Raw genomic sequence first — 72,089 nt, forward strand, 5'->3', positions numbered from 1 at the left:
GTTGAAAATATCTATCACTGAAAAATGTCCTGAGGAAAGTCAGAGAAAAGGACTTGTAAGCAACAGAGAATGGCAGGAAAGGGATTGGAAGAGGTAGAAAGGACTCGCCATTAAGCACAAGAAAAGGGGCTGAACATTGCCAACATTGCAGTTGGCCAAAAAGGGTGTATGCGTCTTTTTCTGTATATATTCAAGAAAAGAGCATACACGTTTTTAGCCAACCAAACAGGTGGGCACTGGAAATCAATACTACAAAACATGTCACTTCGCATCAGTCAGAAGAGCCGTCCTCATAAAGTGTAAACACCGGAAATGCAGGACAGGGCAAGGAGAAAAGGGAGCCCTGTGAGGCTTATACTGGAAATGTATATTACCAATGGTCACTCTGGAGAAGTGTATTGTGTTTACTAAAGCATCTAAAAAATGAGCTACAGAGCACAGGGCACTTGCACTCATGGACGTATATCTTGGGAAAAACAAAAATCGAGAGGACACAGGCACCCCAATGTATACCGCCTCACTGTTTAAAAGATCCTCGAATAGGATATAACTTAAATGTCTCTGGAGGGAAAAAATGGATACAGATGTGGTGCTCATGTAGAGTGGAATATGACTCAGCCTGGAAATCAATGCAATATGGCCACTTGTAACAACTCCAGAGGAGTTACATATGATCATACAAAGTCACAGAATTCAAAAAGTAAAAGACATACTATATCACTAATACATGGAATGTAAACTTGGCTACACATGAACTGAATTACAAAACAGAACAGGGTCTCATATTTAGAAAACCAACTTATTCTTGCTTAAGGATAAAGGTGAGTTGGGGTGCTGCAAAAAACCAGAGATTGAAATTAGCACAGATACTCTTCCATAAGACAAATATGTAATAGTCAAGACCTACTGCTTGCTCAACAAAATGGACTCAACACCACATATTCAACGCCTAGGAATATACCTGACTAGTAAGAATCTTCAAACCTATGGGTTTATATGTCTCCGAAAGACAATCAAGCGTGTGTACAGCGGCATGAACACAGCAGTGAAAATACGATAAATCCCATTATCAAAATAAATTACAGAAACACAACACAATGACAATGAAATAGAGAGCAATTCTTAAATAATTCATTCAGGGCCTGTGATGCAACCTGGATTTACCATATCTACACCTAGAGATGAGTGAGACATAAGGCTGGACACCAGGCTGATAGCACTGGTGAGGTTCGGTGAGCAAATGCAGACCCCTTGAAGTACCCATTCCATGGGTCTCAACTCTCCAGGTATAAGGGATTCTTCCTTCAGCTAAAACATGCCTTTGAAACCCACAGTATGCTGCACCATGTGACCGAGAAACGTTTTCCAATGCATCTCAGGTTTCGTCCCCTTTTACACGGGTTCAACATTCCAGACGCTTTACTAACACTCTCCCCACTTGGAGAGTCAGTGCCTTTAACCTCCTGTTTGGCACAGTTTGCAATTTCTGCGCAAGATGAACAGGAATAGGGAGAACCAATGAGAGACTAGCTGTAGGTGTCTGCACGGGCAAATGGAACGCTCATTTCCCACCAGGAAGAGGAATTAAACAAAGGCTCAGCATGTCCTGCCGGAAACAGATTAAGGCCTGAAGCAATCCTGCGGTTCTGCGGCCAGCTCACGAGAAAGCGAGTTGAAGAAAGGAGCTCAGGGGCACTGTAATTCACAAACCTGCAGAGTTATGAATGACAGCTATCGTCCAAAAATGTATTGAAGTAAGTCTTCGAAGAGGACTTGAAAGCGGGGCAGAATTTCAGGAAAACGATTTCAGGGGGTAGACTGGAATTGCACTTAAAGCATAGGAAAAGAGGCAGAATGTCGACAATGATGCACTTGGCCAAAAAGGGCGTATGCGTTTTTTCCTGAATATATTCAGGAAAAAACGCATACGCCCTTTTTGGCCAACCAAGCAAGCGTGTAAAGGAAATCTGCACTACAATGAAGTCTCACAGCCCCCCGGTCAAAAGGGCCATCTGAAAAAAGTGTAAAATCCAGAAAGGCAGGACAGGTCATGGAGAATAGGGAACTTTGTTATGCTGATGGGCGGAATGTAAATTGCCAACAGCCACTCTGGAGAAGTGTATGGGGTTTCCTGAAACACGTAGGAAACAAAGCAACACAGCCTTTGGCACTTCCACTTATGGTCCTATAGCTTAGGGAAATTAAAGTCAAAAACACAAACCACCCCAAAGTTTGGGTGGGTCTGTTTACAAGAACCTCGTCTACGGTACAAGTTAAATATCCGATAAAACAAAAAATGGATAAAGAAGTTGTGGTACGCACGTACAATGGAATATCACTCAGCAATGAAATCTACGTCATCAGGCCCGTAGCGGCATATTGAGTGGATTCAGGTACGATGATTCCACGAGAACTAAGTCACACAGAAAAAGAAACATCATAAGATATCACTAATACACGGAATGTAAACTTGGCTACACATGAACTGAATTACAAAACAGAACATGGTCTCAAATTTAGAAAACCATCTTATGCTTGCTTATGGGGAAAAGTGAGTTGGAGTGCTGCATAAAACAAGAGATTGAAATTAGCACAGATACCGTTCCATAAGCCAAATATATAATAGACAAGACCTACTCCTAGCTCAACGAAATGGACTCAACACCCCATATTCAATGCCTAGGAAGATACCTGACAAGTAAGAATCTTAAAACCCATGGATTTATATGTCTCCATAAGGAAATCAAGCGTGTGTACAGCGGCCTAAACGCAGCAGTGAAAATCCGATAAATCCCATTATCAAAATAAATTTCAAAAACAAACACCATGACAGTGAAATAGAGAGCAATTCTTAAATAATTCATTCAGGGCATGTGATGCAACCTGGATTTACCACATCTACACCCAGAGCTGGGTGAGACATAAGGCTGGACACTTTGGGCTGATAGCTTTGGTGAGGTTCGGTGAGCAAACGCAGACCCTTTGAAGTCATACTGCATGGTACCCATTCCACGGGTCCCAACTCTCCAGGTTTAAGAGATTCTTAATTCAGCTAAAACATGCATGGGAAACCCAGAGTATGGTCCACCGTGTGATTGGGAAACGTTTTCAAATGCATTTCAGTTTTCGAACCCTGGTACTCGGGTTCACCACTCCAGACGCTTTACTAACACTCTCCCCACTTGGAGAGTCAGTGCCTTTAACCTCCTGTTTGGCACAGTTTGCAATTTCTGCGCAAGATGAACAGGAATAGGGAGAACCAATGAGAGACTAGCTGTAGGTGTCTGCACGGGCAAATGGAACGCTCATTTCCCACCAGGAAGAGGAATTAACCAAAGGCTCAGCGTGCCCTGCCGGAAACAGATTAGGGCCTGAAGCAATCCTGCGGTTTTGCGGCCAGCTCACGAGAAAGCGAGTTGAAGAAAGGAGCTCAGGGGCACTGTAATTCACAAACCTGCAGAGTTATGAATGACAACTATCGTCCAAAAATGTACTGAATTAAGTCTTCGAAGAGGACTTGAAAGCGGGGCAGAATTTCAGGAAAACGATTTCAGGGGGTAGACTGGAATTGCACTTAAAGCACAGGAAAAGAGGCAGAATGTCGACAATGATGCACTTGGCCAAAAAGGGCGTATGCGTTTTTTCCTGAACATATTCAGGAAAAAAACGCATACGCCCTTTTTAGCCAACCAAGCAAGCGTGTAAAGGAAATCTACACTACAATGAAGTCTCACTGCTCCCCGGTCAAAAGGGCCATCTGAAAAAAGTGTAAAATCCAGAAAGGCAGGACACGTCATGGAGAACAGGGAACTTTGTTATGCTGATGGGTGGAATGTAAATTGCCAACAGCCACTCTGGAGAAGTGTATGGGGTTTCCTTAAACACGTAGGAAACAAAGCAACACAGCCTTTGGCACTTCCACTTATGGTCCTATAGCTTAGGGAAATTAAAGTCAAAAACACAAACCACCCCAAAGTTTGGGTGGGTCTGTTTACAAGAACCTCGTCTACGGTACAAGTTAAATATCCGATAAAACAAAAAATGGATAAAGAAGTTGTGGTACGCACGTACAATGGAATATCACTCAGCAATGAAATCTACGTCATCAGGCCCGTAGCGGCATAATGAGTGGATTCAGGTACGATGATTCTACGAGAAATAAGTCACACAGAAAAAGAAACATCATAAGATATCACTAATACATGGAATGTAAACTTGGCTACACATGAACTGAATTACAAAACAGAACAGGGTCTCAAATTTAGAAAACCAACTTATGCTTGCATATGGGGAAAGGTGAGTTGGGGTGCTGCATAAAACCAGAGATTGAAATTAGCACAGATACCGTTCCATAAGCCAAATATATAATAGAGAAGACCTACTCCTTGCTCAACGAAATGGACTCAACACCCCATATTCAACGCCTGGCAAGATACCTGACAAGTAAGAATCTTAAAACCCATGGATTTATATGTCTCCATAAGGAAATCAAGCGTGTGTACAGCGGCCTAAAGGCAGAAGTGAAAATCCGATAAATCCCATTATCAAAATAAATTTCAAAAAGAAAACACAATGACAGTGAAATAGAGAGCAATTCTTAAATAATTCATTCAGGGCTTGTGATGCAACCTGGATTTACCACATCTACACCCAGAGCTGGGTGAGACATAAGGCTGGACACTTCGGGCTGATAGCATTGGTGAGGTTCGGTGAGCAAACGCAGACCCTTTGAAGTCATACTGCATGGTACCCATTCCATGGGTCCCAACTCTCCAGGTTTAAGGGATTCTTCCTTCAGCTAAAACATGCATGGTAAACCCACAGTACAGTGCACTGTGTGACCGGTAAACGTTTTCAAATGCATCTCAGTTTTCGTCGCCTGGTACTTGGGTTCACCATTCCAGAAGCTTTACTAACACTCTCCCCACTTGGAGAGTCAGTGCCTTTAACCTCCTGTTTGGCACAGTGTGCAATTTCTGCGCAAGATGAACAGGAATAGGGAGAACCAATGAGAGACTAACTGTTGGTGTCTGCACGGGCAAATGGAATGATCATTTCCCACCAGGAAGAGGAATTAACCAAAGGCTCACCGTGCCCGGCCGGAAACATATTAGGGCCTGAAGCAATCCTGCGGTTTTGCGGCCAGCTCACAAGAAAACGAGTTGAAGAAAGGAGCTCAGGGGCACTGTAATTCACAAACCTGCAGAGTTATGAATGACAGCTATCGTCCAAAAATGTATAGAAGTAAGTCTTCGGAGAGGACTTGAAAGCGGGGCAGAATTTCAGGAAAACGATTTCAGGGGGTAGACTGGAATTGCACTTAAAGCATAGGAAAAGAGGCAGAATGTCGACAATGATGCACTGGGCCAAAAAGGGCGTATGCGTTTTTTCCTGAATATATTCAGGAAAAAACGCATACGCCCATTTTGGCCAACCAAGCAAGCGTGTAAAGGAAATCCGCACTACAATGAAGTCTCACTGCCCCCGGTCAAAAGGGCCATCTGAAAAAAGTGTAAAATCCATAAAGGCAGGACAGGTCTTGGAGAACAGGGAGCCTTGTTATGCTGATGGGCGGATTGAAATTGCCAACAGCCACTCTGGAAAACTGTATGGTGTTTCCGGAAACACGTAGGAAACAAAGCAACACAGCCTATGGCACTTCCACTTATGGTCCTATAGCTTAGGGAAATTAAAATCAAAAACACACAGCCACCCCAAAGTTTGGGATGGCTCTGTTTACAAGAACCTCATCTACGGTAGAAGTTAAATATCCGAGAAAGCATAAAATGGATAAAGAAGTTGTGGTACGCACGTACAATGGAATATCACTCAGCATTGAAATCTACGACATCAGGAGCGTAACGGCATAATGAGTGGATTCAGGTACGATGATTCTATGAGAAATAAGTCAGACAGAAAAAGAAACATCATAAGTTATCACTAATACACGGAATGTAAACTTGGCTACCCATGCACTGAATTACAAAACAGAACAGGGTCTCAAATTTAGCAAACCAACTTATGCTTGCTTATGGGGAAAGGTCAGTTGGGATGCTGCATAAAACCAGAGATTGAAATTAGCACAGATACCGTTCCATAAGCCAACTATATAATAGACAAAACCTACTCCTTGCTCAACGAAATGGACTCAACACCCTATATTCATCGCCTGGGAAGATACCTGACAAGTAAGAATCTTAAAACCCATGGATTTATATGTCTCTATAAGGAAATCAAGTGTGTGTACAGTGGCCTAAAAGCAGCAGTGAAAATCCGATAAATCCCATTATCAAAATGAATTTCAAAAACAAAACACAATGACAGTGAAATAGAGAGCAATTCTTAAATAATTCATTCAGGGCTTGTGATGCAACCTGTATTTACCACATCTACACCCAGAGCTGGATGAGACATAAGGCTGGACACTTCGGGCTGATAGCATTGGTGAGGTTCGGTGAACAAACGCAGACCCTTTGAAGTCATACTGCATGGTACCCATTCCATGGGTCCCAACTCTCCAGGTTTAAGGGATTCTTCCTTCAGCTAAAACATGCATGGGAAACCCAGAATATCGTCCACCATGTGATTGGGAAACGTTTTCAAATGCATCTCAGTTTTCGACCCTGGTACTCGGGTTCAACATTTGAACGCTTTACTAACACTCTCCCCACTTGGAGAGTCAGTGCCATTAACCTCCTGTTTGGCACAGTTTGCAATTTCTGCGCAAGATGAACAAGAATAGGGAGAAGCAATGAGAGACTAGCTGTAGGTGTCTGCACGGGCAAATGGAACGCTCATTTCCCACCAGGAAGAGGAATTAACCAAAGGCTCAGCGTGCCCTGCCGGAAACAGATTAGGGCCTGAAGCAATCCTGCGGTTTTGCGGCCAGCTCACAAGAAAGCGAGTTGAAGAAATGAGCTCAGGGGCACTGTAATTCACAAACCTGCAGAGTTATGAATGACAGCTATCGTCCAAAAATGTATTGAAGTAAGTCTTCGAAGAGGACTTGATAGCGGGGCAGAATTTCAGGAAAACGATTTCAGGGGGTAGACTGGAATTGTACTAACAGCATAGGAAAAGAGGCAGAATGTCGACAATGATGCACTTGGCCAAAAAGGGCGTATGCGTTTTTTCCTGAATATATTCAGGAAAAAACGCATACGCCCTTTTTGGCCAACCAAGCAAGCGTGTAATGGAAATCTGCACTACCATGAAGTCTCACTGGCCCCCGGTCAAAAGGGCCATCTGAAAAAAATGTAAAATCCAGAAAGTCAGGACAGGTCATGGAGAAGAGGGAGCCTTGTCATGCTGATGGGCGGGATGTAAGTTGCCAACAACCACTCTGGAGAAGTGTATGGTGTTTCCAGAAACACGTAGGAAACAAAGCAACACAGCCTATGGCACTTCCACTTATGGTCCTATAGCTTAGGGAAATTAAAATCAAAAACACACATCCACCCCAGAGTTTGGGACGGCTCTGTTTACAAGAACCTCGTCTATGGTACAAGTAAAATATCCCAGAAAGCAAAAAATGGATAAAGAAGTTGTGGTACGCACGTACAATGGAATATCACTCAGCAATGAAATCTACGTCATCAGGCCCGTAGCGGCCTAATGAGTGGATTCAGGTACGATGATTCTACGAGAAATAAGTCACACAGAAAAAGAAACATCATAAGATATCACTAATACACGGAATGTAAAGTTGGCTACACATGAACTGAATTACAAAACAGAACAGGGTCTCAAATTTAGAAAAGCAACTTATGCTTGCTTATGGGGAAAGGTGAGTTGGGGTGCTGCATAAAACCAGAGATTGAAATTAGCACAGATACCGTTCCATAAGCCAAATATATAATAGACAAGCCCTACTCCTTGCTCAACGAAATGGACTCAACACCCCATATTCAACGCCTGGCAAGATACCTGACAAGTAAGAATCTTAAAACCCATGGATTTATATGTCTCCATAAGGAAATCAAGCGTGTGTACAGCGGCCTAAACGCAGCAGTGAAAATCCGATAAATCCCATTATCAAAATAAATTTCAAAAACAAAACACAATGACAGTGAAATAGAGAGCAATTCTTAAATAATTCATTCAGGGCTTGTGATGCAACCTGGATTTACCACATCTACATCCAGAGCTGTGTGAGACATAAGGCTGGACACTTCGGGCTGATAGCATTGGTGAGGTTCGGTGAGCAAACGCAGACCCTTTGAAGTCATACTGCATGGTACCCATTCCATGGGTCCCAACTCTCCAGGTTTAAGGGATTCTTCCTTCAGCTAAAACATGCATGGGAAACCCAGACTATCGTCCGCCGTGTGATTGGGAAACGTTTTCAAATGCATCTCAGTTTTCGTCCCCTGGTACTCGGGTTCACCATTCCAGACGCTTTACTAACACTCTCCCCACTTGGAGAGTCAGTGCCATTAACCTCCTGTTTGGCACAGTGTGCAATTTCTGCGCAAGATTAACAGGCATAGGGAGAACCAATGAGAGACTAACTGTTGGTGTCTGCACGGGCAAATGGAATGATCATTTCCCACCAGGAAGAGGAATTAACCAAAGGCTCAGCGTGCCATGTCGGAAACAGATTAGGGCCTGAAGCAATCCTGCGGTTTTGCGGCCAGCTCACAAGAAAACGAGTTGAAGAAAGGAGCTCAGGGGCACTGTAATTCACAAACCTGCAGAGTTATGAATGACACCTATCGTCCAAAAATGTACTGAAGTAAGTCTTCGAAGAGGACTTGAAAGCGGGGCAGAATTTCAGGAAAACGATTTCAGGGGGTAGACTGGAATTGTACTAAAAGCATAGGAAAAGAGGCAGAATGTCGACAATGATGCACTTGGCCAAAAAGGGCGTATGCGTTTTTTCCTGAATATATTCAGGAAAAAACGCATACGCCCTTTTTGGCCAACCAAGCAAGCGTGTAAAGGAAATCTGCACTACAGTGAAGTCTCACTGCCACCCGGTCAAAAGGGTCTTCTGAAAAAAATGTAAAATCCAGAAAGTCAGGACAGGTCATGGAGAAGAGGGAGCCTTGTCATGCTGATGGGCGGGATGTAAATTGCCAACAACCACTCTGGAGAAGTGTATGGTGTTTCCAGAAACACGTAGGAAACAAAGCAACACAGCCTATGGCACTTCCACTTATGGTCCTATAGCTTAGGGAAATTAAAATCAAAAACACACAGCCACCCCAGAGTTTGGGACGGCTCTGTTTACAAGAACCTCGTCTACGGTACAAGTAAAATATCCCAGAAAGCAAAAAATGGATAAAGAAGTTGTGGTACGCACGTACAATGGAATATCACTCAGCAATTAAATCTACGACATCAGGAGCGTAACGGCATAATGAGTGGATTCAGGTATGATGATTCTACGAGAAATAAGTCACACAGAAAAAGAAACATCATAAGATATCACTAATACACGGAATGTAAACTTGGCTACCCATGAACTGAATTACAAAACAGAACAGGGTCTCAAATTTAGAAAACCAACTTATGCTTGCTTATGGGGAAAGGTGAGTTGGGGTGCTGCATAAAAGCAGAGATTGAAATTAGCACAGATACCGTTCCATAAGCCAAATATATAATAGACAAGCCCTACTCCTTGCTCAACGAAATGGACTCAACACCCCATATTCAACGCCTGGCAAGATACCTGACAAGTAAGAATCTTAAAACCCATGGATTTATATGTCTCCATAAGGAAATCAAGCGTGTGTACAGCGGCCTAAACGCAGCAGTGAAAATCCGATAAATCCCATTATCAAAAATAAATTTCAAAAACTAAACACAATGATAGTGAAATAGAGAGCAATTCTTAAATAATTCATTCAGGGCTTGTGATGCAACCTGGATTTACCACATCTACACCCAGAGCTGTGTGAGACATAAGGCTGGACACTTCGGGCTGATAGCATTGGTGACGTTCGGTGAGCAAAGGCAACCCTTTGAAGTCATACTGCATGGTACCCATTCCATGGGTCCCAACTCTCCAGGTTGAAGGGATTCTTCCTTCAGGTAAAACATGCATGGGCAACCCAGAATATGGTCCACCGTATGACCGGGAAACCTTTTTAAATGCATCTCAGTTTTCGTCCCCTCGTACTCGGTTTTACCATTTCAGACGCTTTACTAACACTCTCCCCACTTGGAGAGTCAGTGCCTTTAACCTCCTGTTTGGCACAGTTTGGAATTTCTGCGCAAGATGAACAGGAATAGGGAGAACCAATGAGAGATTAGCTGTAGGTGTCTGCACAAACAAATTTAACACTCATTTCCCACCAGGAAGAGGAATTAGCCAAAGGCTCAGCATGCCGTGCCGGAACCAGATTAGGGCCTGAAGCAATCCTGCGGTTTTGCGGCCAGCTCACAAGAAAGCGAGTTGAAGAAAGGAGCTCAGGGGCACTGTAATTCACAAACCTGCAGAGTTATAAATGACAGCTATCGTCCAAAAATATATTGAAGTAAGGCTGCAAAGAGGACTTGAACGCGGGGCAGAATTCCAGGAATACGATTTCAGGAGGTAGACGGGAAGTCCTCTGAAAGTATAGGAGAAGAGGCAGAACCTCGACAATGATGCACTTGCTCAAAAAGGGCATATGCGTTTCTTCCAGGGCCCTCATTAAAGAGGGTAGGAGGCTCCCAGCATGCTTCAGTGGCCAACAGAGGGCCTATGTCGCCAAGGCGACATGAGCCATCCAGGCAGGAGTGACCTCACATCAGAGGGCCCACCTCACAGAAGGGTAAGGAACCCAGTCAGGATCAGACTCTCACCAGGGTGCCCACATAAGCAAGGGGCTGGGAACCAGGCAGGAGTGTCCTCACACCCGTGGGGCCACATCATCGAAAGTTGAGGTACCCAGCACATGTGGCCTCAAACCAGAGGACCCACATCACCATGGGTCTCGGAGCGAGGCAGTCAGGATTAACCTCAAAACACATGGCCCATTGTATAAAAAAGGTGAGGAATCCAGCAGTTGGAACATCCCAGCAGGCGGCCCAGAGCACCGAGGCTATGGGATCCAGGCAGTGATGAACTCACAACAGAGGGCCCTCATCGTGATACTGTAAGCAACCCAGCCGTTGTAACCTCAGAGCACAAGGCCCACATCCCCATGGGGAAGGGAAACAAGCAGGAGTGTCATCGCACCAGTGGGCACACATCAGGAAATGTGGGGAGCCCAGCAGTTAGGGCCGGACGCCAGAGGGCCCTCATCACTGAGGAGAGGAGGCTCCCAGCAAGCTCCAACTGCTACCAGAAGGCCGATGTCGCCAATGCGGGGTGTGCCAGCCAGGCAGGAGTGACCTCACAGCAGAGGGCCAACCACACAAAAGTGTGAGGAACCCAAAGAGGATCAGACACTCACCGGAGGGCCCACATCACCAAGGGAATGGAAACCAGGCAGGAGTGTCCTCACACCAGTGGGGCCACATCACCGAAATGTGACGGACCCAGCACACGTGGCCTCAAACCAGAGGACACACATCACCAAGGGGCTGGGAGTGAGGCAGGCAGGAGGAGCCTCCAAACAGAGGGCCCATAGCGTAAAAAAGGTGAGGAATCCCGCAGTTGGAACCTCCCAGCAGGTGGCCAGGAGCAGCGAGGCTATGGGATCCAGGCCTGACTGAACTCAAAACAGAGGGCCCTCATCATGAAACTGTGAGCAACCCAGCCGTTGGGACCTTAGAGCAGAAGGCCCACATTCCCATGTGGTTGGGAACCTGGCAGAAGTGTACTCGCACCACAGGGCGCACATCAGAGAATTTTGGGAGCCCAGAAGTTAGGGCCTGACGCCAGAGAGCCCTCATTACCAAGGGGAGGAGACCCCAAGCAGGCACCAACTCCCAACTGAGGGCCCATGTCGCCAAGGTGACGTGCAACAGCCAGGCAGGAGTGACCTCACAGATGAGGGCCTACCTCACAGAATGGTGAGGAACCCAGCCAGGGTAAGACTCTCACCAGAGGGCCCACATCACCAAGGGCATCAGAACCAGGCAGGACTGTCTTCACACCAGGGTGGCCACATCATAGAAAGGTGAGGAACCCAGCACATGTGGCCTAAACCAGAGGATCCAGATCTCCAAGGGGCTCGGAGTGAGGCAGGCAAGAGTAGCCTCACAACACAGGGCCAATAGAATAAAAAAGCTGAGGAATCCTGCAGTGGGAACCTCCCAGCAGGTGGCCCAGAGCACCGAGTCTATGTGATCCAGGCCAAGGTGAACTCACAGCAGAGGGCCCACATCATGAAACTGTGAGCAACCCAGGCGTTGGGACCTCAGAGCAGAAGGCCCACATCCCCATGGGGATGGGAACCTCGCAGGAGTGTCCACGCACAACTTAGCACGTATCAGAAAATGTGGGAACCCAGCAGTTATGGCCTGACGCCAGAGGGCCCTCATCACGGAGGAGAGGAGGCTACCAGCAGGCTCCAAATGCCACCAGAGGGCCGACGTCACCAAGGCAATGGGAGCAAGCCAGGCAGGAGTTACCTCACAGCAGAGGGCCCACCTCACAGAAGTGTGAGGAGCCCAAACAGGATCAGACTCTAACCAGTGCGCCCACATCACCAAGGGGATGGAAACCAGGCAAGAGTGTCCTCACACCAGTGGGGCCACATCAGCGAAAGGTGAGGAACACAGCACATGTGGCCTCAAACAAGCGGACACACATCACGAAAGGGCTGGGAGTGAGGCATGCAGGAGGAGACTCACAACAGAGCGCCCATAGAATAAAAAAGGTGAGGAACCCCGCAGATGGAAGCTCCAAGCAGGTGGCCCAGAGCACCGAGGCTATGGGATCCATGCCGGAGTGAACTCACAGCAGAGGGCCCACATTCTGACACTGTGAGCAACCCAGGCGTTGGGACCTCAGAGCAGAAAGCCCACATCCCCATGGGGATGGGACCCTGGCTGGAGTGTACTCGCACGACAGGGCGCACATCAGAAAATTTTGGGAGCCCATGAGTTAGGGCCTGACGCCAGAGGGCCCTCATTACCGAGGGGAGGAGACTCCCAGCAGGCACCAACTCCCAACTGAGGGCCCACATTGCCAAGGTGACGTGTGCCAGCCAGGCAGGAGTGACCTCACAGCAGAGGGCCCACCTCCCAGAAGTGTGAGGAATCCAGACAGGATCAGACTCTCACCAGAGGGCCCCCATCAACAAGGGGATGGGAACCAGGCAGGAGTGTTCTCACACCAGTGGGGCCACATCAATAAAGGTGAGGAAACCGGTACATGTGGCCTTAAACCAGAGGACCTACATCACAAATGGGCTGGGAGTGAGTCAGGAAGTAGGAGCATGAAAACACAGGAACAAAAGAATAAAAAAAGGTAAGGAATCCAGCAGTAGGAACCTCCCAGCAGGCCGCTCAGAGCACAGAGTCTATGGGATCTAGGCCTGGGTGAACTAACACCAGAGAGCCAACATCATGAAACGGTGAACAACACAGGTGTTGGGACCTTAGAGCAGAAGGCCCGCATGCCCATGGGGATGGGAACCTCGCAGGAGTGTCCTCGCACCACTTAGCACGTATCAGAAAATGTGGGTACCCAGCAGTTAGGGCCTGACGCAAGAGGGCCCCCATCACCGAGGGGAGGTTCCCAGCAGGCTCCAACTGCCACAAGAGGGCCGATGTTACTCAGGTGGGGTGTGCCAGCCAGGCAGGAGTGACCTCACAGCAGAGGGCCCCCCTCACAGAAGGGTGAGGAACCCAGCCAGGATCAGACTCTCACCAGAGGGCCCACATCATCAAGGGGATAGGAACCAGGCAGGAGTGTCCTCACACCTGTGGGGCCACATCATCGAAAGGCGAGGGACCCAGCATACGTGGCCTCAAACCAGAGGACACACATCACCAAGGGGCTGGGAGTGAGGCAGGCAGGAGGAGTCTCAAAACAGAGGGCCCATAGAAGAAAAAAGGTGAGGAATCCCGCAGTTGTAACCTCCCAGCAGGTGGCCAGGAGCAGCGAGCTTATGGGATCCAGGCCAGAGAGAACTCACAGCAGAGGGCCCTCATCATGAAACTGAGCAACCCACGGTTGGGACCTCAGAGCAGAAGGCCCACATTCCCATGGGGTTGGGAACCTGGCAGGAGTGTACTCGAACCACAGGGCGCATATCAGAAAATATTGGGAGCCCAGGAGTTAGGGCCTGACGCCAGAGGGCCCTCATTACCGAGGGGAGGAGACACCCAGCAGGCACCAAATCCCACCAGAGGGCCGACGTCGCCAAGGCGGGGTGTGCCAGCCAGGCAGGAGTGACCTCAGAGAAGAGGGCCCACCTCACAGAAGTGTGAGGAACCCAACCAGGATCAGACTCTCACCGGAGGGCCCACATCACCAAGGGGATGGGAACCAGGCAGGAGTGTCCTCACACCAGTGGGGCCACATCAGCCAAAGGTGAGGAACCCAGCACATGTGGCCTCAAACCAGAGGACACACATCACCAAGGGGCTAGGAGTGAGGCAGGTGTCTGGAGGGGCACATTTAACTCTAATTTCCCACCAGGAAGTGGAATGAACCAAAGTCTCAGAGTGCCGTGCCGGACCCTGATTATGGCCTGAAGCAAACCTGCGGTTCGGTGGCCAGTTTTCAAGGAAACGTGTTAAGAAAGGAAATCACGGGCACTGTAATTCACAAACCTGCAGAGTTATAAATGACAGCTATTGGCAAAAATATATGGAAGTAAGTCTGCAAAGAGGACTTGAAAACGAGGCAGAATTGCAGGAATCATATTTCAGGAGGTAGATTGGAATTGCATTTAAAGCATGTGAAAAGCGGCAGATCTTTGACAGTGATGCACTTGGACAAAAGTGCGTAAACATTTTTTCCTGAATATATTCAGGAAAAAACACATATGCCCTTTTTGGCCAACCAAGCACTTGAGAAATGGAAATCCGCACTACAATGAAGTTTCATTTCCCATTCGTCAAAAGGGCCATCTGAAAAAAGTGTAAAAACCAGAAACACAGGACAGGCCATGGAGAACAGGGAGCCTTGTTATGCTGATGGGCGGGATGTAAATTGCCAACAGACACTCTGGAGATGTTTATGGTGTATCCTGAAACATCTGAAAAACAAAGCTACAGACCCTAGGGCACTTCCACTTTTGGCCCTATAGCTTAGGAAAATTAAAATCAACAAGACACAGCCAACACAAAATTTAGGGCTGCTGTGTTTACAAGAACCTTGAGTCCAGTACAAATTAAATATCCCAGAAAGAAAAAAATGGATAAAGGAGTTGTGCTACTTACGTACAATGGAATATCACTCAGCAATGAAATCAATGTCATCAGGCCTGTAGCAGCAAATTGAGTGGATTTAAGTATGATGATTCTAAGAGAAATAGGTCACACAGAGAAAGATAATTATCATAAGATATCACTAATAGAGAGAGTGTAAACTTGGCTACACATCAACTGAATTCCAAAACCGAACAGAGTCTCACATTTAGATAAAAACTTATGCTTGCTTAAGGGGAAAGTTGAGTTGCGGTGCTGTATAAAACCAGAGATTGAAATTAGCACACATACCGTTCCATAAGCCAAATATGTAATAGACAAGACCTACTCTTTGCTCAACGAAATAGACTCATCCATGGTGTATCACCTCACACCTGTTAGAATGGGCATCATCAGAAAATCTACAAACAACAAATGCTGGAAAGGGTGTGGAGATAAGGAACCCTCTTCCGCTATTGTTGGGAATGTAAATTGATACAGTCACTGTGGAGAACATTATGGAGTTTCTTATAAAACTAAGAATAGAATTACCATATGATACAGCAATCCCACTACTGGGCATATACCCAGACAAAACCATAAATCAAAAAGAGACATTCACTGCAATGTTCATTGCATCACTATTTACAATATCCAGGTAATGGAAGCAACCTAAATGCCCACAGACAGACGAATGCATAAAGATGTGGTACATATATGAAATGGAATATTACTAAGCCATAAAAAAGAATGAAATTGGGTCATTTGTAGAGACGTTGATGGATCTAGAGACTGTCATACAGAGTGAAGTAAGTCAGAAAGAGAAAAAGAAATCTTGTCTATTAATGGCTATATGTGGAACCTAGACAAATTGTACAGATGAACCGTTTTGCAAGGCAGAAATAGAGCAACAGATGTAGACAACAAACGTATGGACACCAAGGGGGGAAAGCTGTTGGGGGGTGGTGGTGGGAGGAGTTGAGAGATTGGGATTGGCATGTATACATTTATATGTATAAAATAGATAACCAAAAAGAACCTGCTGTATAAAAAAATAAAATAAAATTCAAATTACAAAAAGTAAAACAGAAAAAATATTCTTCCCTTCACATACATGTATTTATATGAATAAATTATTTCCATGCTTATATCTGTAAATACAAAAAAGAGGAATAAAATCTACCTTGAACCAAAAAAGAAAAAAAAACAGAACCCACCAGCTACACAGAGGAAAACCGTATCAGGGCACTTGCTCCAGTTGTAAACAATTCTGAAGTTGGTCAGTGGTGGGGAATCATCTCCCATTCAGCCAGCAGGCCCCACGCAACAAGCTTCCTCATTGCAAAGCTGGGGGACAGTGCCGAGGCATCTGTGAGTAAACGTGGGCTGAGCCCCAGGCCAGCTGCTGCTGAAATGTTCCCACCCTTCCCAGGTAAAACACCTGAATATGTACAAGGACTTGAAAGCCTAGAGGAAGGGCCATGGAGCCACATGAGTGACAGCATGCCAGCCGACTTGGTGCCTGCAGGCCAGCCAGGATGGTCCTGGCCCTGGGTACTCTTCTGGAAGCTTTCCATTTCCCTGCCTGAGATACCCCTGCTGTCCCGGCCCCCACTGCTTTCTTCCTCACTCACCTCTGCCCAGGGAGAAATTCCAGCGGCAGGTATGGGTGACACATCCTCTTCTTTAGCAGGTGGCATCTTGGCAACTGCTGCAGAAAGTCCAGCAGAGCCCCACTCACACTGGGCCACCCACAAAGCCGTGGCCTCTCACTCCCTCCCACCAGTCCAGCCCCAAGACTGCTGACAGGGCAGAGAAAATGGCGTCAGGCACAGCTGCAGGGGCTCTTGCTGCCTGGAGCGGTGTTTATATTGATCTGATCCCAGGCACACCTGGGGAGATCTGGCCGGCATGGTCGGGCTTCCCAGGCCAGCCAATAATCACCCCTCAGGGGCTCACAGTTGCAGAAACTGGAACTTGCTGAATCGGCCAGGTCCAAGGAACAGGTGTGGGCTCCTGAGAGTCAGGATAGACAAGGGGCTGCAGCTCTGGCTTGTTTTCTAATTATATTATCTGGCCCATGAGTGGGAGACAACTTCAAGAAAACCCTCACCTAATGAGAGGAACCCAGGAGTCAGGGAGAGGAGGAGTGGCTGGTGGGTGGAGACAGAGGCCTGGTGCCCCGGGTGCAGTGGAAGTCTCTGAAAGGCCAGGTGGAGGGAGGCCACACAGAGTGATGCCCAGGGTCACAGACCTGTCGGAGCTGCTGTTTGTTAGTTCAAGTCCTGCTCTGAGGTGCTCTGTGTCAGATCTGAGTGACAGGTGAGCTGGGAGTGCTCTGCAATGAGGGCGATATGCACGGTTCCTGTGTTCCCAGCCCTGCCATGGTACCTGCATGGGTAGCTCTGTATCCTGGGAGGGGCCTGACCACGAGAGCCCCATGAGCTGCAGGGGAACCTGCCAAGGGAACCCCATATCCTGGGAGGGGCCTGACCACGAGAACCCCGTGGTATGGGGTTCGGGTAGGGTACCTGCGCAGGTGATCTCCATATCCTGGGATTGGCCTGACCTCGAGAGCCCCACGGGCTGCTGGAGTCCTGGTAAATGATGTCAGGACAGTCAGTGAAGCCACCGAGGATATACCTCCAGTAGTTCCTAAATTCTACACCCTGCTGGTCATTCTACCAACCACCAGGACATGGTATTCTGTATTAGTCTTCAATGATGCCTTCTTTTGTATTCTATTAGTCCCAGAGTCACAAGAAATTTTGGCTTGTGAGTGGCAGGACTCAACATACAACTAAAACAATACTTCTGGGCCGTCTTGCCCCAAGGGTTCAAAAATTCCCACACCATCTTTGGGGAAAGCTCAGCTAAAGACCTAAAAGTTCTACCTCTGGAAAAGGAAACACTCCTTCAATTTGCAGATGACATTCTGATTGCCAGCCCTACTAAGGAGACCTCTGAACTACCAAGCCAATAAAGGATACAGGTTGTCCAAGAAAAAGCTCAAATATCACAGACTACGGTGACCTGCCTGGGCTTCATTCTCACAGAAGGTCGGAGAAGCCCATCCCAGGAAAGGGAAGAAACAATTTACAGTCTTACCCATATCTAAAACTAGAAGACAGCTTAGGGGTTCCTGGGGAGGCCAGGGTTTGCTGCTTCTGGATCCCTAACTACAGTCTACTAGCTGGGCCTCTATATGAAACACTGAAAGGAAAAGATGATGATCCTTTTGAATAGAATCCAGAAGTGGCCTTTCAAGAATGGAAAGAGCAGTCAATTCAGACCCTTGCCCTGGAACTCCCTAATTTAGCTAAACCCTTTGATCTTTACATTCCTGGTGAAAAGTGAATCGCCATTGGAGTATTAGTGCAAAACCTGGGACCACTTGAAATGGAACAATGCAAGAATGCCATCCAGGTAGGATAAACTACAGTCACCAAGGGGCTTGGCCCACTGCCACATCTGGCCAAGATACTGGCGGTATCTAAAAACCTGGAAATCAGCAGCCCAAAAGGCCACCTCCCTCCTAAGGGAAAAGGACCCCACGTGGTGATCCTAACCCCCAACCATGCCCTGAAGTTGCAGGGTTTGCTCCGTGGGCACACTGACCTCGAGTGAGGAGGCCCTCCAACTCCAACCTCCAGAGAGATAACCGGGGGCAACGGGGCACCATGACGACTCATGTGACCATCACTTGACCTGGAGTTTCTCTCATAAAACAACAAGAGTGTGTCCCAAAAGAGTAGACTACTGCTTGCAGGACTTACTGCACCCAGAGCGGACCTAATAATCTTGGCGGGGGAACCGTATATCACGCTGTCACCATAGAAAAGCCTACAGACACTGTGATAATGGTGGCCAATAAGACCGGCTGGACTCCTGTTTACTTCAAAAGGCTGTTGACTCAGTGGCCATCATGGTCCTTCATCACCAGTGACCCTGGACTGTCTGGGAGTTGAGCGGACAGGGTCCTGACACCTGGTGCTGTTTTTACGTTAATTCAGCGGCCTAATTGAAGAAAGCGCAGACTACTGGTCAGAGCATCTAGGCTGGCAGAAACGGTCAGCCTAAGGTGGCCGAACAAATGTGGGGCGGGGTGAAACTGGACCTCACAGCGTCACTGCACATCTCCTTCCTGGACCCTTAAAGGTCATTAGAATCTATAACACTTCCAATACTGGTGCTCAGGCGGACGAGCAGGGAGGCAGGAGGCCTGGGGACAATCAACGTCACCTGGAGGCTGCTGGGGAGAAGTTCTGACCCTCGCCCACGGGTATGAGGGCTCCTAACTCAGCACTCAGCAGTTACAGAAGAAGGGTCTGCACCCTCAGCACTCCAAGAATGAGGAAGGGGACAAAAGGCAGAAGAGGGTTTTGTCCCAGGCAAAGCCCCTTAAAAATCCCTGGGAGATAAAAATAGAATCTGGGCAATAAAATAAAGTCTAACCTTTTTTATCCTTTGTGCTTTGTCTAATTTCACATGCTCCTAGGGTCCCGCATACAGAGGTTCCACACCCAGCACTTCAGACCAGAGTTCCTAGTGCAGAATGTCTGGGTCGACACCTCAGCTCCTGGGGCACAGTGCACACTCCGTGATATAGAGCCTGAGCTGCAGCCAACTCTGACAGGATATCTACACAGCAGCCCAGCCCACAGCCCACGGGGTAGCACATGCTCTCACCTCTCCACTCTCTGATCAAAATATAAAGTTTCCTTTGCTTCTGAACCAAACTCAGTCTCGATCTGTTGGCTCCAATGACACTGGGCAGGGGGACACTTGTTGGGGTCCACTCTGGAGGATCAGTAACAGAAATTGAGAACATTGTAACTTCAATGAACAGATGTGTGAGCCAAACTGTAATTAACATAGAACAGTGTATAAGGCTCGGGTAAAATAAGATGTTTCTAACACTTCCATTTGATATTTCCATCACTTTATTATAAGCAAGTTCAGTGAAAAGGTTTGTCTTATTTGTCAGGTCAATATTAGAGAAACGAAGTGATTTCTTTCCAAGGATGTACATCTAATAATCTTGGTTAAAGCTTCAATCTTGTTTTAAATGCTTTTCCATTGAAAATGATACCTCTCTTTCAGCTCCCCCATTTCTGAGAAGTATAAAGTCTTATAATTTATTATTGCCAAAGGGGAAAGGTGAGAGGAGGGATAAATTAACAGTTTGGGATTAACACATACACACTGCTATGTATAAAATCGATCATCAACAAGGAACTGCTGTATAGCACAGGGAACTACACTCAATATTTTGCAATAACCTATAAGGGGAAATAATCTGAAAAAGAATAGATATTTTTATTGACATCATCTATTAATGACAGTTAAAATGGAACCTAAGGGAAGCCGGTGGTGAGTGCTTCTGACCCTGAAGACTTCAATCATCTAAAGTTTGGACTCTGCCTACTTCCCAAGGCCCTTAATGAACATATGTGTAGCCGTAGCTTAAAAAATTCGCCAGTTTGGGTTGCGGAGAGACACTGATTTTGAAAAAGCCCTGGTGTTCTCCTCACATGAATGGGACCCTTCCTACAGCTAAAGCATGCCTGTCACACCCAGAGGATGGTATACCGTCTGATCGGGAAGAGTTTGGAAAAGGCATCTCATCTCCTCATCTCCTGGTGCTCGGGTTCACCCCTCCAGCGTCTTTACTAACAGTCTCCCCACTTGGAGATGTCAGCACTGTCAACATCCTGTTGCATACAGTTTGGAATTTGTCCAGAGGATGAAGCAGAAGGAGGAGGAACAATGAGAGACAAGTCCTAGGGGTTCGGACAGGCACATGTCACTCTAATTTCCAATCAGGAAGACGAATTGACCAAAGGCTAGGGTTGCCCATGGAAACAGAATAGGGCTTGAGGAAATCCCGCTGCTTTGTGGCCAGTTCCCATAAACACAAGTTGAAAAATGGAGCTCAGTGGCACTAAAATTCACGAAACTGCAGAGTTGAAAATATCTATCACTGAAAAATGTCCTGAGGAAAGTCAGAGAAAAGGACTTGTAAGCAACGGAGAATGGCAGGAAAGGGATTGGAAGAGGTAGAAAGGACTCGCCATTAAGCACAAGAAAAGGGGCTGAACATTGCCAACATTGCAGTTGGCCAAAAAGGGTGTATGCGTCTTTTTCTGTATATATTCAAGAAAAGAGCATACACGTTTTTAGCCAACCAAACAGGTGGGCACTGGAAATCAATACTACAAAACATGTCACTTCGCATCAGTCAGAAGAGCCGTCCTCATAAAGTGTAAACACCGGAAATGCAGGACAGGGCAAGGAGAAAAGGGAGCCCTGTGAGGCTTATACTGGAAATGTATATTACCAATGGTCACTCTGGAGAAGTGTATTGTGTTTACTAAAGCATCTAAAAAATGAGCTACAGAGCACAGGGCACTTGCACTCATGGACGTATATCTTGGGAAAAACAAAAATCGAGAGGACACAGGCACCCCAATGTATACCGCCTCACTGTTTAAAAGATCCTCGAATAGGATATAACTTAAATGTCTCTGGAGGGAAAAAATGGATACAGATGTGGTGCTCATGTAGAGTGGAATATGACTCAGCCTGGAAATCAATGCAATATGGCCACTTGTAACAACTCCAGAGGAGTTACATATGATCATACAAAGTCACAGAATTCAAAAAGTAAAAGACATACTATATCACTAATACATGGAATGTAAACTTGGCTACACATGAACTGAATTACAAAACAGAACAGGGTCTCATATTTAGAAAACCAACTTATTCTTGCTTAAGGATAAAGGTGAGTTGGGGTGCTGCAAAAAACCAGAGATTGAAATTAGCACAGATACTGTTCCATAAGACAAATATGTAATAGTCAAGACCTACTGCTTGCTCAACAAAATGGACTCAACACCACATATTCAACGCCTAGGAATATACCTGACTAGTAAGAATCTTCAAACCTATGGGTTTATATGTCTCCGAAAGACAATCAAGCGTGTGTACAGCGGCATGAACACAGCAGTGAAAATACGATAAATCCCATTATCAAAATAAATTACAGAAACACAACACAATGACAATGAAATAGAGAGCAATTCTTAAATAATTCATTCAGGGCCTGTGATGCAACCTGGATTTACCATATCTACACCTAGAGATGAGTGAGACATAAGGCTGGACACCAGGCTGATAGCACTGGTGAGGTTCGGTGAGCAAATGCAGACCCCTTGAAGTACCCATTCCATGGGTCTCACCTCTCCAGGTATAAGGGATTCTTCCTTCAGCTAAAACATGCCTTTGAAACCCACAGTATGCTGCACCATGTGACCGAGAAACGTTTTCCAATGCATCTCAGGTTTCGTCCCCTTTTACACGGGTTCAACATTCCAGACGCTTTACTAACACTCTCCCCACTTGGAGAGTCAGTGCCTTTAACCTCCTGTTTGGCACAGTTTGCAATTTCTGCGCAAGATGAACAGGAATAGGGAGAACCAATGAGAGACTAGCTGTTGGTGTCTGCACGGGCAAATTGAACGCTCATTTCCCACCAGGAAGAGGAATTAACCAAAGGCTCATCATGCCATGCCGGAAACAGATTAGGGCCTGAAGCAATCCTGCGGTTTTGCGGCCAGCTCACAAGAAAACGAGTTGAAGAAAGGGGCTCAGGGGCACTGTAATTCACAAACCTGCAGAGTTATGAATGACAGCTATCGTCCAAAAATGTACTGAAGTAAGTCTTCAAAGAGGACTTGAAATCGGGGCAGAATTTCAGGAAAACGATTTCAGGGGGTAGACTGGAATTGCACTTAAAGCATAGGAAAAGAGGCAGAATGTCGACAATGATGCACTGGGCCAAAAAGGGCGTATGCGTTTTTTCCTGAATATATTCAGGAAAAAACGCATACGCCCTTTTTGGCCAACCAAGCAAGCGTGTAAAGGAAATCTGCACTACAATGAAGTCTCACTGCCCCCCGGTCAAAAGTGCCATCTGAAAAAAGAGTAAAATCCAGAAAGACAGGACAGGTCATGGAGAACAGGGAGCCTTGTTATGCTGATGGGCGGGATGTAAATTGCCAACAGCCACTCTGGAGAAATGTATGGTGTATCCTGAAACACGTAGGAAACAAAGCAACACAGCCTATGTCACTTCCACTTATGGTCCTATAGCTTAGGGAAATTAAAATCAAAAACACACAGCCACCCCAAAGCTTGGGATGGCTCTGTTTACAAGAACCTTTTCTACGGTACAAGTTAAATATCCGAGAAAGGAAAAAATGGATAAAGAAGTTCTGGTACGCACGTACAATGGAATATCACTCAGCAATGAAATCTACGTCTTCAGGCCCATAGCGGCATAATGAGTGGATTCAGGTACGATGATTCTACGAGAAATAAGTCACACAGAAATAGAAACATCATAATATATCAGTAATACACGGATTGTAAACTTGGCTACACATAAACTGAATTACAAAACAGAACAGGGTCTCAAATTTAGAAAACAAACTTATGCTTGCTTATGGGGAAAGGTGAGTTGGGGTGCTGCATAAAACCAGAGATTGAAATTAGCACAGATACCGTTCCATAAGCCAAATATATAATAGACAAGCCCTACTCCTTGCTCAACGAAATGGACTCAACACCCCATATTCAACGCCTGGCAAGATACCTGACAAGTAAGAATCTTAAAACCCATGGATTTATATGTCTCCATAAGGAAATCAAGCGTGTGTACAGCGGCCTAAACACAGCAGTGAAAATCCGATAAATCCCATTATCAAAATAAATTTCAAAAACAAAACACAATGACAGTGAAATAGAGAGCAATTCTTAAATAATTCCTTCAGGGCTTGTGATGCAACCTGGATTTCCCACATCTACACCCAGAGCTGGGTGAGACATTAGGCTGGACACTTCGGGCTGATAGCATTGGTGAGGTTCGGTGAGCAAACGCAGACCCTTTGAAGTCATACTGCATGGTACCCATTCCATGGGTCCCAACTCTCCAGGTTTAAGGGATTCTTCCTTCAGCTAAAACATGCATGGGAAACCCACAGTACAGTGCACTGTGTGACGGGTAAATGTTTTCAAATGCATCTCAGTTTTCGTCCCCTGGTACTCGGGTTCACCATTCCAGACGCTTTACTAACACTCTCCCCACTTGGAGAGTCAGTGCATTTAACCTCCTGTTTGGCACACTTTGCAATTTCTGTGCAAGATGAACAGGAATAGGGAGAAGCAATGAGAGACTAGCTGTAGGTGTCTGCACGGGCAAATGGAACGCTCATTTCCCACCAGGAAGAGGAATTAACCAAAGGCTCAGCGTGCCCTGCCGGAAACAGATTAGGGCCTGAAGCAATCCTGCGGTTTTGCGGCCAGCTCACAAGAAAGCGAGTTGAAGAAAGGAGCTCAGGGGCACTGTAATTCACAAACCTGCAGAGTTATGAATGACAGCTATCGTCCAAAAATGTATAGAAGTAAGTCTTCGAAGAGGACTTGAAAGCGGGGCAGAATTTCAGGAAAACGATTTCAGGGGTAGACTGGAATTGCACTTAAAGCATAGGAAAAGAGGCAGAATGTCGACAATGATGCACTTGGCCAAAAAGGGCGTATGCGTTTTTTCCTGAATATATTCAGGAAAAAACGCATACGCCCTTTTTGGCCAACCAAGCAAGCGTGTAAAGGAAATCTGCACTACAATGAAGTCTCACTGCCCCCTGGTCAAAAGGGACATCTGAAAAAAGTGTAAAATCCAGAAAGGCAGGACAGTTCATGGAGAACAGGGAGCCTTGTTATGCTGATGGGCGGATTTATATTGCCAACAGCCACTCTGGAAAAGTGTATGGTGTTTCCTAAAACATGTAGGAAACAAAGCAACACAGCCTATGGCACTTCCACTTATGGTCCTATAGCTTAGGGAAATTAAAATCAAAAACACACAGCCACCCCAAAGTTTGGGATGGCTCTGTTTACAAGAACCTCATCTATGGTAGCAGTTAAATATCTCAGAAAGCATAAAATGGATAAAGAAGTTGTGGTACGCACGTACAATGGAATATCACTCAGCAATAAAATCTACGTCATCAGGACCGTAGCGGCATAATGAGTGGATTCAGGTACGATGATTCTATGAGAAATAAGTCAGACAGAAAAAGAAACATCATAAGTTATCACTAATACACGGAATGTAAACTTGGCTACCCATGAACTGAACTACAAAACAGAACAGGGTCTCAAATTTAGCAAACCAACTTATGCTTGCTTATGGGGAAAGGTCAGTTGGGATGCTGCATAAAACCAGAGATTGAAATTAGCACAGATACCGTTCCATAAGCCAAATATATAATAGACAAAACCTACTCCTTGCTCAACGAAATGGACTCAACACCCTATATTCATCGCCTGGGAAGATACCTGACAAGTAAGAATCTTAAAACCCATGGATTTATATGTCTCCATAAGGAAATCAAGCGTGTGTACAGTGGCCTAAAAGCAACAGTGAAAATCCGATAAATCCCATTATCAAAATGATTTTCAAAAACAAAACACAATGACAGTGAAATAGAGAGCAATTCTTAAATAATTCATTCAGGGCTTGTGATGCAACCTGGATTTACCACATCTACACCCAGAGCTCGATGAGACATAAGTCTGGACACTTCGGGCTGATAGCATTGGTGAGGTTCGGTGAGCAAACGCAGACCCTTTGAAGTCACACTGCATGGTACCCATTCCATGGGTCCCAACTCTCCAGGTTTAAGGGACACTTCCTTCAGCTAAAACATGCATGGGAAACCCATAGTATGGTCCACCGTGTGATTGGGAAACGTTTTCAAATGCATCTCAGTTTTCGACCCTGGTACTCGGGTTCAACATTTGAACGCTTTACTAACACTCTCCCCACTTGGAGAGTCAGTGCCATTAACCTCCTGTTTGGCACAGTTTGCAATTTCTGCGCAAGATGAACAAGAATAGGGAGAAGCAATGAGAGACTAGCTGTAGGTGTCTGCACGGGCAAATGGAACGCTCATTTCCCACCAGGAAGAGGAATTAACCAAAGGCTCAGCGTGCCCTGCCAGAAACAGATTAGGGCCTGAAGCAATCCTGCGGTTTTGCGGCCAGCTCACAAGAAAGCGAGTTGAAGAAAGGAGCTCAGGGGCAGTGTAATTCACAAACCTGCAGAGTTATGAATGACAGCTATCGTCCAAAAATGTATTGAAGTAAGTCTTCGAAGAGGACTTGAAAGCGGGGCAGAATTTCAGGAAAACGATTTCAGGGGGTAGACTGGAATTTTACTAAAAGCATAGGAAAAGAGGGAGAATGTCGACAATGATGCACTTGGCCAAAAAGGGCGTATGCGTTTTTTCCTGAATATATTCAGGAAAAAACGCATACGCCCTTTTTGGCCAACCAAGCAAGCGTGTAAAGGAAATCTGCACTACAGTGAAGTCTCACTGCCCCCCGGTCAAAAGGGCCATCTGAAAAAATTGTAAAATCCAGAAAGTCAGGACAGGTCATGGAGAACAGGGAGCCTTGTCATGCTGATGGGCGGGATGTAAATTGCCAACAACCACTCTGGAGAAGTGTATGGTGTTTCCAGAAACACGTAGGAAACAAAGCAACACAGCCTATGGCACTTCCACTTATGGTCCTATAGCTTAGGGAAATTAAAATCAAAAACACACAGCCACCCCAGAGTTTGGGACGGCTCTGTTTACAAGAACCTCATCTACGGTACAAGTAAAATATCCCAGAAAGCAAAAAATGGATAAAGAAGTTGTGGTACGCACGTACAATGGAATATCACTCAGCAATGAAATCTACGTCATCAGGCCCGTAGCGGCCTAATGAGTGGATTCAGGTACGATGATTCTACGAGAAATAAGTCACACAGAAAAAGAAATATCATAAGATATGACTAATACACGGAATGTAAAGTTGGATACACATGAACTGAATTACAAAACAGAACAGGGTCTCAAATTTCGAAAACCAACTTATGCTTGCTTATGGGGAAAGGTGAGTTGGGGTGCTGCATAAAACCAGAGATTGAAATTAGCACAGATACCGTTCCATAAGCCAAATATATAATAGACAAGCCCTACTCCTTGCTCAACGAAATGGACTCAACACCCCATATTCAACGCCTGGCAAGATACCTGACAAGTAAGAATCTTAAAACCCATGGATTTATATGTCTCCATAAGGAAATCAAGCGTGTGTACAGCGGCCTAAACGCAGCAGTGAAAATCCGATAAATCCCATTATCAAAATAAATTTCAAAAACAAAACACAATGACAGTGAAATAGAGAGCAATTCTTAAATAATTCATTCAGGGCTTGTGATGCAACCTGGATTTACCACATCTACACCCAGAGCTGGGTGAGACATAAGGCTGGACACTTCGGGCTGATAGCATTGGTGAGGTTCGGTGAGCAAACGCAGACCCTTTGAAGTCATACTGCATGGTACCCATTCCATGGGTCCCAACTCTCCAGGTTTAAGGGATTCTTCCTTCAGCTAAAACATGCATGGGAAACCCAGACTATCGTCCGCCGTGTGATTGGGAAACGTTTTCAAATGCATCTCAGTTTTCGTCCCCTGGTACTCGGGTTCACCATTCCAGAAGCTTTACTAACACTCTCCCCACTTGGAGAGTCAGTGCCTTTAACCTCCTGTTTGGCACAGTTTGCAATTTCTGCGCAAGATGTACAGCATAGGGAGAACCAATGAGAGACTAGCTGTAGGTGTCTGCACGGGCAAATTGAACGATCATTTCCCACCAGGAAGAGGAATTAACCAAAGGCTCAGCGTGCCCGGCCGGAAACATATTAGGGCCTGAAGCAATCCTGCGGTTTTGCGGCCAGCTCACAAGAAAACGAGTTGAAGAAAGGAGCTCAGGGGCACTGTAATTCACAAACCTGCAGAGTTATGAATGACAGCTATCGTCCAAAAATGTATAGAAGTAAGTCTTCGAAGAGGACTTGAAAGTGGAGCAGAATTTCAGGAAAACGATTTCAGGGGGTAGACTGGAATTGCACTTAAAGCATAGGAAAAAAGGCAGAATGTTGACAATGATGCACTTCGCCAAAAAGGGCGTATGCGTTTTTTCCTGAATATATTCAGGAAAAAACGCATACGCCCTTTTTGGCCAACCAAGCAAGCGTGTAAAGAAATCTGCACTACAATGAAGTCTCACTGCCCCCCGGTCAAAAGGGACATCTGAAAAAAGTGTAAAATCCAGAAAGGCAGGACAGGTCATGGAGAACAGGGAGCCTTGTTATGCTGATGGGCGGATTTAAATTGCCAACAGCCACTCTGGAAAAGTGTATGGTGTTTCCTGAAACACGTAGGAAACAAAGCAACACAGCCTATGGCACTTCCACTTATGGTCCTATAGCTTAGGGAAATTAAAATCAAAAACACACAGCCACCCCAAAGTTTGGGATGGCTCTGTTTACAAGAACCTCATCTACGGTAGCAGTTAAATATCCCAGAAAGCATAAAATGGATAAAGAAGTTGTGGTACGCACGTACAATGGAATATCACTCAGCAATGAAATCTACGTCATCAGGCCCATAGCGGCATAATGAGTGGATTCAGGTACGATGATTCTATGAGAAATAAGTCAGACAGAAAAAGAAACATCATAAGTTATCACTAATACACGGAATGTAAACTTGGCTACCCATGAACTGAATTACAAAACAGAACAGGGTCTCAAATTTAGCAAACCAACTTATGCTTGCTTATGGGGAAAGGTCAGTTGGGATGCTGCATAAAACCAGAGATTGAAATTAGCACAGATACCGTTCCATAAGCCAAATATATAATAGACAAGCCCTACTCCTTGCTCAACGAAATGGACTCAACACCCCATATTCAACGCCTGGCAAGATACCTGACAAGTAAGAATCTTAAAACCCATGGATTTATATGTCTCCATAAGGAAATCAAGCGTGTGTACAGCGGCCTAAACGCAGCAGTGAAAATCCGATAAATCCCATTATCAAAAATAAATTTCAAAAACTAAACACAATGATAGTGAAATAGAGAGCAATTCTTAAATAATTCATTCAGGGCTTGTGATGCAACCTGGATTTACCACATCTACACCCAGAGCTGTGTGAGACATAAGGCTGGACACTTCGGGCTGATAGCATTGGTGACGTTCGGTGAGCAAAGGCAACCCTTTGAAGTCATACTGCATGGTACCCATTCCATGGGTCCCAACTCTCCAGGTTGAAGGGATTCTTCCTTCAGGTAAAACATGCATGGGCAACCCAGAATATGGTCCACCGTATGACCGGGAAACCTTTTTAAATGCATCTCAGTTTTCGTCCCCTCGTACTCGGTTTTACCATTCCAGACGCTTTACTAACACTCTCCCCACTTGGAGAGTCAGTGCCTTTAACCTCCTGTTTGGCACAGTTTGGAATTTCTGCGCAAGATGTACAGGAATAGGGAGAACCAATGAGAGATTAGCTGTAGGTGTCTGCACAAACAAATTTAACACTCATTTCCCACCAGGAAGAGGAATTAGCCTAAGGCTCAGCATGCCGTGCCGGAACCAGATTAGGGCCTGAAGCAATCCTGCGGTTTTGCGGCCAGCTCACAAGAAAGCGAGTTGAAGAAAGGAGCTCAGGGGCACTGTAATTCACAAACCTGCAGAGTTATAAATGACCACTATCGTCCAAAAATATATTGAAGTAAGGCTGCAAAGAGGACTTGAACGCGGGGCAGAATTCCAGGAATACGATTTCAGGAGGTAGACGGGAAGTCCTCTGAAAGTATAGGAGAAGAGGCAGAACCTCGACAATGATGCACTTGCTCAAAAAGGGCATATGCGTTTCTTCCAGGGCCCTCATTAAAGAGGGTAGGAGGCTCCCAGCATGCTTCAGTGGCCAACAGAGGGCCTATGTCGCCAAGGCGACATGAGCCATCCAGGCAGGAGTGACCTCACATCAGAGGGCCCACCTCACAGAAGGGTAAGGAACCCAGTCAGGATCAGACTCTCACCAGGGTGCCCACATAAGCAAGGGGCTGGGAACCAGGCAGGAGTGTCCTCACACCCGTGGGGCCACATCATCGAAAGTTGAGGTACCCAGCACATGTGGCCTCAAACCAGAGGACCCACATCACCATGGGTCTCGGAGCGAGGCAGTCAGGATTAACCTCAAAACACATGGCCCATTGTATAAAAAAGGTGAGGAATCCAGCAGTTGGAACATCCCAGCAGGCGGCCCAGAGCACCGAGGCTATGGGATCCAGGCAGTGATGAACTCACAACAGAGGGCCCTCATCGTGATACTGTAAGCAACCCAGCCGTTGTAACCTCAGAGCACAAGGCCCACATCCCCATGGGGAAGGGAAACAAGCAGGAGTGTCATCGCACCAGTGGGCACACATCAGGAAATGTGGGGAGCCCAGCAGTTAGGGCCGGACGCCAGAGGGCCCTCATCACTGAGGAGAGGAGGCTCCCAGCAAGCTCCAACTGCTACCAGAAGGCCGATGTCGCCAATGCGGGGTGTGCCAGCCAGGCAGGAGTGACCTCACAGCAGAGGGCCAACCACACAAAAGTGTGAGGAACCCAAAGAGGATCAGACACTCACCGGAGGGCCCACATCACCAAGGGAATGGAAACCAGGCAGGAGTGTCCTCACACCAGTGGGGCCACATCACCGAAATGTGACGGACCCAGCACACGTGGCCTCAAACCAGAGGACACACATCACCAAGGGGCTGGGAGTGAGGCAGGCAGGAGGAGCCTCCAAACAGAGGGCCCATAGCGTAAAAAAGGTGAGGAATCCCGCAGTTGGAACCTCCCAGCAGGTGGCCAGGAGCAGCGAGGCTATGGGATCCAGGCCTGACTGAACTCAAAACAGAGGGCCCTCATCATGAAACTGTGAGCAACCCAGCCGTTGGGACCTTAGAGCAGAAGGCCCACATTCCCATGTGGTTGGGAACCTGGCAGAAGTGTACTCGCACCACAGGGCGCACATCAGAGAATTTTGGGAGCCCAGAAGTTAGGGCCTGACGCCAGAGAGCCCTCATTACCAAGGGGAGGAGACCCCAAGCAGGCACCAACTCCCAACTGAGGGCCCATGTCGCCAAGGTGACGTGCAACAGCCAGGCAGGAGTGACCTCACAGATGAGGGCCTACCTCACAGAATGGTGAGGAACCCAGCCAGGGTAAGACTCTCACCAGAGGGCCCACATCACCAAGGGCATCAGAACCAGGCAGGACTGTCTTCACACCAGGGTGGCCACATCATAGAAAGGTGAGGAACCCAGCACATGTGGCCTAAACCAGAGGATCCAGATCTCCAAGGGGCTCGGAGTGAGGCAGGCAAGAGTAGCCTCACAACACAGGGCCAATAGAATAAAAAAGCTGAGGAATCCTGCAGTGGGAACCTCCCAGCAGGCGGCCCAGAGCACCGAGTCTATGTGATCCAGGCCAAGGTGAACTCACAGCAGAGGGCCCACATCATGAAACTGTGAGCAACCCAGGCGTTGGGACCTCAGAGCAGAAGGCCCACATCCCCATGGGGATGGGAACCTCGCAGGAGTGTCCACGCACAACTTAGCACGTATCAGAAAATGTGGGAACCCAGCAGTTATGGCCTGACGCCAGAGGGCCCTCATCACGGAGGAGAGGAGGCTACCAGCAGGCTCCAAATGCCACCAGAGGGCCGACGTCACCAAGGCAATGGGAGCAAGCCAGGCAGGAGTTACCTCACAGCAGAGGGCCCACCTCACAGAAGTGTGAGGAGCCCAAACAGGATCAGACTCTAACCAGTGCGCCCACATCACCAAGGGGATGGAAACCAGGCAAGAGTGTCCTCACACCAGTGGGGCCACATCAGCGAAAGGTGAGGAACACAGCACATGTGGCCTCAAACAAGCGGACACACATCACGAAAGGGCTGGGAGTGAGGCATGCAGGAGGAGACTCACAACAGAGCGCCCATAGAATAAAAAAGGTGAGGAACCCCGCAGATGGAAGCTCCAAGCAGGTGGCCCAGAGCACCGAGGCTATGGGATCCATGCCGGAGTGAACTCACAGCAGAGGGCCCACATTCTGACACTGTGAGCAACCCAGGCGTTGGGACCTCAGAGCAGAAAGCCCACATCCCCATGGGGATGGGACCCTGGCTGGAGTGTACTCGCACGACAGGGCGCACATCAGAAAATTTTGGGAGCCCATGAGTTAGGGCCTGACGCCAGAGGGCCCTCATTACCGAGGGGAGGAGACTCCCAGCAGGCACCAACTCCCAACTGAGGGCCCACATCGCCAAGGTGACGTGTGCCAGCCAGGCAGGAGTGACCTCACAGCAGAGGGCCCACCTCCCAGAAGTGTGAGGAATCCAGACAGGATCAGACTCTCACCAGAGGGCCCCCATCAACAAGGGGATGGGAACCAGGCAGGAGTGTTCTCACACCAGTGGGGCCACATCAATAAAGGTGAGGAAACCGGTACATGTGGCCTTAAACCAGAGGACCTACATCACAAATGGGCTGGGAGTGAGTCAGGAAGTAGGAGCATGAAAACACAGGAACAAAAGAATAAAAAAAGGTAAGGAATCCAGCAGTAGGAACCTCCCAGCAGGCCGCTCAGAGCACAGAGTCTATGGGATCTAGGCCTGGGTGAACTAACACCAGAGAGCCAACATCATGAAACGGTGAACAACACAGGTGTTGGGACCTTAGAGCAGAAGGCCCGCATGCCCATGGGGATGGGAACCTCGCAGGAGTGTCCTCGCACCACTTAGCACGTATCAGAAAATGTGGGTACCCAGCAGTTAGGGCCTGACGCAAGAGGGCCCCCATCACCGAGGGGAGGTTCCCAGCAGGCTCCAACTGCCACAAGAGGGCCGATGTTACTCAGGTGGGGTGTGCCAGCCAGGCAGGAGTGACCTCACAGCAGAGGGCCCCCCTCACAGAAGGGTGAGGAACCCAGCCAGGATCAGACTCTCACCAGAGGGCCCACATCATCAAGGGGATAGGAACCAGGCAGGAGTGTCCTCACACCTGTGGGGCCACATCATCGAAAGGCGAGGGACCCAGCATACGTGGCCTCAAACCAGAGGACACACATCACCAAGGGGCTGGGAGTGAGGCAGGCAGGAGGAGTCTCAAAACAGAGGGCCCATAGAAGAAAAAAGGTGAGGAATCCCGCAGTTGTAACCTCCCAGCAGGTGGCCAGGAGCAGCGAGCTTATGGGATCCAGGCCAGAGAGAACTCACAGCAGAGGGCCCTCATCATGAAACTGAGCAACCCACGGTTGGGACCTCAGAGCAGAAGGCCCACATTCCCATGGGGTTGGGAACCTGGCAGGAGTGTACTCGAACCACAGGGCGCATATCAGAAAATATTGGGAGCCCAGGAGTTAGGGCCTGACGCCAGAGGGCCCTCATTACCGAGGGGAGGAGACACCCAGCAGGCACCAAATCCCACCAGAGGGCCGACGTCGCCAAGGCGGGGTGTGCCAGCCAGGCAGGAGTGACCTCAGAGAAGAGGGCCCACCTCACAGAAGTGTGAGGAACCCAACCAGGATCAGACTCTCACCGGAGGGCCCACATCACCAAGGGGATGGGAACCAGGCAGGAGTGTCCTCACACCAGTGGGGCCACATCAGCCAAAGGTGAGGAACCCAGCACATGTGGCCTCAAACCAGAGGACACACATCACCAAGGGGCTAGGAGTGAGGCAGGTGTCTGGAGGGGCACATTTAACTCTAATTTCCCACCAGGAAGTGGAATGAACCAAAGTCTCAGAGTGCCGTGCCGGACCCTGATTATGGCCTGAAGCAAACCTGCGGTTCGGTGGCCAGTTTTCAAGGAAACGTGTTAAGAAAGGAAATCACGGGCACTGTAATTCACAAACCTGCAGAGTTATAAATGACAGCTATTGGCAAAAATATATGGAAGTAAGTCTGCAAAGAGGACTTGAAAACGAGGCAGAATTGCAGGAATCATATTTCAGGAGGTAGATTGGAATTGCATTTAAAGCATGTGAAAAGCGGCAGATCTTTGACAGTGATGCACTTGGACAAAAGTGCGTAAACATTTTTTCCTGAATATATTCAGGAAAAAACACATATGCCCTTTTTGGCCAACCAAGCACTTGAGAAATGGAAATCCGCACTACAATGAAGTTTCATTTCCCATTCGTCAAAAGGGCCATCTGAAAAAAGTGTAAAAACCAGAAACACAGGACAGGCCATGGAGAACAGGGAGCCTTGTTATGCTGATGGGCGGGATGTAAATTGCCAACAGACACTCTGGAGATGTTTATGGTGTATCCTGAAACATCTGAAAAACAAAGCTACAGACCCTAGGGCACTTCCACTTTTGGCCCTATAGCTTAGGAAAATTAAAATCAACAAGACACAGCCAACACAAAATTTAGGGCTGCTGTGTTTACAAGAACCTTGAGTCCAGTACAAATTAAATATCCCAGAAAGAAAAAAATGGATAAAGGAGTTGTGCTACTTACGTACAATGGAATATCACTCAGCAATGAAATCAATGTCATCAGGCCTGTAGCAGCAAATTGAGTGGATTTAAGTATGATGATTCTAAGAGAAATAGGTCACACAGAGAAAGATAATTATCATAAGATATCACTAATAGAGAGAGTGTAAACTTGGCTACACATCAACTGAATTCCAAAACCGAACAGAGTCTCACATTTAGATAAAAACTTATGCTTGCTTAAGGGGAAAGTTGAGTTGCGGTGCTGTATAAAACCAGAGATTGAAATTAGCACACATACCGTTCCATAAGCCAAATATGTAATAGACAAGACCTACTCTTTGCTCAACGAAATAGACTCATCCATGGTGTATCACCTCACACCTGTTAGAATGGGCATCATCAGAAAATCTACAAACAACAAATGCTGGAAAGGGTGTGGAGATAAGGAACCCTCTTCCGCTATTGTTGGGAATGTAAATTGATACAGTCACTGTGGAGAACATTATGGAGTTTCTTATAAAACTAAGAATAGAATTACCATATGATACAGCAATCCCACTACTGGGCATATACCCAGACAAAGCCATAAATCAAAAAGAGACATTCACTGCAATGTTCATTGCATCACTATTTACAATATCCAGGTAATGGAAGCAACCTAAATGCCCACAGACAGACGAATGCATAAAGATGTGGTACATATATGAAATGGAATATTACTAAGCCATAAAAAGGAATGAAATTGGGTCATTTGTAGAGACGTTGATGGATCTAGAGACTGTCATACAGAGTGAAGTAAGTCAGAAAGAGAAAAAGAAATCTTGTCTATTAATGGCTATATGTGGAACCTAGACAAATTGTACAGATGAACCGTTTTGCAAGGCAGAAATAGAGCAACAGATGTAGACAACAAACGTATGGACACCAAGGGGGGAAAGCTGTTGGGGGGTGGTGGTGGGAGGAGTTGAGAGATTGGGATTGGCATGTATACATTTATATGTATAAAATAGATAACCAAAAAGAACCTGCTGTATAAAAAAATAAAATAAAATTCAAATTACAAAAAGTAAAACAGAAAAAATATTCTTCCCTTCACATACATGTATTTATATGAATAAATTATTTCCATGCTTATATCTGTAAATACAAAAAAGAGGAATAAAATCTACCTTGAACCAAAAAAGAAAAAAAAACAGAACCCACCAGCTACACAGAGGAAAACCGTATCAGGGCACTTGCTCCAGTTGTAAACAATTCTGAAGTTGGTCAGTGGTGGGGAATCATCTCCCATTCAGCCAGCAGGCCCCACGCAACAAGCTTCCTCATTGCAAAGCTGGGGGACAGTGCCGAGGCATCTGTGAGTAAACGTGGGCTGAGCCCCAGGCCAGCTGCTGCTGAAATGTTCCCACCCTTCCCAGGTAAAACACCTGAATATGTACAAGGACTTGAAAGCCTAGAGGAAGGGCCATGGAGCCACATGAGTGACAGCATGCCAGCCGACTTGGTGCCTGCAGGCCAGCCAGGATGGTCCTGGCCCTGGGTACTCTTCTGGAAGCTTTCCATTTCCCTGCCTGAGATACCCCTGCTGTCCCGGCCCCCACTGCTTTCTTCCTCACTCACCTCTGCCCAGGGAGAAATTCCAGCGGCAGGTATGGGTGACACATCCTCTTCTTTAGCAGGTGGCATCTTGGCAACTGCTGCAGAAAGTCCAGCAGAGCCCCACTCACACTGGGCCACCCACAAAGCCGTGGCCTCTCACTCCCTCCCACCAGTCCAGCCCCAAGACTGCTGACAGGGCAGAGAAAATGGCGTCAGGCACAGCTGCAGGGGCTCTTGCTGCCTGGAGCGGTGTTTATATTGATCTGATCCCAGGCACACCTGGGGAGATCTGGCCGGCATGGTCGGGCTTCCCAGGCCAGCCAATAATCACCCCTCAGGGGCTCACAGTTGCAGAAACTGGAACTTGCTGAATCGGCCAGGTCCAAGGAACAGGTGTGGGCTCCTGAGAGTCAGGATAGACAAGGGGCTGCAGCTCTGGCTTGTTTTCTAATTATATTATCTGGCCCATGAGTGGGAGACAACTTCAAGAAAACCCTCTCCTAATGAGAGGAACCCAGGAGTCAGGGAGAGGAGGAGTGGCTGGTGGGTGGAGACAGAGGCCTGGTGCCCCGGGTGCAGTGGAAGTCTCTGAAAGGCCAGGTGGAGGGAGGCCACACAGAGTGATGCCCAGGGTCACAGACCTGTCGGAGCTGCTGTTTGTTAGTTCAAGTCCTGCTCTGAGGTGCTCTGTGTCAGATCTGAGTGACAGGTGAGCTGGGAGTGCTCTGCAATGAGGGCGATATGCACGGTTCCTGTGTTCCCAGCCCTGCCATGGTACCTGCATGGGTAGCTCTGTATCCTGGGAGGGGCCTGACCACGAGAGCCCCATGAGCTGCAGGGGAACCTGCCAAGGGAACCCCATATCCTGGGAGGGGCCTGACCACGAGAACCCCGTGGTATGGGGTTCGGGTAGGGTACCTGCGCAGGTGATCTCCATATCCTGGGATTGGCCTGACCTCGAGAGCCCCACGGGCTGCTGGAGTCCTGGTAAATGATGTCAGGACAGTCAGTGAAGCCACCGAGGATATACCTCCAGTAGTTCCTAAATTCTACACCCTGCTGGTCATTCTACCAACCACCAGGACATGGTATTCTGTATTAGTCTTCAATGATGCCTTCTTTTGTATTCTATTAGTCCCAGAGTCACAAGAAATTTTGGCTTGTGAGTGGCAGGACTCAACATACAACTAAAACAATACTTCTGGGCCGTCTTGCCCCAAGGGTTCAAAAATTCCCACACCATCTTTGGGGAAAGCTCAGCTAAAGACCTAAAAGTTCTACCTCTGGAAAAGGAAACACTCCTTCAATTTGCAGATGACATTCTGATTGCCAGCCCTACTAAGGAGACCTCTGAACTACCAAGCCAATAAAGGATACAGGTTGTCCAAGAAAAAGCTCAAATATCACAGACTACGGTGACCTGCCTGGGCTTCATTCTCACAGAAGGTCGGAGAAGCCCATCCCAGGAAAGGGAAGAAACAATTTACAGTCTTACCCATATCTAAAACTAGAAGACAGCTTAGGGGTTCCTGGGGAGGCCAGGGTTTGCTGCTTCTGGATCCCTAACTACAGTCTACTAGCTGGGCCTCTATATGAAACACTGAAAGGAAAAGATGATGATCCTTTTGAATAGAATCCAGAAGTGGCCTTTCAAGAATGGAAAGAGCAGTCAATTCAGACCCTTGCCCTGGAACTCCCTAATTTAGCTAAACCCTTTGATCTTTACATTCCTGGTGAAAAGTGAATCGCCATTGGAGTATTAGTGCAAAACCTGGGACCACTTGAAATGGAACAATGCAAGAATGCCATCCAGGTAGGATAAACTACAGTCACCAAGGGGCTTGGCCCACTGCCACATCTGGCCAAGATACTGGCGGTATCTAAAAACCTGGAAATCAGCAGCCCAAAAGGCCACCTCCCTCCTAAGGGAAAAGGACCCCACGTGGTGATCCTAACCCCCAACCATGCCCTGAAGTTGCAGGGTTTGCTCCGTGGGCACACTGACCTCGAGTGAGGAGGCCCTCCAACTCCAACCTCCAGAGAGATAACCGGGGGCAACGGGGCACCATGACGACTCATGTGACCATCACTTGACCTGGAGTTTCTCTCATAAAACAACAAGAGTGTGTCCCAAAAGAGTAGACTACTGCTTGCAGGACTTACTGCACCCAGAGCGGACCTAATAATCTTGGCGGGGGAACCGTATATCACGCTGTCACCATAGAAAAGCCTACAGACACTGTGATAATGGTGGCCAATAAGACCGGCTGGACTCCTGTTTACTTCAAAAGGCTGTTGACTCAGTGGCCATCATGGTCCTTCATCACCAGTGACCCTGGACTGTCTGGGAGTTGAGCGGACAGGGTCCTGACACCTGGTGCTGTTTTTACGTTAATTCAGCGGCCTAATTGAAGAAAGCGCAGACTACTGGTCAGAGCATCTAGGCTGGCAGAAACGGTCAGCCTAAGGTGGCCGAACAAATGTGGGGCGGGGTGAAACTGGACCTCACAGCGTCACTGCACATCTCCTTCCTGGACCCTCAAAGCTCATTAGAATCTATAACACTTCCAATACTGGTGCTCAGGCGGACGAGCAGGGAGGCAGGAGGCCTGGGGACAATCAACGTCACCTGGAGGCTGCTGGGGAGAAGTTCTGACCCTCGCCCACGGGTATGAGGGCTCCTAACTCAGCACTCAGCAGTTACAGAAGAAGGGTCTGCACCCTCAGCACTCCAAGAATGAGGAAGGGGACAAAAGGCAGAAGAGGGTTTTGTCCCAGGCAAAGCCCCTTAAAAATCCCTGGGAGATAAAAATAGAATCTGGGCAATAAAATAAAGTCTAACCTTTTTTATCCTTTGTGCTTTGTCTAATTTCACATGCTCCTAGGGTCCCGCATACAGAGGTTCCACACCCAGCACTTCAGACCAGAGTTCCTAGTGCAGAATGTCTGGGTCGACACCTCAGCTCCTGGGGCACAGTGCACACTCCGTGATATAGAGCCTGAGCTGCAGCCAACTCTGACAGGATATCTACACAGCAGCCCAGCCCACAGCCCACGGGGTAGCACATGCTCTCACCTCTCCACTCTCTGATCAAAATATAAAGTTTCCTTTGCTTCTGAACCAAACTCAGTCTCGATCTGTTGGCTCCAATGACACTGGGCAGGGGGACACTTGTTGGGGTCCACTCTGGAGGATCAGTAACAGAAATTGAGAACATTGTAACTTCAATGAACAGATGTGTGAGCCAAACTGTAATTAACATAGAACAGTGTATAAGGCTCGGGTAAAATAAGATGTTTCTAACACTTCCATTTGATATTTCCATCACTTTATTATAAGCAAGTTCAGTGAAAAGGTTTGTCTTATTTGTCAGGTCAATATTAGAGAAACGAAGTGATTTCTTTCCAAGGATGTACATCTAATAATCTTGGTTAAAGCTTCAATCTTGTTTTAAATGCTTTTCCATTGAAAATGATACCTCTCTTTCAGCTCCCCCATTTCTGAGAAGTATAAAGTCTTATAATTTATTATTGCCAAAGGGGAAAGGTGAGAGGAGGGATAAATTAACAGTTTGGGATTAACACATACACACTGCTATGTATAAAATCGATCATCAACAAGGAACTGCTGTATAGCACAGGGAACTACACTCAATATTTTGCAATAACCTATAAGGGGAAATAATCTGAAAAAGAATAGATATTTTTATTGACATCATCTATTAATGACAGTTAAAATGGAACCTAAGGGAAGCCGGTGGTGAGTGCTTCTGACCCTGAAGACTTCAATCATCTAAAGTTTGGACTCTGCCTACTTCCCAAGGCCCTTAATGAACATATGTGTAGCCGTAGCTTAAAAAATTCGCCAGTTTGGGTTGCGGAGAGACACTGATTTTGAAAAAGCCCTGGTGTTCTCCTCACATGAATGGGACCCTTCCTACAGCTAAAGCATGCCTGTCACACCCAGAGGATGGTATACCGTCTGATCGGGAAGAGTTTGGAAAAGGCATCTCATCTCCTCATCTCCTGGTGCTCGGGTTCACCCCTCCAGCGTCTTTACGAACAGTCTCCCCACTTGGAGATGTCAGCACTGTCAACATCCTGTTGCATACAGTTTGGAATTTGTCCAGAGGATGAAGCAGAAGGAGGAGGAACAATGAGAGACAAGTCCTAGGGGTTCGGACAGGCACATGTCACTCTAATTTCCAATCAGGAAGACGAATTGACCAAAGGCTAGGGTTGCCCATGGAAACAGAATAGGGCTTGAGGAAATCCCGCTGCTTTGTGGCCAGTTCCCATAAACACAAGTTGAAAAATGGAGCTCAGTGGCACTAAAATTCACGAAACTGCAGAGTTGAAAATATCTATCACTGAAAAATGTCCTGAGGAAAGTCAGAGAAAAGGACTTGTAAGCAACGGAGAATGGCAGGAAAGGGATTGGAAGAGGTAGAAAGGACTCGCCATTAAGCACAAGAAAAGGGGCTGAACATTGCCAACATTGCAGTTGGCCAAAAAGGGTGTATGCGTCTTTTTCTGTATATATTCAAGAAAAGAGCATACACGTTTTTAGCCAACCAAACAGGTGGGCACTGGAAATCAATACTACAAAACATGTCACTTCGCATCAGTCAGAAGAGCCGTCCTCATAAAGTGTAAACACCGGAAATGCAGGACAGGGCAAGGAGAAAAGGGAGCCCTGTGAGGCTTATACTGGAAATGTATATTACCAATGGTCACTCTGGAGAAGTGTATTGTGTTTACTAAAGCATCTAAAAAATGAGCTACAGAGCACAGGGCACTTGCACTCATGGACGTATATCTTGGGAAAAACAAAAATCGAGAGGACACAGGCACCCCAATGTATACCGCCTCACTGTTTAAAAGATCCTCGAATAGGATATAACTTAAATGTCTCTGGAGGGAAAAAATGGATACAGATGTGGTGCTCATGTAGAGTGGAATATGACTCAGCCTGGAAATCAATGCAATATGGCCACTTGTAACAACTCCAGAGGAGTTACGTATGATCATACAAAGTCACAGAATTCAAAAAGTAAAAGACATACTATATCACTAATACATGGAATGTAAACTTGGCTACACATGAACTGAATTACAAAACAGAACAGGGTCTCATATTTAGAAAACCAACTTATTCTTGCTTAAGGATAAAGGTGAGTTGGGGTGCTGCAAAAAACCAGAGATTGAAATTAGCACAGATACTGTTCCATAAGACAAATATGTAATAGTCAAGACCTACTGCTTGCTCAACAAAATGGACTCAACACCACATATTCAACGCCTAGGAATATACCTGACTAGTAAGAATCTTCAAACCTATGGGTTTATATGTCTCCGAAAGACAATCAAGCGTGTGTACAGCGGCATGAACACAGCAGTGAAAATACGATAAATCCCATTATCAAAATAAATTACAGAAACACAACACAATGACAATGAAATAGAGAGCAATTCTTAAATAATTCATTCAGGGCCTGTGATGCAACCTGGATTTACCATATCTACACCTAGAGATGAGTGAGACATAAGGCTGGACACCAGGCTGATAGCACTGGTGAGGTTCGGTGAGCAAATGCAGACCCCTTGAAGTACCCATTCCATGGGTCTCAACTCTCCAGGTATAAGGGATTCTTCCTTCAGCTAAAACATGCCTTTGAAACCCACAGTATGCTGCACCATGTGACCGAGAAACGTTTTCCAATGCATCTCAGGTTTCGTCCCCTTTTACACGGGTTCAACATTCCAGACGCTTTACTAACACTCTCCCCACTTGGAGAGTCAGTGCCTTTAACCTCCTGTTTGGCACAGTTTGCAATTTCTGCGCAAGATGAACAGGAATAGGGAGAACCAATGAGAGACTAGCTGTAGGTGTCTGCACGGGCAAATGGAACGCTCATTTCCCACCAGGAAGAGGAATTAAACAAAGGCTCAGCATGTCCTGCCGGAAACAGATTAAGGCCTGAAGCAATCCTGCGGTTCTGCGGCCAGCTCACGAGAAAGCGAGTTGAAGAAAGGAGCTCAGGGGCACTGTAATTCACAAACCTGCAGAGTTATGAATGACAGCTATCGTCCAAAAATGTATTGAAGTAAGTCTTCGAAGAGGACTTGATAGCGGGGCAGAATTTCAGGAAAACGATTTCAGGGGGTAGACTGGAATTGCACTTAAAGCATAGGAAAAGAGGCAGAATGTCGACAATGATGCACTTGGCCAAAAAGGGCGTATGCGTTTTTTCCTGAATATATTCAGGAAAAAACGCATACGCCCTTTTTGGCCAACCAAGCAAGCGTGTAAAGGAAATCTGCACTACAATGAAGTCTCACAGCCCCCCGGTCAAAAGGGCCATCTGAAAAAAGTGTAAAATCCAGAAAGGCAGGACAGGTCATGGAGAATAGGGAACTTTGTTACGCTGATGGGCGGAATGTAAATTGCCAACAGCCACTCTGGAGAAGTGTATGGGGTTTCCTGAAACACGTAGGAAACAAAGCAACACAGCCTTTGGCACTTCCACTTATGGTCCTATAGCTTAGGGAAATTAAAGTCAAAAACACAAACCACCCCAAAGTTTGGGTGGGTCTGTTTACAAGAACCTCGTCTACGGTAGAAGTTAAATATCCGATAAAACAAAAAATGGATAAAGAAGTTGTGGTACGCACGTACAATGGAATATCACTCAGCAATGAAATCTACGTCATCAGGCCCGTAGCGGCATATTGAGTGGATTCAGGTACGATGATTCCACGAGAACTAAGTCACACAGAAAAAGAAACATCATAAGATATCACTAATACACGGAATGTAAACTTGGCTACACATGAACTGAATTACAAAACAGAACATGGTCTCAAATTTAGAAAACCATCTTATGCTTGCTTATGGGGAAAAGTGAGTTGGAGTGCTGCATAAAACAAGAGATTGAAATTAGCACAGATACCGTTCCATAAGCCAAATATATAATAGACAAGACCTACTCCTAGCTCAACGAAATGGACTCAACACCCCATATTCAATGCCTAGGAAGATACCTGACAAGTAAGAATCTTAAAACCCATGGATTTATATGTCTCCATAAGGAAATCAAGCGTGTGTACAGCGGCCTAAACGCAGCAGTGAAAATCCGATAAATCCCATTATCAAAATAAATTTCAAAAACAAACACCATGACAGTGAAATAGAGAGCAATTCTTAAATAATTCATTCAGGGCATGTGATGCAACCTGGATTTACCACATCTACACACAGAGCTGGGTGAGACATAAGGCTGGACACTTTGGGCTGATAGCTTTGGTGAGGTTCGGTGAGCAAACGCAGATCCTTTGAAGTCATACTGCATGGTACCCATTCCACGGGTCCCAACTCTCCAGGTTTAAGAGATTCTTAATTCAGCTAAAACATGCATGGGAAACCCAGAGTATGGTCCACCGTGTGATTGGGAAACGTTTTCAAATGCATTTCAGTTTTCGAACCCTGGTACTCGGGTTCACCAATCCAGACGCTTTACTAACACTCTCCCCACTTGGAGAGTCAGTGCCTTTAACCTCCTGTTTGGCACAGTTTGCAATTTCTGCGCAAGATGAACAGGAATAGGGAGAACCAATGAGAGACTAGCTGTAGGTGTCTGCACGGGCAAATGGAACGCTCATTTCCCACCAGGAAGAGGAATTAACCAAAGGCTCAGCGTGCCCTGCCGGAAACAGATTAGGGCCTGAAGCAATCCTGCGGTTTTGCGGCCAGCTCACGAGAAAGCGAGTTGAAGAAAGGAGCTCAGAGGCACTGTAATTCACAAAGCTGCAGAGTTATGAATGACAACTATCGTCCAAAAATGTACTGAATTAAGTCTTCGAAGAGGACTTGAAAGCGGGGCAGAATTTCAGGAAAACGATTTCAGGGGGTAGACTGGAATTGCACTTAAAGCACAGGAAAAGAGGCAGAATGTCGACAATGATGCACTTGGCCAAAAAGGGCGTATGCGTTTTTTCCTGAACATATTCAGGAAAAAAACGCATACGCCCTTTTTAGCCAACCAAGCAAGCGTGTAAAGGAAATCTACACTACAATGAAGTCTCACTGCCCCCCGGTCAAAAGGGCCATCTGAAAAAAGTGTAAAATCCAGAAAGGCAGGACACGTCATGGAGAACAGGGAACTTTGTTATGCTGATGGGTGGAATGTAAATTGCCAACAGCCACTCTGGAGAAGTGTATGGGGTTTCCTGAAACACGTAGGAAACAAAGCAACACAGCCTTTGGCACTTCCACTTATGGTCCTATAGCTTAGGGAAATTAAAGTCAAAAACACAAACCACCCCAAAGTTTGGGTGGGTCTGTTTACAAGAACCTCGTCTACGGTACAAGTTAAATATCCGATAAAACAAAAAATGGATAAAGAAGTTGTGGTACGCACGTACAATGGAATATCACTCAGCAATGAAATCTACGTCATCAGGCCCGTAGCGGCATAATGAGTGGATTCAGGTACGATGATTCTACGAGAAATAAGTCACACAGAAAAAGAAACATCATAAGATATCACTAATACATGGAATGTAAACTTGGCTACACATGAACTGAATTACAAAACAGAACAGGGTCTCAAATTTAGAAAACCAACTTATGCTTGCTTATGGGGAAAGGTGAGTTGGGGTGCTGCATAAAACCAGAGATTGAAATTAGCACAGATACCGTTCCATAAGCCAAATATATAATAGACAAGCCCTACTCCTTGCTCAACGAAATGGACTCAACACCCCATATTCAACGCCTGGCAAGATACCTGACAAGTAAGAATCTTAAAACCCATGGATATATATGTCTCCATAAGGAAATCAAGCATGTGTACAGCGGCCTAAACGCAGCAGTGAAAATCCGATAAATCCCATTATCAAAATAAATTTCAAAAACGAAACACAATGACAGTGAAATAGAGAGCAATTCTTAAATAATTCATTCAGGGCTTGTGATGCAACCTGGATTTTCCACATCTACACCCAGAGCTGGGTGAGACATAAGGCTGGGCACTTCGGGCTGATAGCATTGGTGAGGTTCGTTGAGCAAACGCAGACCCTTTGAAGTCATACTTCATGGTACCCATTCCATGGGTCCCAACTCTCCAGGTTTAAGGGATTCTTCCTTCAGCTAAAACATGCATGGGAAACCCAGACTATCGTCCGCTGTGTGATTGGGAAACGTTTTCAAATGCATCTCAGTTTTCGTCCCCTTGTACTTGGTTTCACCATTCCAGACGCTTTACTAACACTCTCCCCACTTGGAGAGTCAGTGCCTTTAACCTCCTGTTTGGCACAGAGTGCAATTTCTGCGCAAGATGAACAGGCATAGGGAGAACCAATGAGAGACTAACTGTTGGTGTCTGCACGGGCAAATGGAATGATCATTTCCCACCAGGAAGAGGAATTAACCAAAGGCTCAGCGTGCCCGGCCGGAAACATATTAGGGCCTGAAGCAATCCTGCGGTTTTGCGGCCAGCTCACAAGAAAAGGAGTTGAAGAAAGGAGCTCAGGGGCACTGTAATTCACAAACCTGCAGAGTTATGAATGACAGCTATCGTCCAAAAATGTATAGAAGTAAGTCTTCGGAGAGGACTTGAAAGCGGGGCAGAATTTCAGGAAAACGATTTCAGGGGGTAGACTGGAATTGCACTTAAAGCATAGGAAAAGAGGCAGAATGTCGACAATGATGCACTGGGCCAAAAAGGGCGTATGCGTTTTTTCCTGAATATATTCAGGAAAAAACGCATACGCCCTTTTTGGCCAACCAAGCAAGCGTGTAAAGGAAATCCGCACTACAATGAAGTCTCACTGCCCCCGGTCAAAAGGGCCATCTGAAAAAAGTGTAAAATCCATAAAGGCAGGACAGGTCTTGGAGAACAGGGAGCCTTGTTATGCTGATGGGCGGATTGAAATTGCCAACAGCCACTCTGGAAAACTGTATGGTGTTTCCGGAAACACGTAGGAAACAAAGCAACACAGCCTATGGCACTTCCACTTATGGTCCTATAGCTTAGGGAAATTAAAATCAAAAACACACAGCCACCCCAAAGTTTGGGATGGCTCTGTTTACAAGAACCTCATCTACGGTAGAAGTTAAATATCCGAGAAAGCATAAAATGGATAAAGAAGTTGTGGTACGCACGTACAATGGAATATCACTCAGCATTTAAATCTACGACATCAGGAGCGTAACGGCATAATGAGTGGATTCAGGTACGATGATTCTATGAGAAATAAGTCAGACAGAAAAAGAAACATCATAAGTTATCACTAATACACGGAATGTAAACTTGGCTACCCATGCACTGAATTACAAAACAGAACAGGGTCTCAAATTTAGCAAACCAACTTATGCTTGCTTATGGGGAAAGGTCAGTTGGGATGCTGCATAAAACCAGAGATTGAAATTAGCACAGATACCGTTCCATAAGCCAACTATATAATAGACAAAACCTACTCCTTGCTCAACGAAATGGACTCAACACCCTATATTCAACGCCTGGGAAGATACCTGACAAGTAAGAATCTTAAAACCCATGGATTTATATGTCTCTATAAGGAAATCAAGTGTGTGTACAGTGGCCTAAAAGCAGCAGTGAAAATCCGATAAATCCCATTATCAAAATGAATTTCAAAAACAAAACACAATGACAGTGAAATAGAGAGCAATTCTTAAATAATTCATTCAGGGCTTGTGATGCAACCTGTATTTACCACATCTACACCCAGAGCTGGATGAGACATAAGGCTGGACACTTCGGGCTGATAGCATTGGTGAGGTTCGGTGAACAAACGCAGACCCTTTGAAGTCATACTGCATGGTACCCATTCCATGGGTCCCAACTCTCCAGGTTTAAGGGATTCTTCCTTCAGCTAAAACATGCATGGGAAACCCAGAATATCGTCCACCATGTGATTGGGAAACGTTTTCAAATGCATCTCAGTTTTCGACCCTGGTACTCGGGTTCAACATTTGAACGCTTTACTAACACTCTCCCCACTTGGAGAGTCAGTGCCATTAACCTCCTGTTTGGCACAGTTTGCAATTTCTGCGCAAGATGAACAAGAATAGGGAGAAGCAATGAGAGACTAGCTGTAGGTGTCTGCATGGGCAAATGGAACGCTCATTTCCCACCAGGAAGAGGAATTAACCAAAGGCTCAGCATGCCCTGCCGGAAACAGATTAGGGCCTGAAGCAATCCTGCGGTTTTGCGGCCAGCTCACAAGAAAGCGAGTTGAAGAAATGAGCTCAGGGGCACTGTAATTCACAAACCTGCAGAGTTATGAATGACAGCTATCGTCCAAAAATGTATTGAAGTAAGTCTTCGAAGAGGACTTGATAGCGGGGCAGAATTTCAGGAAAACGATTTCAGGGGGTAGACTGGAATTGTACTAACAGCATAGGAAAAGAGGCAGAATGTCGACAATGATGCACTTGGCCAAAAAGTGCGTATGCGTTTTTTCCTGAATATATTCAGGAAAAAACGCATACGCCCTTTTTGGCCAACCAAGCAAGCGTGTAATGGAAATCTGCACTACCATGAAGTCTCACTGGCCCCCGGTCAAAAGGGCCATCTGAAAAAAATGTAAAATCCAGAAAGTCAGGACAGGTCATGGAGAACAGGGAGCCTTGTCATGCTGATGGGCGGGATGTAAGTTGCCAACAACCACTCTGGAGAAGTGTATGGTGTTTCCAGAAACACGTAGGAAACAAAGCAACACAGCCTATGGCACTTCCACTTATGGTCCTATAGCTTAGGGAAATTAAAATCAAAAACACACATCCACCCCAGAGTTTGGGACGGCTCTGTTTACAAGAAACTCGTCTATGGTACAAGTAAAATATCCCAGAAAGCAAAAAATGGATAAAGAAGTTGTGGTACGCACGTACAATGGAATATCACTCAGCAATGAAATCTACGTCATCAGGCCCGTAGCGGCCTAATGAGTGGATTCAGGTACGATGATTCTACGAGAAATAAGTCACACAGAAAAAGAAACATCATAAGATATCACTAATACACGGAATGTAAAGTTGGCTACACATGAACTGAATTACAAAACAGAACAGGGTCTCAAATTTAGAAAAGGAACTTATGCTTGCTTATGGCGAAAGGTGAGTTGGGGTGCTGCATAAAACCAGAGATTGAAATTAGCACAGATACCGTTCCATAAGCCAAATATATAATAGACAAGCCCTACTCCTTGCTCAACGAAATGGACTCAACACCCCATATTCAACGCCTGGCAAGATACCTGACAAGTAAGAATCTTAAAACCCATGGATTTATATGTCTCCATAAGGAAATCAAGCGTGTGTACAGCGGCCTAAACGCAGCAGTGAAAATCCGATAAATCCCATTATCAAAATAAATTTCAAAAACAAAACACAATGACAGTGAAATAGAGAGCAATTCTTAAATAATTCATTCAGGGCTTGTGATGCAACCTGGATTTCCCACATCTACACCCAGAGCTGGGTGAGACATAAGGCTGGACACTTCGGGCTGATAGCATTGGTGAGGTTCGGTGAGCAAACGCAGACCCTTTGAAGTCATACTGCATGGTACCCATTCCATGGGTCCCAACTCTCCAGGTTTAAGGGATTCTTCCTTCAGCTAAAACATGCATGGGAAACCCAGACTATCGTCCGCCGTGTGATTGGGAAACGTTTTCAAATGCATCTCAGTTTTCGTCCCCTGGTACTCGGGTTCACCATTCCAGACGCTTTACTAACACTCTCCCCACTTGGAGAGTCAGTGCATTTAACCTCCTGTTTGGCACAGTGTGCAATTTCTGCGCAAGATGAACAGGCATAGGGAGAACAAATGAGAGACTAACTGTTGGTGTCTGCACGGGCAAATGGAATGATCATTTCCCACCAGGAAGAGGAATTAACCAAAGGCTCAGCGTGCCCGGCCGGAAACATATTAGGGCCTGAAGCAATCCTGCGGTTTTGCGGCCAGCTCACAAGAAAAGGAGTTGAAGAAAGGAGCTCAGGGGCACTGTAATTCACAAACCTGCAGAGTTATGAATGACAGCTATCATCCAAAAATGTATAGAAGTAAGTCTTCGGAGAGGACTTGAAAGCGGGGCAGAATTTCAGGAAAACGATTTCAGGGGGTAGACTGGAATTGCACTTAAAGCATAGGAAAAGAGGCAGAATGTCGACAATGATGCACTGGGCCAAAAAGGGCGTATGCGTTTTTTCCTGAATATATTCAGGAAAAAACGCATACGCCCTTTTTGGCCAACCAAGCAAGCGTGTAAAGGAAATCCGCACTACAATGAAGTCTCACTGCCCCCGGTCAAAAGGGCCATCTGAAAAAAGTGTAAAATCCATAAAGGCAGGACAGGTCTTGGAGAACAGGGAGCCTTGTTATGCTGATGGGCGGATTGAAATTGCCAACAGCCACTCTGGAAAACTGTATGGTGTTTCCGGAAACACGTAGGAAACAAAGCAACACAGCCTATGGCACTTCCACTTATGGTCCTATAGCTTAGGGAAATTAAAATCAAAAACACACAGCCACCCCAAAGTTTGGGATGGCTGTGTTTACAAGAACCTCATCTACGGTAGAAGTTAAATATCCGAGAAATCATAAAATGGATAAAGAAGTTGTGGTACGCACGTAAAATGGAATATCACTCAGCAATGAAATCTACGTCATCAGGCCCGTAGCGGCATAATGAGTGGATTCAGGTACGATGATTCTATGAGAAATAAGTCAGACAGAAAAAGAAACATCATAAGTTATCACTAATACACGGAATGTAAACTTGGCTACCCATGCACTGAATTACAAAACAGAACAGGGTCTCAAATTTAGCAAACCAACTTATGCTTGCTTATGGGGAAAGGTCAGTTGGGATGCTGCATAAAACCAGAGATTGAAATTAGCACAGATACCGTTCCATAAGCCAAATATATAATAGACAAAACCTACTCCTTGCTCAACGAAATGGACTCAACACCATATATTCAACGCCTGGGAAGATACCTGACAAGTAAGAATCTTAAAACCCATGGATTTATATGTCTCTATAAGGAAATCAAGCGTGTGTACAGTGGCCTAAAAGCAGCAGTGAAAATCCGATAAATCCCATTATCAAAATGAATTTCAAAAACAAAACACAATGACAGTGAAATAGAGAGCAATTCTTAAATAATTCATTCAGGGCTTGTGATGCAACCTGTATTTACCACATCTACACCCAGAGCTGGATGAGACATAAGGCTGGACACTTCGGGCTGATAGCATTGGTGAGGTTCGGTGAACAAACGCAGACCCTTTGAAGTCATACTGCATGGTACCCATTCCATGGGTCCCAACTCTCCAGGTTTAAGGGATTCTTCCTTCAGCTAAAACATGCATGGGAAACCCAGAATATCGTCCACCATGTGATTGGGAGACGTTTTCAAATGCATCTCAGTTTTCGACCCTGGTACTCGGGTTCAACATTTGAACGCATTACTAACACTCTCCCCACTTGGAGAGTCAGTGCCATTAACCTCCTGTTTGGCACAGTTTGCAATTTCTGCGCAAGATGAACAAGAATAGGGAGAAGCAATAAGAGACTAGCTGTAGGTGTCTGCACGGGCAAATGGAACGCTCATTTCCCACCAGGAAGAGGAATTAACCAAAGGCTCAGCGTGCCCTGCCGGAAACAGATTATGGCCTGAAGCAATCCTGCGGTTTTGCGGCCAGCTCACAAGAAAGCGAGTTGAAGAAATGAGCTCAGGGGCACTGTAATTCACAAACCTGCAGAGTTATGAATGACAGCTATCGTCCAAAAATGTATTGAAGTAAGTCTTCGAAGAGGACTTGATAGCGGGGCAGAATTTCAGGAAAACGATTTCAGGGGGTAGACTGGAATTGTACTAACAGCATAGGAAAAGAGGCAGAATGTCGACAATGATGCACTTGGCCAAAAAGGGCGTATGCGTTTTTTCCTGAATATATTCAGGAAAAAACGCATACGCCCTTTTTGGCCAACCAAGCAAGCGTGTAATGGAAATCTGCACTACCATGAAGTCTCACTGGCCCCCGGTCAAAAGGGCCATCTGAAAAAAATGTAAAATCCAGAAAGTCAAGACAGGTCATGGAGAACAGGGAGCCTTGTCATGCTGATGGGCGGGATGTAAATTGCCAACAACCACTCTGGAGAAGTGTATGGTGTTTCCAGAAACACGTAGGAAACAAAGCAACACAGCCTATGGCACTTCCACTTATGGTCCTATAGCTTAGGGAAATTAAAATCAAAAACACACAGCCACCCCAGAGTTTGGGACGGCTCTGTTTACAAGAACCTCGTCTATGGTACAAGTAAAATATCCCAGAAAGCAAAAAATGGATAAAGAAGTTGTGGTACGCACGTAAAATGGAATATCACTCAGCAATGAAATCTACGTCATCAGGCCCGTAGCGGCATAATGAGTGGATTCAGGTACGATGATTCTACGAGAAATAAGTCACACAGAAAAAGAAACATGATAAGATATCACTAATACACGGAATGTAAAGTTGGATACACATGAACTGAATTACAAAACAGAACAGGGTCTCAAATTTCGAAAACCAACTTATGCTTGCTTATGGGGAAAGGTGAGTTGGGGTGCTGCATAAAACCAGAGATTGAAATTAGCACAGATACCGTTCCATAAGCCAAATATATAATAGACAAGCCCTACTCCTTGCTCAACGAAATGGACTCAACACCCCATATTCAACGCCTGGCAAGATACCTGACAAGTAAGAATCTTAAAACCCATGGATTTATATGTCTCCATAAGGAAATCAAGCGTGTGTACAGCGGCCTAAACGCAGCAGTGAAAATCCGATAAATCCCATTATCAAAATAAATTTCAAAAGCAAAACACAATGACAGTGAAATAGAGAGCAATTCTTAAATAATTCATTCAGGGCTTGTGATGCAACCTGGATTTTCCACATCTACACCCAGAGCTGGGTGAGACATAAGGCTGGACTCTTCGGGCTGATAGCATTGGTGAGGTACGGTGAGCAAACGCAGACCCTTTGAAGTCATACTGCATGATACCCATTCCATGGGTCCCAACTCTCCAGGTTTAAGGGATTCTTCCTTCAGCTAAAACATGCATGGGAAACCCAGACTATCGTCCGCTGTGTGATTGGGAAACGTTTTCAAATGCATCTCAGTTTTCGTCCCCTGGTACTTGGTTTCACCATTCCAGACGCTTTACTAACACTCTCCCCACTTGGAGAGTCAGTGCTTTTAACCTCCTGTTTCGCACAGTTTGCAATTTCTGCGCACGATGAACAGGCATAGGGAGAACCAATGAGAGACTAGCTGTTGGTGTCTGCACAGGCAAATTGAATGCTCATTTCCCACCAGGAAGAGGAATTAACCAAAGGCTCAGCGTGCCATGTCGGAAACAGATTAGGGCCTGAAGCAATCCTGCGGTTTTGCGGCCAGCTCACAAGAAAACGAGATGAAGAAAGGAGCTCAGGGGCACTGTAATTCACAAACCTGCAGAGTTATGAATGACACCTATCGTCCAAAAATGTACTGAAGTAAGTCTTCAAAGAGGACTTGAAAGCGGGGCAGAATTTCAGGAAAACGATTTCAGGGGGTAGACTGGAATTGCACTTAAAGCATAGGAAAAGAGGCAGAATGTCGACAATGATGCAGTTGGCCAAAAAGGGCGTATGCGTTTTTTCCTGAATATATTCAGGAAAAAACGCATACGCCCTTTTTGGCCAACCAAGCAAGCATGTAAAGGAAATCTGCACTACAATGAAGTCTCACTGCCCCCCGGTCAAAAGTGCCATCTGAAAAAAGAGTAAAATCCAGAAAGACAGGACAGGTCATGGAGAACAGGGAGCCTTGTTATGCTGATGGGCGGGATGTAAATTGCCAACAGCCACTCTGGAGAAATGTATGGTGTATCCTGAAACACGTAGGAAACAAAGCAACACAGCCTATGTCACTTCCACTTATGGTCCTATAGCTTAGGGAAATTAAAATCAAAAACACACAGCCACCCCAAAGCTTGGGATGGCTCTGTTTACAAGAACCTTGTCTACGGTACAAGTTAAATATCCGAGAAAGGAAAAAATGGATAAAGAAGTTCTGGTACGCACGTACAATGGAATATCACTCAGCAATGAAATCTACGTCTTCAGGCCCATAGCGGCATAATGAGTGGATTCAGGTACGATGATTCTACGAGAAATAAGTCACACAGAAAAAGAAACATCATAATATATCAGTAATACACGGATTGTAAACTTGGCTACACATAAACTGAATTACAAAACAGAACAGGGTCTCAAATTTAGAAAACAAACTTATGCTTGCTTATGGGGAAAGGTGAGTTGGGGTGCTGCATAAAACCAGAGATTGAAATTAGCACAGATACCGTTCCATAAGCCAAATATATAATAGACAAGCCCTACTCCTTGCTCAACGAAATGGACTCAACACCCCATATTCAACGCCTGGCAAGATACCTGACAAGTAAGAATCTTAAAACCCATGGATTTATATGTCTCCATAAGGAAATCAAGCGTGTGTACAGCGGCCTAAACACAGCAGTGAAAATCCGATAAATCCCATTATCAAAATAAATTTCAAAAACAAAACACAATGACAGTGAAATAGAGAGCAATTCTTAAATAATTCCTTCAGGGCTTGTGATGCAACCTGTATTTACCACATCTACACCCAGAGCTGGGTGAGACATTAGGCTGGACACTTCGGGCTGATAGCATTGGTGAGGTTCGGTGAGCAAACACAGACCCTTTGAAGTCATACTGCATGGTACCCATTCCATGGGTCCCAACTCTCCAGATTTAAAGGATTCTTCCTTCAGCTAAAACATGCATGGGAAACCCACAGTACAGTGCACTGTGTGACGGGTAAATGTTTTCAAATGCATCTCAGTTTTCGTCCCCTGGTACTCGGGTTCACCATTCCAGACGCTTTACTAACACTCTCCCCACTTGGAGAGTCAGTGCCATTAACCTCCTGTTTGGCACAGTTTGCAATTTCTGCGCAAGATGAACAAGAATAGGGAGAAGCAATGAGAGACTAGCTGTAGGTGTCTGCACGGGCAAATGGAACGCTCATTTCCCACCAGGAAGAGGAATTAACCAAAGGCTCAGCGTGCCCTACCGGAAACAGATTAGGGCCTGAAGCAATCCTGCGGTTTTGCGGCCAGCTCACAAGAAAGCGAGTTGAAGAAAGGAGCTCAGGGGCACTGTAATTCACAAACCTGCAGAGTTATGAATGACAGCTATCGTCCAAAAATGTATTGAAGTAAGTCTTCGAAGAGGACTTGAAAGCGGGGCAGAATTTCAGGAAAACGATTTCAGGGGGTAGACTGGAATTGTACTAAAAGCATAGGAAAAGAGGGAGAATGTCGACAATGATGCACTTGGCCAAAAAGGGCGTATGCGTTTTTTCCTGAATATATTCAGGAAAAAACGCATACGCCCTTTTTGGCCAACCAAGCAAGCGTGTAAAGGAAATCTGCACTACAGTGAAGTCTCACTGCCCCCCGGTCAAAAGGGCCATCTGAAAAAAATGTAAAATCCAGAAAGTCAGGACAGGTCATGGAGAACAGGGAGCCTTGTCATGCTGATGGGCGGGATGTAAGTTGCCAACAACCACTCTGGAGAAGTGTATGGTTTTTCCAGAAACACGTAGGAAACAAAGCAACACAGCCTATGGCACTTCCACTTATAGTCCTATAGCTTAGGGAAATTAAATTCAAAAACACACATCCACCCCAGAGTTTGGGACGGCTCTGTTTACAAGAACCTCGTCTACGGCACAAGTAAAATATCCCAGAAAGCAAAAAATGGATAAAGAAGTTGTGGTACGCACGTACAATGGAATATCACTCAGCAATGAAATCTACGTCATCAGGCCCGTAGCGGCCTAATGAGTGGATTCAGGTACGATGATTCTACGAGAAATAAGTCACACAGAAAAAGAAACATCATAAGATATCACTAATACACGGAATGTAAAGTTGGCTACACATGAACTGAATTACAAAACAGAACAGGGTCTCAAATTTAGAAAAGCAACTTATGCTTGCTTATGGCGAAAGGTGAGTTGGGGTGCTGCATAAAACCAGAGATTGAAATTAGCACAGATACCGTTACATAAGCCAAATATATAATAGACAAGCCCTACTCCTTGCTCAACGAAATGGACTCAACACCCCATATTCAACGCCTGGCAAGATACCTGACAAGTAAGAATCTTAAAACCCATGGATTTATATGTCTCCATAAGGAAATCAAGCGTGTGTACAGCGGCCTAAACGCAGCAGTGAAAATCCGATAAATCCCATTATCAAAATAAATTTCAAAAACAAAACACAATGACAGTGAAATAGAGAGCAATTCTTAAATAATTCATTCAGGGCTTGTGATGCAACCTGGTTTTACCACATCTACACCCAGAGCTGGGTGAGACATAAGGCTGGACACTTCGGGCTGATAACATTGGTGAGGTTCGGTGAGCAAACGCAGACCCTTTGAAGTCATACTGCATGGTACCCATTCCATGGGTCCCAACTCTCCAGGTTTAAGGGATTCTTCCTTCAGCTAAAACATGCATGGGAAACCCAGACTATCGTCCGCCGTGTGATTGGGAAACGTTTTCAAATGCATCTCAGTTTTCGTCCCCTGGTACTCGGGTTCACCATTCCAGACGCTTTACTAACACTCTCCCCACTTGGAGAGTCAGTGCCATTAACCTCCTGTTTGGCACAGTGTGCAATTTCTGCGCAAGATTAACAGGCATAGGGAGAACCAATGAGAGACTAACTGTTGGTGTCTGCACGGGCAAATGGAATGATCATTTCCCACCAGGAAGAGGAATTAACCAAAGGCTCAGCGTGCCATGTCGGAAACAGATTAGGGCCTGAAGCAATCCTGCGGTTTTGCGGCCAGCTCACAAGAAAAGGAGTTGAAGAAAGGAGCTCAGGGGCACTGTAATTCACAAACCTGCAGAGTTATGAATGACACCTATCGTCCAAAAATGTACTGAAGTAAGTCTTCGAAGAGGACTTGAAAGCGGGGCAGAATTTCAGGAAAACGATTTCAGGGGGTAGACTGGAATTGTACTAAAAGCATAGGAAAAGAGGCAGAATGTCGACAATGATGCACTTGGCCAAAAAGGGCGTATGCGTTTTTTCCTGAATATATTCAGGAAAAAACGCATACGCCCTTTTTGGCCAACCAAGCAAGCGTGTAAAGGAAATCTGCACTACAGTGAAGTCTCACTGCCACCCGGTCAAAAGGGCCATCTGAAAAAAATGTAAAATCCAGAAAGTCAGGACAGGTCATGGAGAACAGGGAGCCTTGTCATGCTGATGGGCGGGATGTAAATTGCCAACAACCACTCTGGAGAAGTGTATGGTGTTTCCAGAAACACGTAGGAAACAAAGCAACACAGCCTATGGCACTTCCACTTATGGTCCTATAGCTTAGGGAAATTAAAATCAAAAACACACAGCCACCCCAGAGTTTGGGACGGCTCTGTTTACAAGAACCTCGTCTACGGTACAAGTAAAATATCCCAGAAAGCAAAAAATGGATAAAGAAGTTGTGGTACGCACGTACAATGGAATATCACTCAGCAATGAAATCTACGTCATCAGGCCCGTAGCGGCATAATGAGTGGATTCAGGTACGATGATTCTACGAGAAATAAGTCACACAGAAAAAGAAACATCATAAGATATCACTAATACACGGAATGTAAAGTTGGATACACATGAACTGAATTACAAAACAGAACAGGGTCTCAAATTTCGAAAACCAACTTATGCTTGCTTATGGGGAAAGGTGAGTTGGGGTGCTGCATAAAACCAGAGATTGAAATTAGCACAGATACCGTTCCATAAGCCAAATATATAATAGACAAGCCCTACTCCTTGCTCAACGAAATGGACTCAACACCCCATATTCAACGCCTGGCAAGATACCTGACAAGTAAGAATCTTAAAACCCATGGATTTATATGTCTCCATAAGGAAATCAAGTGTGTGTACAGCGGCCTAAACGCAGCAGTGAAAATCCGATAAATCCCATTATCAAAATAAATTTCAAAAACAAAACACAATGACAGTGAAATAGAGAGCAATTCTTAAATAATTCATTCAGGGCTTGTGATGCAACCTGGATTTCCCACATCTACACCCAGAGCTGGGTGAGACATAAGGCTGGACACTTCGGGCTGATAGCATTGGTGAGGTTCGGTGAGCAAACGCAGACCCTTTGAAGTCATACTGCATGGTACCCATTCCATGGGTCCCAACTCTCCAGGTTTAAGGGATTCTTCCTTCAGCTAAAACATGCATGGGAAACCCACAGTACAGTGCACTGTGTGACGGGTAAATGTTTTCAAATGCATCTCAGTTTTCGTCCCCTGGTACTCGGGTTCACCATTCCAGACGCTTTACTAACACTCTCCCCACTTGGAGAGTCAGTGCATTTAACCTCCTGTTTGGCACACTTTGCAATTTCTGTGCAAGATGAACAGGAATAGGGAGAAGCAATGAGAGACTAGCTGTAGGTGTCTGCACGGGCAAATGGAACGCTCATTTCCCACCAGGAAGAAGAATTAACCAAAGGCTCAGCGTGCCCTGCCGGAAACAGATTAGGGCCTGAAGCAATCCTGCGGTTTTGCGGCCAGCTCACAAGAAAGCGAGTTGAAGAAAGGAGCTCAGGGGCAGTGTAATTCACAAACCTGCAGAGTTATGAATGACAGCTATCGTCCAAAAATGTATAGAAGTAAGTCTTCGAAGAGGACTTGAAAGCGGGGCAGAATTTCAGGAAAACGATTTCAGGGGTAGACTGGAATTGCACTTAAAGCATAGGAAAAGAGGCAGAATGTCGACAATGATGCACTTGGCCAAAAAGGGCGTATGCGTTTTTTCCTGAATATATTCAGGAAAAAACGCATACGCCCTTTTTGGCCAACCAAGCAAGCGTGTAAAGGAAATCTGCACTACAATGAAGTCTCACTGCCCCCTGGTCAAAAGGGACATCTGAAAAAAGTGTAAAATCCAGAAAGGCAGGACAGTTCATGGAGAACAGGGAGCCTTGTTATGCTGATGGGCGGATTTATATTGCCAACAGCCACTCTGGAAAAGTGTATGGTGTTTCCTAAAACATGTAGGAAACAAAGCAACACAGCCTATGGCACTTCCACTTATGGTCCTATAGCTTAGGGAAATTAAAATCAAAAACACACAGCCACCCCAAAGTTTGGGATGGCTCTGTTTACAAGAACCTCATCTATGGTAGCAGTTAAATATCTCAGAAAGCATAAAATGGATAAAGAAGTTGTGGTACGCACGTACAATGGAATATCACTCAGCAATAAAATCTACGTCATCAGGACCGTAGCGGCATAATGAGTGGATTCAGGTACGATGATTCTATGAGAAATAAGTCAGACAGAAAAAGAAACATCATAAGTTATCACTAATACACGGAATGTAAACTTGGCTACCCATGAACTGAACTACAAAACAGAACAGGGTCTCAAATTTAGCAAACCAACTTATGCTTGCTTATGGGGAAAGGTCAGTTGGGATGCTGCATAAAACCAGAGATTGAAATTAGCACAGATACCGTTCCATAAGCCAAATATATAATAGACAAAACCTACTCCTTGCTCAACGAAATGGACTCAACACCCTATATTCATCGCCTGGGAAGATACCTGACAAGTAAGAATCTTAAAACCCATGGATTTATATGTCTCCATAAGGAAATCAAGCGTGTGTACAGTGGCCTAAAAGCAACAGTGAAAATCCGATAAATCCCATTATCAAAATTATTTTCAAAAACAAAACACAATGACAGTGAAATAGAGAGCAATTCTTAAATAATTCATTCAGGGCTTGTGATGCAACCTGGATTTACCACATCTACACCCAGAGCTCGATGAGACATAAGTCTGGACACTTCGGGCTGATAGCATTGGTGAGGTTCGGTGAGCAAACGCAGACCCTTTGAAGTCACACTGCATGGTACCCATTCCATGGGTCCCAACTCTCCAGGTTTAAGGGACACTTCCTTCAGCTAAAACATGCATGGGAAACCCATAGTATGGTCCACCGTGTGATTGGGAAACGTTTTCAAATGCATCTCAGTTTTCGACCCTGGTACTCGGGTTCAACATTTGAACGCTTTACTAACACTCTCCCCACTTGGAGAGTCAGTGCCATTAACCTCCTGTTTGGCACAGTTTGCAATTTCTGCGCAAGATGAACAAGAATAGGGAGAAGCAATGAGAGACTAGCTGTAGGTGTCTGCACGGGCAAATGGAACGCTCATTTCCCACCAGGAAGAGGAATTAACCAAAGGCTCAGCGTGCCCTGCCGGAAACAGATTAGGGCCTGAAGCAATCCTGCGGTTTTGCGGCCAGCTCACAAGAAAGCGAGTTGAAGAAAGGAGCTCAGGGGCACTGTAATTCACAAACCTGCAGAGTTATGAATGACAGCTATCGTCCAAAAATGTATTGAAGTAAGTCTTCGAAGAGGACTTGAAAGCGGGGCAGAATTTCAGGAAAACGATTTCAGGGGGTAGACTGGAATTTTACTAAAAGCATAGGAAAAGAGGGAGAATGTCGACAATGATGCACTTGGCCAAAAAGGGCGTATGCGTTTTTTCCTGAATATATTCAGGAAAAAACGCATACGCCCTTTTTGGCCAACCAAGCAAGCGTGTAAAGGAAATCTGCACTACAGTGAAGTCTCACTGCCCCCCGGTCAAAAGGGCCATCTGAAAAAATTGTAAAATCCAGAAAGTCAGGACAGGTCATGGAGAACAGGGAGCCTTGTCATGCTGATGGGCGGGATGTAAATTGCCAACAACCACTCTGGAGAAGTGTATGGTGTTTCCAGAAACACGTAGGAAACAAAGCAACACAGCCTATGGCACTTCCACTTATGGTCCTATAGCTTAGGGAAATTAAAATCAAAAACACACAGCCACCCCAGAGTTTGGGACGGCTCTGTTTACAAGAACCTCGTCTACGGTACAAGTAAAATATCCCAGAAAGCAAAAAATGGATAAAGAAGTTGTGGTACGCACGTACAATGGAATATTACTCAGCAATGAAATCTACGTCATCAGGCCCGTAGCGGCATAATGAGTGGATTCAGGTACGATGATTCTACGAGAAATAAGTCACACAGAAAAAGAAACATCATAAGATATCACTAATACACGGAATGTAAAGTTGGATACACATGAACTGAATTACAAAACAGAACAGGGTCTCAAATTTCGAAAACCAACTTATGCTTGCTTATGGGGAAAGGTGAGTTGGGGTGCTGCATAAAACCAGAGATTGAAATTAGCACAGATACCGTTCCATAAGCCAAATATATAATAGACAAGCCCTACTCCTTGCTCAACGAAATGGACTCAACACCCCATATTCAACGCCTGGCAAGATACCTGACAAGTAAGAATCTTAAAACCCATGGATTTATATGTCTCCATAAGGAAATCAAGTGTGTGTACAGCGGCCTAAACGCAGCAGTGAAAATCCGATAAATCCCATTATCAAAATAAATTTCAAAAACAAAACACAATGACAGTGAAATAGAGAGCAATTCTTAAATAATTCATTCAGGGCTTGTGATGCAACCTGGATTTACCACATCTACACCCAGAGCTGGGTGAGACATAAGGCTGGACACTTCGGGCTGATAGCATTGGTGAGGTTCACTGAGCAAACGCAGACCCTTTGAAGTCATACTGCATGGTACCCATTCCATGGGTCCCAACTCTCCAGGTTTAAGGGATTCTTCCTTCAGCTAAAACATGCATGGGAAACCCAGACTATCGTCCGCCGTGTGATTGGGAAACGTTTTCAAATGCATCTCAGTTTTCGTCCCCTGGTACTCGGGTTCACCATTCCAGAAGCTTTACTAACACTCTCCCCACTTGGAGAGTCAGTGCCTTTAACCTCCTGTTTGGCACAGTTTGCAATTTCTGCGCAAGATGAACAGCATAGGGAGAACCAATGAGAGACTAGCTGTTGGTGTCTGCACGGGCAAATTGAACGATCATTTCCCACCAGGAAGAGGAATTAACCAAAGGCTCAGCGTGCCCGGCCGGAAACATATTAGGGCCTGAAGCAATCCTGCGGTTTTGCGGCCAGCTCACAAGAAAACGAGTTGAAGAAAGGAGCTCAGGGGCACTGTAATTCACAAACCTGCAGAGTTATGAATGACAGCTATCGTCCAAAAATGTATAGAAGTAAGTCTTCGAAGAGGACTTGAAAGTGGAGCAGAATTTCAGGAAAACGATTTCAGGGGGTAGACTGGAATTGCACTTAAAGCATAGGAAAAAAGGCAGAATGTTGACAATGATGCACTTCGCCAAAAAGGGCGTATGCGTTTTTTCCTGAATATATTCAGGAAAAAACGCATACGCCCTTTTTGGCCAACCAAGCAAGCGTGTAAAGGAAATCTGCACTACAATGAAGTCTCACTGCCCCCCGGTCAAAAGGGACATCTGAAAAAAGTGTAAAATCCAGAAAGGCAGGACAGGTCATGGAGAACAGGGAGCCTTGTTATGCTGATGGGCGGATTTAAATTGCCAACAGCCACTCTGGAAAAGTGTATGGTGTTTCCTGAAACACGTAGGAAACAAAGCAACACAGCCTATGTCACTTCCACTTATGGTCCTATAGCTTAGGGAAATTAAAATCAAAAACACACAGCCACCCCAAAGTTTGGGATGGCTCTGTTTACAAGAACCTCATCTACGGTAGCAGTTAAATATCCCAGAAAGCATAAAATGGATAAAGAAGTTGTGGTACGCACGTACAATGGAATATCACTCAGCAATGAAATCTACGTCATCAGGACCGTAGCAGCATAATGAGTGGATTCAGGTACGATGATTCTATGAGAAATAAGTCAGACAGAAAAAGAAACATCATAAGTTATCACTAATACACGGAATGTAAACTTGGCTACCCATGAACTGAATTACAAAACAGAACAGGGTCTCAAATTTAGCAAACCAACTTATGCTTGCTTATGGGGAAAGGTCAGTTGGGATGCTGCATAAAACCAGAGATTGAAATTAGCACAGATACCGTTCCATAAGCCAAATATATAATAGACAAGCCCTACTCCTTGCTCAACGAAATGGACTCAACACCCCATATTCAACGCCTGGCAAGATACCTGACAAGTAAGAATCTTAAAACCCATGGATTTATATGTCTCCATAAGGAAATCAAGCGTGTGTACAGCGGCCTAAACGCAGCAGTGAAAATCCGATAAATCCCATTATCAAAAATAAATTTCAAAAACTAAACACAATGATAGTGAAATAGAGAGCAATTCTTAAATAATTCATTCAGGGCTTGTGATGCAACCTGGATTTACCACATCTACACCCAGAGCTGTGTGAGACATAAGGCTGGACACTTCGGGCTGATAGCATTGGTGACGTTCGGTGAGCAAAGGCTACCCTTTGAAGTCATACTGCATGGTACCCATTCCATGGGTCCCAACTCTCCAGGTTGAAGGGATTCTTCCTTCAGGTAAAACATGCATGGGCAACCCAGAATATGGTCCACCGTATGACCGGGAAACCTTTTTAAATGCATCTAAGTTTTCGTCCCCTCGTACTCGGTTTTACCATTCCAGACGCTTTACTAACACTCTCCCCACTTGGAGAGTCAGTGCCTTTAACCTCCTGTTTGGCACAGTTTGGAATTTCTGCGCAAGATGTACAGGAATAGGGAGAACCAATGAGAGATTAGCTGTAGGTGTCTGCACAAACAAATTTAACACTCATTTCCCACCAGGAAGAGGAATTAGCCTAAGGCTCAGCATGCCGTGCCGGAACCAGATTAGGGCCTGAAGCAATCCTGCGGTTTTGCGGCCAGCTCACAAGAAAGCGAGTTGAAGAAAGGAGCTCAGGGGCACTGTAATTCACAAACCTGCAGAGTTATAAATGACCGCTATCGTCCAAAAATATATTGAAGTAAGGCTGCAAAGAGGACTTGAACGCGGGGCAGAATTCCAGGAATACGATTTCAGGAGGTAGACGGGAAGTCCTCTGAAAGTATAGGAGAAGAGGCAGAACCTCGACAATGATGCACTTGCTCAAAAAGGGCATATGCGTTTCTTCCAGGGCCCTCATTAAAGAGGGTAGGAGGCTCCCAGCATGCTTCAGTGGCCAACAGAGGGCCTATGTCGCCAAGGCGACATGAGCCATCCAGGCAGGAGTGACCTCACATCAGAGGGCCCACCTCACAGAAGGGTAAGGAACCCAGTCAGGATCAGACTCTCACCAGGGTGCCCACATAAGCAAGGGGCTGGGAACCAGGCAGGAGTGTCCTCACACCCGTGGGGCCACATCATCGAAAGTTGAGGTACCCAGCACATGTGGCCTCAAACCAGAGGACCCACATCACCATGGGTCTCGGAGCGAGGCAGTCAGGATTAACCTCAAAACACATGGCCCATTGTATAAAAAAGGTGAGGAATCCAGCAGTTGGAACATCCCAGCAGGCGGCCCAGAGCACCGAGGCTATGGGATCCAGGCAGTGATGAACTCACAACAGAGGGCCCTCATCGTGATACTGTAAGCAACCCAGCCGTTGTAACCTCAGAGCACAAGGCCCACATCCCCATGGGGAAGGGAAACAAGCAGGAGTGTCATCGCACCAGTGGGCACACATCAGGAAATGTGGGGAGCCCAGCAGTTAGGGCCGGACGCCAGAGGGCCCTCATCACTGAGGAGAGGAGGCTCCCAGCAAGCTCCAACTGCTACCAGAAGGCTGATGTCGCCAATGCGGGGTGTGCCAGCCAGGCAGGAGTGACCTCACAGCAGAGGGCCAACCACACAAAAGTGTGAGGAACCCAAAGAGGATCAGACACTCACCGGAGGGCCCACATCACCAAGGGAATGGAAACCAGGCAGGAGTGTCCTCACACCAGTGGGGCCACATCACCGAAATGTGACGGAACCAGCACACGTGGCCTCAAACCAGAGGACACACATCACCAAGGGGCTGGGAGTGAGGCAGGCAGGAGGAGCCTCCAAACAGAGGGCCCATAGCGTAAAAAAGGTGAGGAATCCCGCAGTTGGAACCTCCCAGCAGGTGGCCAGGAGCAGCGAGGCTATGGGATCCAGGCCTGACTGAACTCAAAACAGAGGGCCCTCATCATGAAACTGTGAGCAACCCAGCCGTTGGGACCTTAGAGCAGAAGGCCCACATTCCCATGTGGTTGGGAACCTGGCAGAAGTGTACTCGCACCACAGGGCGCACATCAGAGAATTTTGGGAGCCCAGAAGTTAGGGCCTGACGCCAGAGAGCCCTCATTACCAAGGGGAGGAGACCCCAAGCAGGCACCAACTCCCAACTGAGGGCCCATGTCGCCAAGGTGACGTGCAACAGCCAGGCAGGAGTGACCTCACAGATGAGGGCCTACCTCACAGAATGGTGAGGAACCCAGCCAGGGTAAGACTCTCACCAGAGGGCCCACATCACCAAGGGCATCAGAACCAGGCAGGACTGTCTTCACACCAGGGTGGCCACATCATAGAAAGGTGAGGAACCCAGCACATGTGGCCTAAACCAGAGGATCCAGATCTCCAAGGGGCTCGGAGTGAGGCAGGCAAGAGTAGCCTCACAACACAGGGCCAATAGAATAAAAAAGCTGAGGAATCCTGCAGTGGGAACCTCCCAGCAGGCGGCCCAGAGCACCGAGTCTATGTGATCCAGGCCAAGGTGAACTCACAGCAGAGGGCCCACATCATGAAACTGTGAGCAACCCAGGCGTTGGGACCTCAGAGCAGAAGGCCCACATCCCCATGGGGATGGGAACCTCGCAGGAGTGTCCACGCACAACTTAGCACGTATCAGAAAATGTGGGAACCCAGCAGTTATGGCCTGACGCCAGAGGGCCCTCATCACGGAGGAGAGGAGGCTACCAGCAGGCTCCAAATGCCACCAGAGGGCCGACGTCACCAAGGCAATGGGAGCAAGCCAGGCAGGAGTTACCTCACAGCAGAGGGCCCACCTCACAGAAGTGTGAGGAGCCCAAACAGGATCAGACTCTAACCAGTGCGCCCACATCACCAAGGGGATGGAAACCAGGCAAGAGTGTCCTCACACCAGTGGGGCCACATCAGCGAAAGGTGAGGAACACAGCACATGTGGCCTCAAACAAGCGGACACACATCACGAAAGGGCTGGGAGTGAGGCATGCAGGAGGAGACTCACAACAGAGCGCCCATAGAATAAAAAAGGTGAGGAACCCCGCAGATGGAAGCTCCAAGCAGGTGGCCCAGAGCACCGAGGCTATGGGATCCATGCCGGAGTGAACTCACAGCAGAGGGCCCACATTCTGACACTGTGAGCAACCCAGGCGTTGGGACCTCAGAGCAGAAAGCCCACATCCCCATGGGGATGGGACCCTGGCTGGAGTGTACTCGCACGACAGGGCGCACATCAGAAAATTTTGGGAGCCCATGAGTTAGGGCCTGACGCCAGAGGGCCCTCATTACCGAGGGGAGGAGACTCCCAGCAGGCACCAACTCCCAACTGAGGGCCCACATCGCCAAGGTGACGTGTGCCAGCCAGGCAGGAGTGACCTCACAGCAGAGGGCCCACCTCCCAGAAGTGTGAGGAATCCAGACAGGATCAGACTCTCACCAGAGGGCCCCCATCAACAAGAGGATGGGAACCAGGCAGGAGTGTTCTCACACCAGTGGGGCCACATCAATAAAGGTGAGGAAACCGGTACATGTGGCCTTAAACCAGAGGACCTACATCACAAATGGGCTGGGAGTGAGTCAGGAAGTAGGAGCATGAAAACACAGGAACAAAAGAATAAAAAAAGGTAAGGAATCCAGCAGTAGGAACCTCCCAGCAGGCCGCTCAGAGCACAGAGTCTATGGGATCTAGGCCTGGGTGAACTAACACCAGAGAGCCAACATCATGAAACGGTGAACAACACAGGTGTTGGGACCTTAGAGCAGAAGGCCCGCATGCCTATGGGGATGGGAACCTCGCAGGAGTGTCCTCGCACCACTTAGCACGTATCAGAAAATGTGGGTACCCAGCATTTAGGGCCTGACGCAAGAGGGCCCCCATCACCGAGGGGAGGTTCCCAGCAGGCTCCAACTGCCACAAGAGGGCCGATGTTACTCAGGTGGGGTGTGCCAGCCAGGCAGGAGTGACCTCACAGCAGAGGGCCCCCCTCACAGAAGGGTGAGGAACCCAGCCAGGATCAGACTCTCACCAGAGGGCCCACATCATCAAGGGGATAGGAACCAGGCAGGAGTGTCCTCACACCTGTGGGGCCACATCATCGAAAGGCGAGGGACCCAGCATACGTGGCCTCAAACCAGAGGACACACATCACCAAGGGGCTGGGAGTGAGGCAGGCAGGAGGAGTCTCAAAACAGAGGGCCCATAGAAGAAAAAAGGTGAGGAATCCCGCAGTTGTAACCTCCCAGCAGGTGGCCAGGAGCAGCGAGCTTATGGGATCCAGGCCAGAGAGAACTCACAGCAGAGGGCCCTCATCATGAAACTGAGCAACCCACGGTTGGGACCTCAGAGCAGAAGGCCCACATTCCCATGGGGTTGGGAACCTGGCAGGAGTGTACTCGAACCACAGGGCGCATATCAGAAAATATTGGGAGCCCAGGAGTTAGGGCCTGACGCCAGAGGGCCCTCATTACCGAGGGGAGGAGACACCCAGCAGGCACCAAATCCCACCAGAGGGCCGACGTCGCCAAGGCGGGGTGTGCCAGCCAGGCAGGAGTGACCTCAGAGAAGAGGGCCCACCTCACAGAAGTGTGAGGAACCCAACCAGGATCAGACTCTCACCGGAGGGCCCACATCACCAAGGGGATGGGAACCAGGCAGGAGTGTCCTCACACCAGTGGGGCCACATCAGCCAAAGGTGAGGAACCCAGCACATGTGGCCTCAAACCAGAGGACACACATCACCAAGGGGCTAGGAGTGAGGCAGGTGTCTGGAGGGGCACATTTAACTCTAATTTCCCACCAGGAAGTGGAATGAACCAAAGTCTCAGAGTGCCGTGCCGGACCCTGATTATGGCCTGAAGCAAACCTGCGGTTCGGTGGCCAGTTTTCAAGGAAACGTGTTAAGAAAGGAAATCACGGGCACTGTAATTCACAAACCTGCAGAGTTATAAATGACAGCTATTGGCAAAAATATATGGAAGTAAGTCTGCAAAGAGGACTTGAAAACGAGGCAGAATTGCAGGAATCATATTTCAGGAGGTAGATTGGAATTGCATTTAAAGCATGTGAAAAGCGGCAGATCTTTGACAGTGATGCACTTGGACAAAAGTGCGTAAACATTTTTTCCTGAATATATTCAGGAAAAAACACATATGCCCTTTTTGGCCAACCAAGCACTTGAGAAATGGAAATCCGCACTACAATGAAGTTTCATTTCCCATTCGTCAAAAGGGCCATCTGAAAAAAGTGTAAAAACCAGAAACACAGGACAGGCCATGGAGAACAGGGAGCCTTGTTATGCTGATGGGCGGGATGTAAATTGCCAACAGACACTCTGGAGATGTTTATGGTGTATCCTGAAACATCTGAAAAACAAAGCTACAGACCCTAGGGCACTTCCACTTTTGGCCCTATAGCTTAGGAAAATTAAAATCAACAAGACACAGCCAACACAAAATTTAGGGCTGCTGTGTTTACAAGAACCTTGAGTCCAGTACAAATTAAATATCCCAGAAAGAAAAAAATGGATAAAGGAGTTGTGCTACTTACGTACAATGGAATATCACTCAGCAATGAAATCAATGTCATCAGGCCTGTAGCAGCAAATTGAGTGGATTTAAGTATGATGATTCTAAGAGAAATAGGTCACACAGAGAAAGATAATTATCATAAGATATCACTAATAGAGAGAGTGTAAACTTGGCTACACATCAACTGAATTCCAAAACCGAACAGAGTCTCACATTTAGATAAAAACTTATGCTTGCTTAAGGGGAAAGTTGAGTTGCGGTGCTGTATAAAACCAGAGATTGAAATTAGCACACATACCGTTCCATAAGCCAAATATGTAATAGACAAGACCTACTCTTTGCTCAACGAAATAGACTCATCCATGGTGTATCACCTCACACCTGTTAGAATGGGCATCATCAGAAAATCTACAAACAACAAATGCTGGAAAGGGTGTGGAGATAAGGAACCCTCTTCCGCTATTGTTGGGAATGTAAATTGATACAGTCACTGTGGAGAACATTATGGAGTTTCTTATAAAACTAAGAATAGAATTACCATATGATACAGCAATCCCACTACTGGGCATATACCCAGACAAAGCCATAAATCAAAAAGAGACATTCACTGCAATGTTCATTGCATCACTATTTACAATATCCAGGTAATGGAAGCAACCTAAATGCCCACAGACAGACGAATGCATAAAGATGTGGTACATATATGAAATGGAATATTACTAAGCCATAAAAAGGAATGAAATTGGGTCATTTGTAGAGACGTTGATGGATCTAGAGACTGTCATACAGAGTGAAGTAAGTCAGAAAGAGAAAAAGAAATCTTGTCTATTAATGGCTATATGTGGAACCTAGACAAATTGTACAGATGAACCGTTTTGCAAGGCAGAAATAGAGCAACAGATGTAGACAACAAACGTATGGACACCAAGGGGGGAAAGCTGTTGGGGGGTGGTGGTGGGAGGAGTTGAGAGATTGGGATTGGCATGTATACATTTATATGTATAAAATAGATAACCAAAAAGAACCTGCTGTATAAAAAAATAAAATAAAATTCAAATTACAAAAAGTAAAACAGAAAAAATATTCTTCCCTTCACATACATGTATTTATATGAATAAATTATTTCCATGCTTATATCTGTAAATACAAAAAAGAGGAATAAAATCTACCTTGAACCAAAAAAGAAAAAAAAACAGAACCCACCAGCTACACAGAGGAAAACCGTATCAGGGCACTTGCTCCAGTTGTAAACAATTCTGAAGTTGGTCAGTGGTGGGGAATCATCTCCCATTCAGCCAGCAGGCCCCACGCAACAAGCTTCCTCATTGCAAAGCTGGGGGACAGTGCCGAGGCATCTGTGAGTAAACGTGGGCTGAGCCCCAGGCCAGCTGCTGCTGAAATGTTCCCACCCTTCCCAGGTAAAACACCTGAATATGTACAAGGACTTGAAAGCCTAGAGGAAGGGCCATGGAGCCACATGAGTGACAGCATGCCAGCCGACTTGGTGCCTGCAGGCCAGCCAGGATGGTCCTGGCCCTGGGTACTCTTCTGGAAGCTTTCCATTTCCCTGCCTGAGATACCCCTGCTGTCCCGGCCCCCACTGCTTTCTTCCTCACTCACCTCTGCCCAGGGAGAAATTCCAGCGGCAGGTATGGGTGACACATCCTCTTCTTTAGCAGGTGGCATCTTGGCAACTGCTGCAGAAAGTCCAGCAGAGCCCCACTCACACTGGGCCACCCACAAAGCCGTGGCCTCTCACTCCCTCCCACCAGTCCAGCCCCAAGACTGCTGACAGGGCAGAGAAAATGGCGTCAGGCACAGCTGCAGGGGCTCTTGCTGCCTGGAGCGGTGTTTATATTGATCTGATCCCAGGCACACCTGGGGAGATCTGGCCGGCATGGTCGGGCTTCCCAGGCCAGCCAATAATCACCCCTCAGGGGCTCACAGTTGCAGAAACTGGAACTTGCTGAATCGGCCAGGTCCAAGGAACAGGTGTGGGCTCCTGAGAGTCAGGATAGACAAGGGGCTGCAGCTCTGGCTTGTTTTCTAATTATATTATCTGGCCCATGAGTGGGAGACAACTTCAAGAAAACCCTCACCTAATGAGAGGAACCCAGGAGTCAGGGAGAGGAGGAGTGGCTGGTGGGTGGAGACAGAGGCCTGGTGCCCCGGGTGCAGTGGAAGTCTCTGAAAGGCCAGGTGGAGGGAGGCCACACAGAGTGATGCCCAGGGTCACAGACCTGTCGGAGCTGCTGTTTGTTAGTTCAAGTCCTGCTCTGAGGTGCTCTGTGTCAGATCTGAGTGACAGGTGAGCTGGGAGTGCTCTGCAATGAGGGCGATATGCACGGTTCCTGTGTTCCCAGCCCTGCCATGGTACCTGCATGGGTAGCTCTGTATCCTGGGAGGGGCCTGACCACGAGAGCCCCATGAGCTGCAGGGGAACCTGCCAAGGGAACCCCATATCCTGGGAGGGGCCTGACCACGAGAACCCCGTGGTATGGGGTTCGGGTAGGGTACCTGCGCAGGTGATCTCCATATCCTGGGATTGGCCTGACCTCGAGAGCCCCACGGGCTGCTGGAGTCCTGGTAAATGATGTCAGGACAGTCAGTGAAGCCACCGAGGATATACCTCCAGTAGTTCCTAAATTCTACACCCTGCTGGTCATTCTACCAACCACCAGGACATGGTATTCTGTATTAGTCTTCAATGATGCCTTCTTTTGTATTCTATTAGTCCCAGAGTCACAAGAAATTTTGGCTTGTGAGTGGCAGGACTCAACATACAACTAAAACAATACTTCTGGGCCGTCTTGCCCCAAGGGTTCAAAAATTCCCACACCATCTTTGGGGAAAGCTCAGCTAAAGACCTAAAAGTTCTACCTCTGGAAAAGGAAACACTCCTTCAATTTGCAGATGACATTCTGATTGCCAGCCCTACTAAGGAGACCTCTGAACTACCAAGCCAATAAAGGATACAGGTTGTCCAAGAAAAAGCTCAAATATCACAGACTACGGTGACCTGCCTGGGCTTCATTCTCACAGAAGGTCGGAGAAGCCCATCCCAGGAAAGGGAAGAAACAATTTACAGTCTTACCCATATCTAAAACTAGAAGACAGCTTAGGGGTTCCTGGGGAGGCCAGGGTTTGCTGCTTCTGGATCCCTAACTACAGTCTACTAGCTGGGCCTCTATATGAAACACTGAAAGGAAAAGATGATGATCCTTTTGAATAGAATCCAGAAGTGGCCTTTCAAGAATGGAAAGAGCAGTCAATTCAGACCCTTGCCCTGGAACTCCCTAATTTAGCTAAACCCTTTGATCTTTACATTCCTGGTGAAAAGTGAATCGCCATTGGAGTATTAGTGCAAAACCTGGGACCACTTGAAATGGAACAATGCAAGAATGCCATCCAGGTAGGATAAACTACAGTCACCAAGGGGCTTGGCCCACTGCCACATCTGGCCAAGATACTGGCGGTATCTAAAAACCTGGAAATCAGCAGCCCAAAAGGCCACCTCCCTCCTAAGGGAAAAGGACCCCACGTGGTGATCCTAACCCCCAACCATGCCCTGAAGTTGCAGGGTTTGCTCCGTGGGCACACTGACCTCGAGTGAGGAGGCCCTCCAACTCCAACCTCCAGAGAGATAACCGGGGGCAACGGGGCACCATGACGACTCATGTGACCATCACTTGACCTGGAGTTTCTCTCATAAAACAACAAGAGTGTGTCCCAAAAGAGTAGACTACTGCTTGCAGGACTTACTGCACCCAGAGCGGACCTAATAATCTTGGCGGGGGAACCGTATATCACGCTGTCACCATAGAAAAGCCTACAGACACTGTGATAATGGTGGCCAATAAGACCGGCTGGACTCCTGTTTACTTCAAAAGGCTGTTGACTCAGTGGCCATCATGGTCCTTCATCACCAGTGACCCTGGACTGTCTGGGAGTTGAGCGGA

Source organism: Delphinapterus leucas, unplaced genomic scaffold (genome assembly GCF_059928025.1).
Source record: "Delphinapterus leucas isolate spDelLeu-1000000601 "Yukka" unplaced genomic scaffold, BTC_Dleu_Yukka2 spDelLeu_asBTCV2_sq31, whole genome shotgun sequence".
Taxonomy (NCBI): Eukaryota; Metazoa; Chordata; class Mammalia; order Artiodactyla; family Monodontidae; genus Delphinapterus; species Delphinapterus leucas.